This window comes from Haemaphysalis longicornis, unplaced genomic scaffold (genome assembly GCF_048455015.1).
Source record: "Haemaphysalis longicornis isolate Haplotype H1 unplaced genomic scaffold, Haemaphysalis longicornis Haplotype H1 scaffold_1, whole genome shotgun sequence".
Classification (NCBI taxonomy): Eukaryota; Metazoa; Arthropoda; class Arachnida; order Ixodida; family Ixodidae; genus Haemaphysalis; species Haemaphysalis longicornis.
Window position 1 is genome coordinate 104,408,245 of NW_027526203.1, and position 57,469 is coordinate 104,465,713.

Below are 57,469 nucleotides of genomic sequence, written 5' to 3' on the forward strand. Positions count from 1 at the left end.
ATCTTGTATCCCCCAGACGATTTGGGTTCGACGCTGTGGTCGAGACATTGCGGTGCCGAAGCCTCGGCTCTATTTACGACGGCTTCGAAGTCATAGAAGTACTTGTGAGTGGCATCAAGTAGGGCGACCGGAACGCTTCTTGGACGCTCGAGACAAATGGATGGGTATCAGGCATAAGCGGACATGTTACCCCTCTTAATACTGTGCAACGTGGCTTGGATCTCACCGACTCTTTTCTCACCGCTGTTGGTCTTTCCCCTGCTCCGGAAAAGTCCGAGCTTCTCCTTCTCAACCGTTCCTCTTACCAGCGTGCCCACAATTCCCTCATCTCTCTCCATATTTCTGGTTCTCCCATTCCTGTCGTCACCAAATGCAAGGTTCTTGGTTTTCCTTTGCATGCAGCCAAGAACATACAAGCCCTACACAGCGCCGTCGCGACCTGCCACTCGGTAACCCACCTTCTACGTCGTGTGGTCACTCGACGGGCGGGTCTTCACGAAGCTAATGCCTGCAGGGTTGCTCACGCCCTCGCGCTCAACAAGTTCTTATACTTTATCCCTTACATCTCCTTCACCAACACTCAACTCAATACCCTTGAGACCGCCTTGGTGGGACTCTACAAAGCAGCACTGAACCTCCCTATCACCACTTCTACAGATAAGCTTTTTGCCACGGGCCTCTTTCATTCCCTTCGCTCTCTCCTCAATCTCCATCGAGATTCCCAGATTTCTCGGCTCTCCCTTACCCGTCAAGGTCAATGGTTACTGGTTCAGGCGGGTATATCTCCGATTCCCGTCTCCCCCATTACCCCTCCCGACGCAATTTCGGCGCCTTCGTATTCTCCCTCTCCCGTCAAACATGTCCCCTGTCCTTCATGCAGGTCGTCGTCATGCGGCCGCGCAGCATCATTATCCTCTTTTCGCGACCCAGGGAATTGCTTACACAGATGCCTCCTTTGTGGCGCCTCGAGGCTCGTGCGGTTACATTCTGTACCACCCTCACCTTGCTGAAGCAGAAACCCACACTAGCGGCCCGTACCTTCACCCTCCGGAAGCAATGTCTCTTGAGGTTCTCGCCATTGCCCATGCCCTTCAGTCCTTTGCTTCTCTCCCCCCCGTCCCCGAATACACAGTCTTTTCTGACTCTCACGCCGCTATTATACAGATACAAAATCACTCACTACCTTCTATCCTTCAACAGGAGGTCGAACGAGCGGTCTCCGCTCTACAGCCATCCATCGTTTTCCTTCGTTGGGTCCCTGGACATTCCGGGATTGACGGCAATGAGTTGGCGCATCAACTCGCCCGCGAAACTCTTCACCGGGCACCGTTGATCCCCTGGCCCGGGCCCTCGGAGGACGGTGCGAGGCTCTCCCTTCGCCGTACCATCAAGGAGGTCTACCTTCAGCTCCGTCTTGACAAACGCCTCTACCCGCCTCCTCACCCGTCACTCACCGTAACGGAGGCTCGACTCCTCCGGCACATCCAAATGAATGCCCTGATCACTCCCTCCCGCCTTTTCCTCTATCGCTATAGGTCTGACCCCTCTTGTCCCAACTGCCCCACTGCCTACGCTGATTTACCTCATTGCCTTTTCTACTGCCCGGTGGCTCAGCTATCCGACTCCTATCCCTCCCCATCCCTTTCCATCACCACCTGGACCGACTGGCTTGGCTCTGAAGGAGAAGAAGAACAGCGCAGACTGGTCGCCCAGGCGGTGGACATGCTCGGCCTGTAACTTCGGCCGAATAAAGGTCTTTTTTCTCTCTCTCTCTCCCATGTATCGAAAATTTTCGTCAATCGATGGAACGCACTCGGTTGCACTGAGGAAACGAACTTGGCCCCGTGCTTGTAACGCAGGCAGACCCAAGTTGTGTGAGCAGATTCATCTCGATGTACGAGATCTGGCTTGTGAACCTACCTTGGCACTATGCTGTAGCGTTAAAGTTAGCGAGCCCATGCAGACGAAAGTTGCCAAGACTGAAACCTGCACTTCGACCTCGTCCAACTGCGAAGAAGGCCCAGGGAATAGGGTGATACAGCCATGACCTCAGCCTTAGATTTTTTTTTAACTCAAGCAGAATGTCTGTTTGTTTCTACGTTTCAAGCTTGCTTTGCTCTAACCGTTACGATTTGGATATCCCCGGGAAAAATGTGAACATTTTGTTCGCTTTAATTGTGCGCGACATCCCGTAGTTCACAAACTAATTAGACACGTTGTTCAGTACTGTTACGTAGAGGAGTGTATTAATGCGCCGAATTCAGTTCGATACAAAAAGAAGGGGAAAGTGGAATAGCGCCAACCAAAAACAAGCAGCAGTTTCAATAAAAAAGAAAAATCGTAATTTAGAGAAAAATTGCCATTAGGTTGCTACACTGAGTGTGCAATGCTGGCTCACTTGTAAAAAAAATAGTGCAGAAGATATCACTATAGAAAAAAAATCGCGCCAATCCACCCCGTGAATGTGGTTGGAAAGCAAAGCTGTAAACGGCACCCATAACGATTACTCATGCGACGTCACTTAAAATCACTCACATCGCTCTACAAATAGTAAAACCAGAGAGAAGTGAAATGCACTTAACCACACCATTTATTACTTCAAAGAGATATTCTTGGTAAGGTTACATCAATGCATGATGCATGAACGGCATTTGGTTGAGTTGTATTGGTGTAGAAAGAGTGGAAACTTTTTTTTTATAAAATAAAAGTAAGCGCCAACCCTGTGTTAGACGATCTGACTTCTCCGTCTCTGCGCCGCGGACGGAGGCGACGAGACTTGCGGCTGAGAAGGAGGAGGAAGAAATACTTCTGTTTAGATTTCTGAATGGCCCAGAGTGCAGCCTTGGGGACTGATTCCTTCTTCTGTGGGGCCCATTTGCAGTCCGCGCGGTCTGTGTTCTGTCCACCCGCTGAAGCTGGGCAGGTAGAGAGGGCCTGGACAGCAGCATCTCCCATTGCTCTTGTTGGGTAGTTGACGGAAAGAGAGGAGGGGTTCAGGGCTAAAGTCGCACACCCCGATTACGGGGCGGAGTATTCCTACTTCTGAGAAAAGTTTACATTCAGCGTCGTAGCGATTTGGATGCATTACGTGTAGACGCGTAGGCTGTAGGAAGGAGCCCGGATTGTATGAGCTGTAGGGTTTTCTCTGGAAAGGTCAGGGTAAGGCGAAGGTACGGTCTGTCTCAGAAGGCGATAATGCTGGATTATCTCCCTGGACGTGACAAGCGGGTGACTGTCCTCGTGCAGCTCCATAGCACGGGAGGTAAAAGCGCAGGCTTGTTGGGTGGGCGTATTTGTTGCCCTCCATTGAAGCGTGAGGCGGTCTCCAGATGAGCTGAATGGAACCGTTTGGGGAGTGGTTTTTTAGCACGCACAGTGCAGGTCAGGACACCCAACCCGACTGCTAATTCCAGTAGGCTTGCTGGGAATCGGTGACTACATTCCAAACCCCTGGTTGAGTGAGAGCCAAGGTGATGGCTGCCTCTTCTGCTGCCGTCATTTGTTGGGTCCTAAGCGAGGTAAACGCAAGGAGGTTGGTTCTGGAGGTATCCACGATGATGGCGTGTTGCTGCCCTCGATGTTAGGAGAAGTCTGTGTAGATAACTGCATGAGCCCCACCGAGGGTAGTGTTTAGCGCTTGAGACGGTGCTTTTCGTTGACGCTCGTCATGTGAGGGGTTCATATTTCTAAGCAAAGGGAGCATCTTTAGTTTTAGTCGCCAAGAGTCTGGCAGTACGTCAAGCAGAGTGACATTATGGGCTGCCCAGCCAATCTAGCGAAGCATGCAGTTCTGAGTCGGACCTTCTGGTTAGAAAGATAGCCTTCTATCAGCTCTTCCACCGTGTTGTGGAGCCCGTGCTAAGCAGCCTCAGTGTGGACGCACTCATGAGAAGACCAATGGCCTCCTCAACCACCTTTCTAATCATTATATAAAGCATCTCTATGTCTTCCTCGTCGAGAAGAAGATAGGGGTTTGTCGTAAGGAACTCTCGAGAGGACAAAAGCTTCAATTAACCGAAAGGTACGGGATTCTTTTAGGCCTCGCTTCTTGGTGACAACTCGCCTGATCATGTGTATGATTACATTAATGCTGTTTTTGAGGCGCTGCAAGGAGACGTCACTCTTGGTGTTGGCCTGGAAATGTAGGCCCAGGATCTTGATGCTGGGGTTTGGAGTGATGGCCTGGTCATGAAGGAGTATTTGAATGTATTCCTTGATTTAGCGTGAGGGCGGACGACAAGGAGCTGCGATTTTTTACGTGAACACTGGAGGCCACAGGCTTTAGCACATTGGCGTACTAAAAGTGAGATTCCTTGGATTGGTGTGAGCTTCCTTTAATTTTTGTAACTCTTAGCACATGAGCAAGGTGCACAGGGCCGCTAGACGGGCGTGAGTGGTCGTGTGACGCTTTCACGTGGCATTCAACGAGAAGGCAGGGGGTAAACCCGTAGATGTGCTTGGTGAGTACACCATTTGTCTTCCCGTGTTCGCGTGGGCTCGTAGCTGAATCGGTAAGACAACGGGCTCTCGCTTTGTTAGGCTGTTAGTTCCAGGTTCGATTCCCGGCGGTGCCAGTAAATTCTTTTATTTGTTCGCTGGAGTTTTCTGGTGACACCAACGGTCGCGAAAGAACCCTTGGGGGGTAGAGGTAGAAAGCTTTGCTTTAAAACCGTAAATGTTACAACGAGAAACACAAAAAATGACAGACGATCGCCTGAAGGCAATGCGACCTACAGGCAGCGATGATTACTCTTCAAGTACAATATTACATGCGGTATGTCATCAAGCTGTACCTTTCAAACGAAAAATTAGAAGGGCATGCAAGCGCATTTTATGATGTAGTGATTGTGAAAGCACGAGTGCCCAATTGAAGATGGAGACCGGTTATGATTATCATCGATCTCTTCGTTACTGCGGCTGGACACGTACCCGCGTTCACATGTACAGGGCCGTCCACTCTTGGTGCGAACACGGCGCAGCGCGGGGCGCGGCCACCCGCGGCTTGTGGGCTGGCGGCCGGGTGCTCCGCGAAGGGCGGCCACGCTGCGCCAGCGCACAAGCCGCGGCCGCGGGACTTGATGTCGTCTGCTAGCGCGGGAGTGTGCCGTGCCTGCTCTGCTGTGGAGCACACTCGGAATGCTTGTAGCGCCGCAACCGCGTGGCGAGAAAGCGCGCCTCCCTCGTTGCACGACTTCCTCCTTCCAGTTGCAGGGCCCCAGTTAAATGCACGTATCGTTGAAGGTCTCGGGGGAGGAAAGCCCCCCGTTCCCTTTACCCGGCCGTCCGTCGAAAGAAGAGGCGGTGCGCCTCGAAAAGAGGGAGAAAAACGCCCGTGTCCAAATAATTCCAGATTTTCAAGCCAACACCGAGAAACATGTGGACCCACAATTTCACATCCAATACGAGGGTGCAAAAATGGAATTGGCCTTCCGAGAAACCGCCTGAGAAGGCTTTGGGAGACGGTATTGATGAAACTAACTCAAGTGTAACTGTTGCCTTCCGACACTTGTGCTTAAACGAAAGGCTGAAACAAGAACAAAACTTACGCTGAAAGTGCGCCTGGTCGCGAAGTTATCGGCCCGAAACGTAAGGTATACTTAAGGCAGGAAAAAGCGACGCATAAAATTGAATTGATCTTCTTGTTGCGTAAAGAACGATTTTTTATTGTTACTGTTATATTGTTACTAATATTGTTACTGTGCATGCATGGATATAGAAAAAAATTCGTACAATCGCCCGGCTACTTCGGATAGAGAAGTTGCATTTCCAAGGTCTAGCGTTATTTTAAAGCCCGGGTAGGTTTTATATTAAGAGATAGAACGAGAGTAAATCATTGTTTATCAAGCAGAGGCTGGTGTTACGGACTTCGCCCCGTGGAAGGCATCCCTGGGATTTCTTTGCTTCGATTGGAATCTCCTTTCTTCCGTGTTGGGAACAAACTGAAGAAAAAATTACGCCCACCTCCCCTCGCGGGAACCCTGGTGTGATGCCACGCTGAGGGGGGTTCAAGCGCACGGAGAGCAACCGTCGACCGAAAGAAAGCCGGAGAGCGGCACACCGGTTATATGCGCAGCGCGCCCGAAGGAGAGGAGACCGCGGAGAGAGAGAGAGTACTGCACATGCGCAGCATCGCGCGCAGCGCCGCCCACCCGCGGAGTGAGAGCGCGCTGGGCCGCACCGTGGCCTCCGCGATTTGCTGCCGGCGGCGCGCCGTTGCTCCGGCCGTCCCATTCGGCGCGGAAGCAAGGGAAGCGGTGTAATTTTGCTAACTCCGACACACGCCGCGAGGCGGCGCCGTTAGCCTAAGGTTGAAGCGAGGCTCGTCTGGCCGACGCTGCCTGCGCTATGAGTTCTAAATCAGCCTTCGTTGTCACGTCTTCGGGATAGAAAACTTGAATATATGGTCTATGTATTTTGACTCGATCCTACAAGTACAAAGTTGTTTAACGTACGTTGTTTAAAGGGACACTGAAGTGATATGTAAACATTGCGGGATTACTTGCGCAAATTGTAGTCTGGAGTCCCCAGGCCATGTTTCGACCACCCTGGGCGCGTTTACGCGATTTTATTTAGTAGAAAAATTAATTCGAAAATGCTGTCCCCCTCTCTTTACGCTCGCCCATTTTCTGGGCGTTTTCGTGTGACGTCAGGAGGGGATAAGCTGGCAATTGGCTGCGCTACTGCACGGCTCCCCGGCCTTCAGACAGAGTCAGTCGGCCGCCGACGGGTCGTCGCAATTTGTTCGCTCAGTTGAAACGAAGCCAGGACACGTTTGTGAATGGTAGAATTTGCCTTTCTTTACTTGGTTAGTTTGTACACTGTATCTAGCTCCAAGTCAAGGTCGCTTCACACAAGCGCTGCACAAGCGCACATGCGACGCTTCGCTGACTGGTATGCCAGTAGGAAAATATAAGGCCTCTTGAAGGCGGGAGAAGAGTCAGCGAAGTCAATATAGGTACTAAGGAAATAAAATCAACTGATATTTTTACCGTACAGCGTAAAACTAGGGTGCGGGAAGCACTTTTTTGCGCTGGGCGAACAAGCACAGCGGTCAGCAGCACGACTACGCATCTGCGAACGCTTTTCCGTCTACGAAATGCAATTGCTAGACGTGAGCTGTTGTGGAAACTCGGGCGACGCTTACTGCACGAGCGCAATAGAATAAATAGTCACCTAAGCTGCTTGAAATGCCAAAACTAAAGAAAAGTGTAAACTGGTTGTACAATATATACCCTATATTACCAATGCCGCCGAGCCCGCTCCGTGGCCGAGCGGTCTGGGTTGCTAGGTATGCCGCCGCAAGTATTTTGCAAGTCAAAAGTTCGAATCCCCGCGGGTACGTGCTTTTTTTTTTTTGTAAGTTAACTTTTTCGTTTTCCGCCGATGTTTTCTATATTGAGTTCACCTTTTTTTGGGCCGCAACGTTCATGGCTCCACGCACTAGTTCACAAAACGCGCGCAGGCTGGCACTGGCGCGCTAGCGAGTTCTCGTTGGCGTGCTGTTGCCATAAGCACCGACTGCTTGCAGGCAGTGGGCACAGGCCAGAATGAACAGACCCTTGGCCTGGTGCGAACACGCTTTTTACGACACAGGCATGAGGGAGGCAAGCTCCAAATATGGGGGAAAAGCGCATGACATTTGGGCGTCTGCGGGTACGCGGAGGGCGTTCATGCACAGCGTAGGTTTCGGCTAGTGAATGCTACGATTCCAATCCGTCCTAGGAGGCTTATCTTTATGCATTTTTACAGCTGACAACATGGCAGAAGCGCAGTACGATGATTACTGAGTTATTGAGAATGCCCATCCAACAACGCCAACAGTTGTGTTTTACAGAACAGAAACCGAAACCGAAACTTGTTTGGTTGCTCATCTTGGGCATCGTCCAATCACGGTGCCCGCTCCTCCTAACGTCACAGCTTTAGTTGGTGCGGCCGCCGCAAACCGCGCATGGTAGTTTTTCTTCTTTTGCGCTTTGTAAAATAATTACCGATTTGTCAACCGAATAAACGATGAAAAGTGTGCTAATTTGAGCCAGTCTACGCAGTGCAAGCAAAAACGGGAGCTTGACAAATTCACTTCAGTGTCCCTTTAACACCCACGATTGCCTTTGCACGCAGCTTTGGTGGTCGTTTACTTGAAAGGCGAACGCCGAGAAGGGTTCTGTCATCTCGGCATCTCGGGCAGAGTGAATGCCAGCGTGCTGAATTCTTTTTTCGCTGTCACATGATTTTCGCGCGATACCGCTGCGCGAAAATATGCTTTTTTTGCCTTTTAAGTTGTTTCGAACGCTCTGGGTATCCGTTGTGTGTGTGTGTGTGTGTGTGTGTGTGTGTGTGTGTGTGTGTGTGTGTGTGTGTGTGTGTGTGTGTGTGTGCGCGCGCGTGCGCGCGTGCGTGCGTGCGTGCGTGCGTGCGTGCGTGCGTGCGTGCGTGCGTGCGTGCGTGCGTGCGTGCGCGCGCGCGCGCGCGAAAACAGCGTAATACCGATAAGCTCTCGTGTATTGTTTATAGGCAGGCGACTACGATAGTCAAATAATCTGTTAGGCTTCCACGGGTACGAATCAATCATATTTTTGCGTTTAATTTAATATGCTTAGGGGTTTCAAGTACCTACTGCAATCACGCGACCAAATTATTTGCAGTGAGTGAAAAAGTCATGATATTCCGCGATGCCTTTCATATCGCTATCGACTCTACATATGTATTTTTTCGAAAGACTGTTTCTGAATTTCTAGATTTGCTAATTTGTTGTCATGACATATTAAGAGGGCATTATTTTTTTCGGTGAGCAGTTCAGCTGATCACTAATATCTGTATGCACAACACCGGCTGTAAGTAAGTCGTTCTGGATATTAGTGAATAAACACATCAAGTGGAGAACTATACCAATCGTAACTCAGGTAAAGATTTTTAGTACATTACTTAGACCACGTCCATTTATGGTAGACTGGAAGTCTCTCTGTACGTTTGTATATGCAAGCATGCATGCCAATAAACGGCACCAGCACATTTACCCTGCCTATTGCGGAAGAAATACCGATAGCCATTTGGACAGTATACACTTCAGATGCTGAAGTATACGACGTCTCCGTTAATAGTATCGCGGTAAAAGTACGCCAAACGTTTCAAGTAGTGTTGCCATGTCATCTACTTTATCCGTCAAAGACCGCACATTTAAAGGAGAAAAAAGGAGACGACATAGGGGGGTATTTTCGTGTTTAGTAATGGTTGGATTTCGGTCGTTCGAGTTCCCATAATTTGGTTCTTGCTCGGAACGCACGGAATATGCGTTCCGTGCGTTCCAAACAACATGTACGACATTTTCAGAAATAAAACCGGAAAACGTGTTGTGTTTTGGAACCATGCGTGACTACAAAAAAGAATACTGCTGTGCAATGAATTCACTTATGCGTCACCCCGGGCGTAGTCTACGTGAAAAATTCAAAGCACCAGTAACTACCCTAATGGCACCAGTAACTACTTCTTTCACCTGCATTGGTGTGCGGTAACTTTTTTATTAAAAGTCACACACAGGCTGCGAAGGCCGAGTTTTCGTCCTCTGCACCCGCCCGCGCCAGGGAAAACGACCTTAGGCTACGCGCGCCGCGGTGCTGCGGAAAACGGCGAAACAGCCTCTTCGGAATTACACTCTCTCCGGGCGATTGGAACCATGGAGGAAGAAAAAAATCGCGCCAATCCACCCCGTGAATGTGGTTGGAAAGCAAAGCTGTAAACGGCACCCATAACGATTACTCATGCGACGTCACTTAAAATCACTCACATCGCTCTACAAATAGTAAAACCAGAGAGAAGTGAAATGCACTTAACCACACCATTTATTACTTCAAAGAGATATTCTTGGTAAGGTTACATCAATGCATGATGCATGAACGGCATTTGGTTGAGTTGTATTGGTGTAGAAAGAGTGGAAACTTTTTTTTTATAAAATAAAAGTAAGCGCCAACCCTGTGTTAGACGATCTGACTTCTCCGTCTCTGCGCCGCGGACGGAGGCGACGAGACTTGCGGCTGAGAAGGAGGAGGAAGAAATACTTCTGTTTAGATTTCTGAATGGCCCAGAGTGCAGCCTTGGGGACTGATTCCTTCTTCTGTGGGGCCCATTTGCAGTCCGCGCGGTCTGTGTTCTGTCCACCCGCTGAAGCTGGGCAGGTAGAGAGGGCCTGGACAGCAGCATCTCCCATTGCTCTTGTTGGGTAGTTGACGGAAAGAGAGGAGGGGTTCAGGGCTAAAGTCGCACACCCCGATTACGGGGCGGAGTATTCCTACTTCTGAGAAAAGTTTACATTCAGCGTCGTAGCGATTTGGATGCATTACGTGTAGACGCGTAGGCTGTAGGAAGGAGCCCGGATTGTATGAGCTGTAGGGTTTTCTCTGGAAAGGTCAGGGTAAGGCGAAGGTACGGTCTGTCTCAGAAGGCGATAATGCTGGATTATCTCCCTGGACGTGACAAGCGGGTGACTGTCCTCGTGCAGCTCCATAGCACGGGAGGTAAAAGCGCAGGCTTGTTGGGTGGGCGTATTTGTTGCCCTCCATTGAAGCGTGAGGCGGTCTCCAGATGAGCTGAATGGAACCGTTTGGGGAGTGGTTTTTTAGCACGCACAGTGCAGGTCAGGACACCCAACCCGACTGCTAATTCCAGTAGGCTTGCTGGGAATCGGTGACTACATTCCAAACCCCTGGTTGAGTGAGAGCCAAGGTGATGGCTGCCTCTTCTGCTGCCGTCATTTGTTGGGTCCTAAGCGAGGTAAACGCAAGGAGGTTGGTTCTGGAGGTATCCACGATGATGGCGTGTTGCTGCCCTCGATGTTAGGAGAAGTCTGTGTAGATAACTGCATGAGCCCCACCGAGGGTAGTGTTTAGCGCTTGAGACGGTGCTTTTCGTTGACGCTCGTCATGTGAGGGGTTCATATTTCTAAGCAAAGGGAGCATCTTTAGTTTTAGTCGCCAAGAGTCTGGCAGTACGTCAAGCAGAGTGACATTATGGGCTGCCCAGCCAATCTAGCGAAGCATGCAGTTCTGAGTCGGACCTTCTGGTTAGAAAGATAGCCTTCTATCAGCTCTTCCACCGTGTTGTGGAGCCCGTGCTAAGCAGCCTCAGTGTGGACGCACTCATGAGAAGACCAATGGCCTCCTCAACCACCTTTCTAATCATTATATAAAGCATCTCTATGTCTTCCTCGTCGAGAAGAAGATAGGGGTTTGTCGTAAGGAACTCTCGAGAGGACAAAAGCTTCAATTAACCGAAAGGTACGGGATTCTTTTAGGCCTCGCTTCTTGGTGACAACTCGCCTGATCATGTGTATGATTACATTAATGCTGTTTTTGAGGCGCTGCAAGGAGACGTCACTCTTGGTGTTGGCCTGGAAATGTAGGCCCAGGATCTTGATGCTGGGGTTTGGAGTGATGGCCTGGTCATGAAGGAGTATTTGAATGTATTCCTTGATTTAGCGTGAGGGCGGACGACAAGGAGCTGCGATTTTTTACGTGAACACTGGAGGCCACAGGCTTTAGCACATTGGCGTACTAAAAGTGAGATTCCTTGGATTGGTGTGAGCTTCCTTTAATTTTTGTAACTCTTAGCACATGAGCAAGGTGCACAGGGCCGCTAGACGGGCGTGAGTGGTCGTGTGACGCTTTCACGTGGCATTCAACGAGAAGGCAGGGGGTAAACCCGTAGATGTGCTTGGTGAGTACACCATTTGTCTTCCCGTGTTCGCGTGGGCTCGTAGCTGAATCGGTAAGACAACGGGCTCTCGCTTTGTTAGGCTGTTAGTTCCAGGTTCGATTCCCGGCGGTGCCAGTAAATTCTTTTATTTGTTCGCTGGAGTTTTCTGGTGACACCAACGGTCGCGAAAGAACCCTTGGGGGGTAGAGGTAGAAAGCTTTGCTTTAAAATGTTAGGAGGGAGCATGACGTCACGCGGCCCAGCTTCGGCAAGCCAACCTCCTCTGACGCCGCTTTCTCCTCTCCTCGGGCTCCTCCCGCGCAATGCATTATGGAAAATCCACCACGCTCAGGCCCGCGGTAGCATTTAGTGGCTCCGGCTGGCCGCCGGTGGAAATGGAGGCGAGCTGGGCGAGCGCCGTCGCCGAAGGCGCCGTACAAGATTGTTCGCCAGCGTTGCGCTCCAAGCTTCGTATCGTGGAAGTACTGCCGCTGTCGCTGTTCAAAGCAAGACGAGACTTCGATCGCATTCTTAAGAAGCACCCACACGAGCTGCAAGCCGAATTTCACTTCTGACGTTGGATCGCTCGAACGCGCCGCCGTAAGCATTCACAAGCATGGAGCGGCCTACAGCTGCGCGGTGTTTGCCAGGTGTGCTGTGACGTTTGCGTTTGGCATTCTGCTGAGTTATCGCGCGTAACGAGTGTCGTGTCGGCGGGGAGGTGGTGAGAGATTAGCTTTGGTTTCGCTCGCGCGCGCTTTTGCATACGTTCGCCTTTTCGATCGGTGCTCCGGCGTGGTGGTGCGTTTTTATCTACTTCAGTGCACTGGAAAACAAAGGGTTCAGAACCCTTATGTTGGGTGTGACCACCTCGCGTCGCAAGCAGTACGCCGGCTGTTTGTCCGCCGATGACCGCTCGATCGGTGCGATACGTATACTATATAAAAAAAAAAACGAATGCTAGATTACGTCTGGGAGAGAAGCTTGCTGAATTTTGGACTGACTGCGCCTCGGTAATAAATGGTTAAAGAAAGGGTTGAAATAGTTGATCTTTTCAACTTTGCCTGAGCGGCAAAGTTGAAAAGATCATCTCCACTTCTGCACGCGGCGGCGGCACACAACTCTCCGACTGCGGCGTGAACTTCGACGGGTCCGAAAGCTCGAGTAAACAAAGATGTTTTCTGCCTCTCCCGTCCGACCACTTTGCCCGCACGATCAGGCCGCTGCGCGTTTCGGGTTGCAGGCAGAGCTGCGCGCAACGACTCGTCGCCGAAACTGGAATACGCGGACGTCCCGGCAACCAAACGGATAGGCGCACGCACGCAGCCGCAGCGTCGGCGAAGGGCCACATGAGGCGCAAAGAACTACCGCTTGCCTGTCACGTGAATAGAACACCGCCCATCAGTCTTTCCTTTTTATTTTTTATGACTAGGCTTCACGATTGTCACGTGACGCTCCCTCCTAAACTTTTATTTCCTCCATGATTGGAACGGCCGGAGCAACGGCGCGCCGCCGCCGCCGGCAGCAAATCGCGGAGGCCACGGCCGCACACCCGCAGATGTTGAGAGAGAGTGTTCGCTCTCACCTGGGCACGCGCCGGCGCCAGTGCGACTGCCGCGGCTATGACGCAACACAATCCACTTTAATCCAATCCAAGCCAAGCCAATCGAATCCAATCCAATGCCCCTCGCGAGAGAGTGTTCGCTATCGGAGAGGAGAGGGGGTGAGCGGAGGAGAGTGCGGACGCCGACGACGACGACGGACGCACGCAGGAAGGACAGGGCCGCCGACAAGAGATGCTCTCAGCGTCGCATCTAAAACTTTATTACGGCAACTCGTGGCTGCTGCTGTCTCATCTTGCGCACATTTCTAAGCACGGCTATTTGTTAAAGAAAAGAAAGAAAGAAATGCTTAAATTAATGGCGTGCGTTGAAAGTTTTAAAGAGAAACAGAAAAGAGTGCAAGAAAGTACAAGAAAAAGCTTAATTCTCGTATTAATTCCTAACTAACCTCATCCATCCTGTCAAACCTCGCACAGTCTACAACATTACCTGAGTAGGTTGTGCTCATTTTGACAGCAATCGTTTTGCCACGCTAGAATTTTTCCCCCGTGTGCGAGGAAAAATGGTGCGCCAACCCCAGAACGCAGCCTAGACATTTTTGCACAGCACGGAATAAATTTTCTATGCAAAAGCCAGAAGATGCCCCCCACTCCACTGTCAATAAGTGTAACGCTGAAACTTAGTCCTTCTACCAATATGTTACCTGAGGTGTCCACCTCGAGCTAGCGCACCCGTTGTTTTAGTTATTTAGTACTAAGACCACCACTTCGACGATGTTTCCTTGTCCGCCTGGTCCTCTGTGCAGTGCGCTAACCAATAAGAAAGCACGCACGCGTGGTATTGTAGAAAATTAATAATTTTACGGGGGTATTCTACGGAAAAAAAGTACGCTTTATCGGTCACTTGACATCTTATTCCTGCTCCTGCTGTCCGAGAGTATTTATAGCACTAGTCGTTTCGCTTTAATGCCTGCCGCATTCGTTCCTATAATACCGGTGGGTTGCTTAAAAGTTAAGATCAGACAGTCAAAAGTAGATTTAAAATCAGACAGACAAACTCAGACAATCAGTCAGTCAATATCGGGGCCTCGCTACCGCGCGCAAGCTTCTTGATGAGTCACTGCAGTTGTCTGGCATTTTGGTTAATGGAACAGACCTTTTTTTTTTTTTTTTTTTTTTCACTGACAAGCCTCTTTTCGTTTGTGCGTTTTAAGCAGCATCGCCTGCTTGAAATGTACATCGTCTGTGACCTGGTCGGACCTTAGGCGGCGTCGTGCATGATTACCTAATTCTGGCTGGGGCATTGATTCGCGGTCCCTGCTGCAGGCTTCAGCTACCGAAATACACAGCTCGTGTGAATGAACTGTGAAATAAAATTTTGTTTTACTATTAGAAATCCTCCTAAAAAACGAAGAGCATCAATCGCAAAAAGGTAATTTTAAAAAATCAACCACCCCTTCCGAAAGAAAGTTGAGAGAAGCGCGAAAGCGAATATTTTTTGCGCACTAATCAAACGCATTTGCGAACAATGTAAATATATACCGATACGTTATATATGAGATTTATGCTATTGCACTCCTTCTTCGTGATCGGTATTGTCTTATCCAGAACGGTTCCTTTTTCGCGACTTCCAACTGATCGTTTTAATACAACCGAGGCCCGCTTTCACGCATGTGGAGTCGCCTTAGCGGGTAATGGTCGTGTAATTTGTTTCGGCATCTTTTGATAACGCAAGAGGGAGAGCCGTTTTCTGCAATCATACTTCCTTCGTAGGTGGCCATGCTTCCCTGCAGAACAGGCAATGAAGAACCGGCCAGCTTACAGAGCCCACACTTACACCGATACCTCAAAAGTCGGCTTCACCTCCAAACACAAATGCATTGCAGGGAAGACATTGTTAAGGGGCAATTTCAGCCGCCATATTGAAATGTAACAGCCCTTTGGCTTTTTTTTATGCGACTGAGCATACTTGCTACTTCATTGCCTGAATGAAACTTGGACGAAGTAGAGTTTGATTCCCGCGGGCAAGCACGTCCGCTTCCCACCCGTAGAAGGCCATGCATTGACAGCAGACGGGAATTCCCCAATATTTGCGACTTCACTGGGAAGTGTGTCATTTTGAAACGCAAATGAAGCTTCGCCTAATGGCAGAGCCGCCTTAGCGGCTAGTTGTCAGATAATTGATTCTGGGATAGTTTCAATGAAACAGGAGGTATAGCCAAGGGCGTCCGCAGAACTTTTTGCAAGGGGGCCGGGGCATCCATTAGCAGGGGGGGGGGGGGGGGGGGGGGGGGGGGGTACGGTTGGATAGCACCAAAAAGGCGCTATTTGTGGTTACAAAAAGTGCAAAGAGTGAATTAGAACCAGACCTGGAGGATACACATTGGCTTTTATTACCTAACAAATAAATAAAGTTAATAAAGAAAATGCGAAAAGTTACTGTCACTTTGTAACGAGTGGCCAGTCTCGCTGCATGAGGATTCCCGACTCACGCCAACTGATTACTAGCACACAGTACAATACATTCACATAGATAGAACTGCGCTCCGTCAATCTTCCTTGAATAGCAGCTGCAGTCGCCTCGGGTTTTTCTGGGCAAATTGCGAGATGCCATGTGTGATGAAGTCTGTTTAAATGGCTCACGCAATAAAGATACTACTCGCCTCCCTGGCTTTCCATGCAGTACAGGCGTACAAGCGTTTTGAAGGGCTGATTTATAGGTTTTGTTTCGGGGCTTGAGTGTTGCCGACATTTCGCAATTTCGAAGGAAAGGGTGTACAAAGTGATGGAACGGCACGGGAGGATGGTACACTCTCCCTACTAGGTGTAGCGGTGAAGATTTTTTGCAAGATATAGCTGCAACTTTTTCCGAAAACTGAAGTTCTTGGGGTAAGACTGCATAAATCTAGAGTTTATTAAAAAAAAAAAAAAAACGTCAAACCTTTCAGAATTGTTCGCTATCTTCAATAGCCAGCACAGGCAGTCTGTTTCACTGCCATCACATGACCGGCAATGTTAGTCAGTGTCTAAAGTGCAATGTTGACCGCAGTCCTGAAGGGCGTTTCATACGGATACTTAGGACCTGAGTGTGCTAATCATTTTGGATTGTTGCGCTAGTTGGTTCACGTACATCACTGAAAAACTTAGCGCTAAAGGATGGGACAGAGAGAACGTCGGTGTCGTTCTCTCCTCTCTTCCGTCCTTCAGGGCAAAGTTATTTTAATTATGAGCCAACCAAGCTGTGCACTTTTTTTGTACAGCATAAAAATGTCCAAACTTCCAAGGGGGGGCAGTTGACCCCCCTTCCGGACGCCCATGGGTATAGCCGTTCCCTCTAACCATTCCCCCTCCGTAGGCGGACGTGCTTCAGTACAACGCACAATGTGGAAAAGCCAGCTTACAATTACAGGCCAATTAAAGAATTGTCTTCACCTCTAAGCACAAATTTGTTGCTGAGAAGACAGGGGCAATATAAGCGGAGTATATCAAACCACGAAGGCCCTCGAGCGCTTCTATTATTTGTGTCATTGTTTCCTTACGCTGAAGTTGTGGCGCACAGTTTTACGATTCCAGGATTTGAGTGGGCCCCGCAAAATGGCGCTACGCTCGCGTGGTATTCTTGTCTACATGTCGATATGTAGTCGGAGACGGTCTGTTGGATCCTAGCCATAGACAGCTTCTCTGAAAAAATGAGTTTGATAGGCGGGGGGGGGGGGGGGGGGGGGGGAGCGCCTTGGCAGCAGTTTGCACAGGGCGCCGGATGAGGCAAGGCCGGCCCTGTGCACAGACACTCGTGTACTGCGTAATGCCAGTGCACATCAAATAAATCCAGGTGGCCGAAATTATACGCAGCCCTCCTCTACGGCGTCTCATTAAACCAAACCAAGCCATTCTTGAAATGTTTGCAACAAACAGGCATTTAACTGGGACCGCGGAACTGAAAAGGAAGCACTCAGTTGTCGTACGCAAGCCACATTACAAGCCACAGACATGGCCACGTTATGTTAATAATGCAAGCGATGTAGCCAGAGCTCCCTTATTTAACTCACAAAAAGCTATCGCAATTTCCCGATCTCCCCGATGAAAGACAAACAAGCCACAAATGGATGAGCGCTTGCGAACAGAAATACCTTACATGTTTTAGCCCAAGGCAACCGATTACCGCAAGAAATCGATTGTTTTCTGCTGAAAGTGATGACCCCAAACCACGAGAAGGACAAGAAACCTGGGGCGGTATTCTCGTAACTGTCCCTTTTGAAAACGTCCCTTTTGCGTCCCTTTCATCGTGACGTACTTCCGGTTAAGCAGCGGGCGTTGGCAGTAGGTTTGCCTCGCTTGCGTTACGTCACTTCCGGTTGTTTGCTTTTAGCCAATCAGGGATCGCCAAAAGGGACACTTTTGAAAGGGACGCAAAAGAGACAAAACTCGAGAATACCGCCCCTGGACGCTGCTGCCCGCTTTCCGATGCTTTATCGCGCTGCGTCGACGCCGATATCTGGCGAGCATAGACATCGGTGCTGCTCGCGCGTCAGCTCGCGTCGCCATGCATTTTTTGGCGACGCGCGCTGACAAACGCCGTAAGTACGCTGCACGTGGTTGGGCCTAGGCGTGCTTCACAGCAAAGAAAGCACGGCGCGCTCCCGCGCTAGCAGGCGAAATCCTCCTGGGGAGTGATGCTATGCATGCAATTGGGACTTTAAAGGCCCTTTGTGGTTAAGAACTCCACTGAAACCTGGACCCACAAGCATTTTTGCCTCGATCAAAAGAAAAAAAAAAAAAAACCTTTTAAAAGAAGCTGCAGCAGCAGTGAGAAATCTAATGACCCCATGCTCAGCAGCGCATTTCAGGACATTTCAGTTTTCAGCCTTTGTTCACGATCCCTACTCGGTCCTTGTGTCGGGACCATGTTTTCAGAGCTACGCACCAGGAAACGTCAGTGTCCATACCAGGGAGACAGCAGTGATCTTCGTCCTCCTCCCCTTGCACTTTGGAAGTTTACGTTTTAAGGACTCGTAACTGGTGCAAGGTTTATTAATTACCCAAGGGGACGTCCCCTTAGCAGCAAGCAGGTTCTGCCAGTGTGTTCGCAAGCAGCCCACAAGGGCAGCCACTTGCAATAATTTCTGAGCTTTGCCCCCTTTTGCCTTTGCCGCAGCCTGCCATGCACAAGGCATAGTACGGCCCAAACATGCCGGCATAGGCCTCCCTACCACCCAGTGACTGCGCAATGCCCAAAGCCACCCCTCTACCCGGAAGTACACCCAGCTTGGCTGCCCTTCCAAGATGCCACAGAGACCCGCTCTGGCTGCCAGCCCCACCCCCTGAAAATGCGCAGCCACAGGCTACGACACCAGGCAGGGCAGATGCTACTAATTAAACAATGCAACGACCGAGGCAGGAGGATTTTATTTGCTGAAAAAAAGAAAAGGCACCCTGCGTGAACTTTGTTCAAAGCACCAGGAGGTGTAGGGGAAAAGAAAAGAACAAGGTGACCTGCATAGGAAGCAGCTGGCAACCAGTGTCCTCTCTACACGCAGCGCTGGGAGGTGGAGAGAAAAAAAAAAGCGACTTCCACATGGAGCAGCTCACAACCACTGCCCACTTTGCACATACCACGAGAAGGTGGGGAGTAAAAAAAAAAAAAAAAGGCGGGACTAGAATGGTGATGGAAGAGTTGAAAAAACAATGTGCACTTCACTTCTTCTTGGCGGTCGTGCAAGGCGTCGTGCCGATGGCGTCAATGGTGCTGTATCCCACGCTCTGGTGCATGTAGCACAGTTGCTCCGCTCCGCGACGGAGCCGCGAACTGGGCAAACAAACATTTCACAAAGGGTTACGAGGAACTGGGGGAACAAGCACAAGTATGTGGCTACAGGTCAAGTGGGGAATGATTTAGTACACTCAAGTGGCGTTGCGCAAGCACCTTAAACCCCCAAAATTGAACGAACAACATGTAACACTAGATTCAGCTTCCCACTGAATAGTGCTGTCTGAAAACTTGTCACATCAAAGCAAAGAATACGGTGTTTGGTTATGTTTTCAATCAAACAGCACTACTTAAAGAGTACAACAGGTATCGATTATAAAATTAGAGCACGGCTCACAGGACGAAAGAACAACGGGACAGGTGTTCTTTCATGTATCGTCTCAGTCGCGCTCTATCAATATGCACCAACTTTCCCAACAGAACAGCTTGTTTTACTACAAGTATGCACACAGACGCTTCTTTCAAAGAGCTCGGATAGAGGAACTCTGCCAGCAGTGCAAAAAACAGACGAACACTGCACACTCTGCCGACCTCCGCCAATAATGACGACCGGGGAGCCAGAGGACGGGGCTTCCGGAGGGCATTCCCACAACACCCAGCCGTGGTGAGGAAGCAATCTGCTTCGTGGCCCCCATTTTTTTTGCGAAACGATGGACAGCACTGGTCCTGTAGGATTCCCTTTTCAATGTCTATGACGTAATGAAAACTGCAAACATGTCTTCTTGGCTCACACTGCTATTGCACCCTGAGGATTTTTCGAGTAGAAGGCACCACAAATGTCATAAATGGACTTTCATGAATGTATTGTACCCCAACCCAATGAGGGTATTGCTAGTTTGAGGGCATGCCTTCGAGGGTGTGCAAGTAAGGCCTTGCATTTCCCCACATGCCAGGTTTCACTTACAGAATCAAGAGGAGACAGTCGTGATAAAGATACACAGGCCACAAGGGCAGGTATGCCCTGCGGCCCGGACGCCCGTTTCCCGGGACTACGGCATCAACGCCGTCTGTGAATGTCCCCGCTTGCACAGAAGTCATACACTGCAGGTTCCATGAAGGGCCTGTCGTTCCCAATATGAGCATAAAAAAAGAGCTGAGAACAAATTTGGCTCAGGTTAGTGATAATAAACGTGCACGGTTCACAAAGAAGCCCTGCCATTGGCTTCTTGTCAAAAAATCTGAATTTCGTGACTGGGAGTGCGAAGGGTGACACATTTCACTCTTCTCTCTGCTACATTTAGGAGAAAAAAACAACCCCTGCGGGGGCCCCAGCTGAAAAAAACTACTGGAAGTTCAATTGGATCCGTAGAAAACTCCATTCAACCTATTGGAAGTGCAGTTGGCTCCAAGTGATTCAATTTTGTTTTCAACGGGTCTAATTGGACTTCCAATGGTTTTTTTTTCTCGGCTGGGCAGAAACCAAGCCATTCTTAAGATGTGCAACGAAATGTTCCCCAAAGTTCTGTTGCTCAGCACAGGCACAGATCACAGTGAGGTTGTCACACAACCAGCCCAGTAATGCTCCCGCATTTAATAACAAAAGAGAACATTATGGGTTAGAGAAAAAAAAAAAAAAAGCGCTTTCAGTACCATTTGACTAGAAAACTGGCCTATGGCAGTATGGTTGATACATTCTTGGATCATTTGACTTCTCGGTTACTATGCTATCAATTGTGAACACTAAAAAGTTCCCATAGTAAGTTTCTTACCGGATAGTACATTTTCCCAGATTGTACGTTTCTCCCTCACATTTTTTTAAAAACTTGTCAACGAGGTTCAACTATGTGCAGCATGGCTTTTTACACAGAGCACTGACCGTGGCAGCTTGAGTGTGACTACATCTTCCATAGCGTATGGGCTAGTTGGTGCTCCAAGCTATATTGCTAGTTGAACGACCACGTTTTCCGGATGCAAAAAGAGAAGCACCAGGGCGGAGTTTGCTCCCATGACAAGCAGACGAGAGGAACTCCACAAGCACCGTCCTCTTGCCCTCCATTCACACACAACAGTTGCACTGCAGGTAACCCTGTTGAAGCTATCGAAGGAAACTGGTGCATTTTTGCAGTGGTTGATTGTAACCGCTCAAAGTGCCGTACATAATCCACTGCCAACTGTAGCTCTAGCACACTGAAAACCTTTTAATTCAAACAAGGCATAAAGTTGTGTATCCACATTTTACTCTGAAAACGTTTTGGGGGCATTTCAAACAGTGCTAATCAATTTGAAGCTGAATCAAACATTGTGTTATTACGGTAGCTCCGATACTTAAAAGTTTAGAATATCCGCACGCGGACCCTTGATTGAGGTGCCTTGGCAGATGGTAGACAGCACATATTCTCCGAATATTACACACTAGCCAAACGCTCAATGGGCGGGCATACCGCATTCACTTGCTTTTCGCTGAAACGGGCAAGAATGAAACTGAACAAAATTTGGCCCGATAAAGATCAGTCTATCTTTAACAGTCCCGCAATGAATGCTTCTGAAATATGTAGAATGGTTTCATAACTGAAAAACAATCAGCTTGTGGCTGGACAATTCAATGCTTCCGATTTCCGTGTTCAGTTCATATTGGGTGAGAGGCCCCCTGCAAGAAATGCCATCGCAGTGCCATGCTAGGTGGGTCACAAGCAGTGGGCTCGTGTGTGCAGCATGAGCCCACCACTACCACAGAGCAAGAACTAACACACCCTTCAGCTTGATGAAACGTCAGTCTCCAGCAAGGCAACCATCACTGGCACACGGCAAGAAAGTAGCACTGCATAGCGATGAATCTATGCGCATGACAAAAACGCAACTGCAGGGCGTGAGCACCCAGTGTACGCTCTCAGACCAACAAGTTCTAAAGTGTTGCCAAGAGACTCTGCCGCATTCCCAGCTTACGCACCAGACTATAGGGGAACGAGTGTTTGTGTGCCCACAACTGCACTGAAGATGGCCCTGAATGCCACATTTAAGGGGGTCCCAATTTTTTTCTTATTTTTGGATCAGTCTGTTGAACGACACTGTCTAGGGTTGCTGATTTCAAATCTGTAATTAGTTTTTTCATAGCTGCAGCAGTTAAAAAAATATTGAGGTCTGAAATGAAATTAGCTTCACACTCGTTACGGGGCTGTATGAAAATTTATTCTTGCTAAACCAAGAAACTAAATGCATGACACTGTTGCTAAAGATCTACTGTAGAGGGTGATGCTATTTTTATTCATCTGGAAGCATTTGACAAGTAATAAAAAAATCATGCACTTACTATGAACATTCTTTTCTAATTATCAGCCAGTGCTCTACCTAATGTAATTTTCATGGCAGTGCAAGAGTAATAAAAATAGCATCACCCTCCAGATCATTTCAATACGAATAAAATGATACCACTTTTGTCATTTCCGCTCAAATACACTTTACGAAGTAACCGCTTATAGTGAAGGACCGGATGTAATGGGGGTTCTTGTGACCACCGGTTTGCCTCCCATAGAACTCAATGCATAAGCATACCGCTTACAGCATAGCCGCCCAATGCACAGTACCATTTTAGTGCAGTTTTTTGGCAGGTCCACTGATTGACCGATTGAACGATGAAGCTGGAGCGTCGTCTTATGGTTGCAAAGCAGAAAGAAAGACAGAAGCAGCCATCCCACGCAGCAGCGCTCCCTGCTCTTCCCTAACTTAGATGCAGAAAGGAAAAAAATCTGCACCCTTTAGTTCGCACCTTCCGTTTGTATTCGTGGGACAGCCACAACTTCTGGCACACCTCTGCAGATAGCGAGCCCCCGCACACGCGGTTCCCGTGAGGAAGTTGGCCCAGTAGCAGCCCCCCTTTCTCCTTCCCAGCGTCTCAGGACAGCCGGCCGAGCCACGAGCAGCACGCGTGGGAGGTTTTCGATACATCTGCTGAGATGGGGGCCTCGCCGCCTTTCGAGCGTGCGCTCTAGCCAATCGGCGGTCTGGAAGCGGCTTTCAGGAAAAAGGCAAGAGCTGTAGCTTTCTTGAGGTGGTGCCATCTTGAGGGGCCGAAAAATGAGTGCAAAGAAATCAGCTTCAAAACAAGGCCAAGATGACAGAGATCGGCTGGCTGCTTCGCCGTTGGCGCGCACGGAAAGTTTGACCAAATATTCCGCGTTGCGGAGCGTTTCACGACCCCCATGGAGTTTTGAAATGCGCTTTTATCATACCTGACCGATCGAATTCAGCGTCCAAATTTCGATGACAGGCACTTACGGGTGCAAACATTGGAAAAATGCGTTTTTCTCAAAAATGACTTTTTGGCCATTTCTGACTATTCTAAGGCCCGCGTCGCTTCTTAATGCTAGAAAAACTACAATTCGTGGAAAAAAAAGGGGGGGGGGGGGGGGGGAACCACGTACTCGTTAGCTGGGTCAGAGAAATACAGCGCCACTTCCAGAGCAGTAGTGTCTGTGCCCCTGATTTCCTTGCGCCCCTGAAGAAAAAGAAGAAAGACAAGAGTGGAGTCAAGCTCAGCACCCAGAGAAGTCAGGCACCAGGTTGCAGCAACGAAACCGAGGTCTGCCGCCCCCTCTAGTACTCTACCGGCAGTCCCCGAACACACACACCAGCTCATGCAGTGGCACGCTGTAAGTGAACTTCCCCGACTCACGTGTCGCGCAATTCAGAGAGAAAAGTGTGCAAGGAGGTTGATTGCTCACCTTAGCAGAGATTAGCACATTCCAACTCAAAAGAATGGGTCTAAAGTTATGCACACCCTTTCTTCACCTGTTAAGCCAGTACCGAGCTTGAAGAAAAAATTACAAGTTCCATGCCCACCTCTGCAGATTTCATGGAATGCACCCCTATTCAGTTCTGTCATTGCAAGGTGGGGACTGCCACATTTAACTACCGTAAGTCCCATTTTTTGTTTACGGTTTCCATTTTGTGTGCAGCAAAACTTGGGACCCCATTTTATGCAAAATCGCGCAAGTTTAAGCTAACTTTACACATAAATTTCCCCGAAGATTCGCGGTTTCCCACAAAATGCATCTCAGAAGCCGAAATGGAAGCGGATAAACGGAAAATCTAATGTACCCGATAGATGCCCGCACACCTCGTATGAGCACATATCGCAGGAAATTTAGGTCTACTCAGCACGCTTGCTTTGGGGGAAAACCAGAATGCTCAGCTGTTAAACACAAGAAAAACTCGCAAAGTGCTGGATTTTTATGAGTACATGTGGAGAAGGGGGGGAAAGACACTTTCAACTGCATACAATCCTGCCAAGTACGGCACAATGACTGCAAAGAATGCTAGCACCAGAGTTGCCAGCATTCGTTCGTACCAGTATCAATTAAGAGACTGAGAAAGCTTGTTCACTAGGGTTGCAGTGAAGACTCATTGCTCACTTCGTCCCTGCTCCAGCTGGTGTTTGCCTTGCTCGTCAGTCTTCCTGTGCGCGTGCTCGAATAAACGTACCTCGACAGAGCACAGTTAAACATCCTGCTCGTGCATCCATGGCTTTCCTGCCCGCCACATGTGGGTGTCCCAGAGTAAGGCTGGCTGTGCAGCCAGCAAAATAGGCCCACTGTTCCCCTTTTCTCCTGAACACCCCCTAGTAGCACAAATTGTTGCCGCAACGTTTCTGCCGTGTTGCCAATGTTGTGTAACGTTAGGCAACGTTACACAACGTGGTGACAATGTTGCCAAATGTGGGCCAACGTTGGACACATTCAGCAACATTGACGCAACGTTTACAAACAACGTATAGGCAATGTTGCCTCTATGCACGTTTTTTCACGTTGCAGCAATGTTGCCAAATGTGGGCCAACGTTGGACACATTCAGAAACATTGACACAACGTTTACAAACAACGTATAGGCAACGTTGCCAGTATGCACGTTTTTTCACGTTGCAGCAATGTTGCCAAATGTGGGCCAACGTTGGACACATTCAACAACATTCACGCAACGTTTACAAACAACGGATGGGCAACGTTGCCCATATGCCCATTTTTGCACGTCGCAGCGATGTTGGCAAATGCGGGCCAACGTTGGACGCATTCAACAACATTCATGCAATGTTTACAAACAACGGATGGGCAGTGTTGCCCGTATGCATGTTTTTTCACGTTGCAGCAATGTTGACAAATGTGGGCCAACATTGGACACATTCAACAACATTCACGCAAAGTTTACAAACAACGCATAGGCAACGTTTCCCACAGGCACGCTTTCTTGCATTGCAGCAATGTTTCCAAATGTTGGCCAACATCGGATACATTCATGCAACGTTTCAACGTTGCCCTTTACACGCTTTTTTCGTGTTGCAGCAATGTTGCCAAATGTTGGCAAATGTCATATTTATTATGTTAAACGATTGTATGGGGAGTTACATAAGCTGCCTAAAAATTCAAATGATCCCGTACAGCAGACTTGAATGTTTGCGATGTAACATCGGGATACGTTAATTTCGGGAGTGTGGTTAAATGTGATGCACAGTTTCTACAATGCCCACGAAAAATCCAGAAACAACATTGCCTGTGTGCATGTTTATCTAGGTTTCCGCAATATTGAGGAATGTTGAATGTATACCAGCTTTCCATTTATTTATTATGTGAACACCACACTAACCCATGTTTTGGAGGGATTACGTCGCCTATAAAATTTCAAATGGTTATGCACAACGGACGCCTTAGCCGCAGTTCACTAGCTGTACCATCGCCTCCTGTACTTTACTGTACTTTAGCTGCATAGAATACGGCATTTACACACACACGCAAGCATGACGCACGTACATAAATGAAATCCCCATCGTCAGCCTGTCCACTACAGGACGAGGGCCTCTCCCAGTACGGGAAGTTTTCGCCGAATGCTACACCAAACGGGCCAATCTTGTTCTCGTGAATGGATGCCGTTTTCTTAGGCATCGCCTATCTGGTGTAGCCTCTCTGATATCCACTGATGATATACCACAGGACCAGGTAGCCCCCCAGACCGGAAAATATAACAGAACAAAGGGCGGCACCTGTACTGGATTTGAAGTTATTCAGAGGCAGACAGCAGGGCACCCTACATCGATGTGTGATCATTTAGAGACACACCTTTCGAAAAACTGCAGAAATGCATGTGGAGGAGTGTCACGCTGAGCGTGTAGATCCCCCATGAAATCTAAAAGGAACCGTGAGCGTTTGAACGTTTCTAAAAACGAAAGAAACGCGTGGTGCCGGTTCGATGGATGGCGCAACCAAACTCGGCGACAGATCTGTTTATTTTAGTCCCTCATTTGTTGGATTATCACACAATATTTCTACATGTAGAGTGGATACAGCCTCACAAACGCGCATCGCGCGTTTCATTAAAGCCAGGTGCTGCGCAGTTCTAAGACGGTCATTTTTTTTTTTTTTCAAAATTGCCGCCAGCTGTCTCATAAATGAAATTCGTTTTTATTTCATTTTTTTAGTAAGCGGGTAAATCTCATCGCCGTTCTTGGTGTTAATCAAAATATACCACAAATATGGGACCTTCGATTGAAGATTGACCGCGAACAAAAGATTGTTTTGTTCAGGAAAAACTTGCAAAAACGCTCATTTATTGCTCTATCATTAGGGCCCCTCACTTTTTGCGGTGAAACATTTCAAATTCTGCGATTCTAGATAAGGGAATCTGCAAAATTCCGCGACAACATTGAAACGGCATAAGGTACATGTAACAGTTCATTTATTAGACACTTCAGACTCCCAACATGCTAGATTTCATTTACAACTGAAGGAAGCTGTTGTGGCTGAGCATCTGGTGACACTTTGTGCTTTCTTCACCAAGAGAATGGTGCTTGTGAGGCACGATGTCACCATAGCGACTGAATGACCGACAGGTATTTAAGGGCAGTGGAAGAAAGTGTTGGAGTCGGGTGTTCCATCCCAGCCCAGAAAGCCAGGACATCAAAATCTTCACCTGGCTTTTCTTGTTTAGAAAGAAATTGTGCCACTAGTCTTGGGCAGACTTGAGGTCTTGGGCAGACTTCAGGACACTTGCCATTCAGCAGCTAGGGCTATAAATCCAGGAACAACCCCAAACTCTGATATCTTCTCTGAGAGACACCCAACTTGCTGGGGATCCAAGCACCTCACACTCTTGAAGAACTTCCAAGTGTCAGAGTTCTCCAAGTATACTAGCGCCTTGCTAGCCGCTTTACTCATTGCATCCTTCATTTGTTTGCAATCTGACCGGCCTTGTCGTGTGCAATGTTCTCTTTCTGTGGCTATGGCTACGCCCCTTGATTCGGGTGGAGGCTGCACCACCTGGCCACCTTTATTATTTGGTAAGGTAGGAATACGCAGATGCAAATTTAAAATTTCAACAGTAAAAACATTGCAGACAATTAATAGAAACTATTTTGCTATTGCTAATAGAAAATACCACTTTTCCGCCACATTTCACCGAATATATCGTTTTGGGAACGTAGCAAAACACTTTTAACAGTTTTTCTGGAATTCCGCGAAAACACTTCAATTCCGCGATTTTTCGCGGAATTGCGGAATTGCAGAAAGCTAGGGGCTCTATCTATCATTCTGTATAATTAAAATACACAAACAGGCTTCGTTTACATTGGAGAACAGAATTTTAACAGGTCAGGCAGGCAGATTCTGATCATAGCCAATACTCTTTCTAGCCTCACTAAGTTATTGGTGTCGTGCATGAGCTCGCGTCATCCACAATGATCGTGTTGGCGGCGGCATTCCTTTGTGTCGGGCGCATGGGCCCGCGGCGATTTCGTCCACGTGGAAGAAATCGAACCTCTGTTGTTCATGCGGGCGTAATTATTATAATCATAATCACGTCCTACAAATATAAATGTCCGTATTCTACCTGTTTCCTCCTAGTTTTACGAAATAGCAAGCTCAGTTTAAGCCAATCTTTGCAGCACGTTATTTGTTTTCACCAATAAACAATAATGAGAAGTTTGCATTCCCCCTCGTCTCCTACTTGTCGCTTACCCCTACTTCTTTTATATGTCCCATTTGCACTTCAGCCTTCGTAATATCGCTCAAAAACAGTCACTTTCAAAGGCAATCATGAATTCTGTACTCGTCGTGCTGTAGTCGCACTTTTCTTATAGAGTTGCTAAACAAGTGTGTTCTTTTTTTACGGTGAGGTGCCCACAATAATTTGAAGGTGTGACTCAACAACGAGGCACCTTATTTCTATACCCGGTTTTTTTTTGTCATTAACTTTTTCTAAAGGTATATACGCGTACGACGTATACGCGCAAAAATTTCTTGGCGGCGTGCATCTGGCACATGAATTTCTTGAGGACAGATTGGACTTACAATAACTGTAAGTGGTCGCTTTTGTTAGCTATGGACGCGTTTCCGTGAAGTCCAGTCCTCGTGAAATTAATGAACGTGCGCGATGAAGCGTCGCTATGCCACACCTAGATGAAAGCCAATCAAGTTATATAGGTGCGACAGTCACGCTCTGCAAAATCACTACCTCCAGTGTAAATCAACTTATATCCGTGTAAATGTCACCCAAATAATAGAATTTCACTGATGTACGACACCAAATTTGCCATTCTGCGAATGCGCTCTTGGAACATCCGTGCGGTGAACCAGTCAGGGCTCAACGGTTCGCACCAGCCGCAGGCCGTGTCGCTCATGCAATTGGTATACCGATTGTCTCATCTTAGTGCGATTTAGTCTCTTTAGGAACCCACCACGGTGGCTGTTGTGCTGCTGAGCCCAAGAATAGAGCCCAATGACGCGGGTTTGATTCCAGGCCGCGGCAGCCGCTTTTTTTGCGGGTGTGGAGGCGAGAAGCGAAAATGCCTGTGTTCGAGCGTCGGCGCGTGAAACCTCATAACCAGCCAAATCAGATATTTTAGGGCAATTTTAACACATCATTAAACTTCAAGAGGAAAACACAGCTGCTGCGCATCGATAAAGCCGCGCGCAGCTTTCACCCTCGACTGTGCGCGCTGTCACGCATGGCCAGCTATCGGGCTGTTTTCGTGAGTCTTTTACAAATGCCAGTCGGGTGCGTTTTTGCCCACGTGCATGCCGCATATATCCAGGGAACTGACCGAATACAGCGCCTGCTAATTAACCCAACGCGCGCATGAAACGGATGGCGCAGCATTCCGACATCAGTGCATACGAATGAGAACTTGGGTTTCATTGCCGTGTGTTATTTCGCACTCATTATTTGCTGAATAAATAAATAAACTGGAATTAAAACAAGAAAATAACTTTTTATGCCGTCACCAAATAGTATCGAGATCTGCTCCGACTTAGCCTCCTCTACGTTCCTATAGCCGCTCACTTCATCATGTACATCCCAAATTTAATGCGGCCTCTTTACCACGCATGTTCTTTTGGGGAACGTGTACCATACGGAAAGACAAACTGACCAGGTATACTCCGTGTTTTTCATTCGACGTGTTGGCCGTATCTTTAAGAAGCTTGCAGGGACACTGAAGTGAATTTGTCAAGCTCCCGTTTTTGCTTGGACTGCGTAGACTGGCTCAAATTAGCACACTTTTCATAGTTTATCCGGTTGACAAATCGGTAATTATTTTACAAAGCGCGAAAGAAGAAAAACTACCATGCGCGGTTTGCGGCGGCCGCACCAACTAAAGCTGTGACAATAGGAGGAGCGGGCACCGTGATTGGACGATGCCCAAGGTGAGCAACCAAAGAAGTTTTGGTTTCGGTTTCGGTTCTGTTAAACACAACTGGTGGCGTTGTTGGATGGGCATTCTCAATAACTCAGTAATCATCGTACCGCGCTTCTGCCATGTTGTCAGCTGTGAAAATGCATAAAGATAAGCCTCCCAGGACGGCTTGGAATTGTAGCATTCACTAGCCGAGACCTACGCAGTGCATGGACGCCCTCCGCGTACCCGCAGACGCCCAAATGTCATGCGCTTTCCCCCATATTTGGAGCTTGCCTCACTCATGCCTGTACCGTAAAAAGCGTGTTCGCACCAGGCCAAGGGTCTGTTCATTCTGGCCTGTGCCCACTGCCCGCAAGCAGTCGGTGCTTACGCCAACAGCACGCCAACGAGAACTCGCTAGCGCGCCAGTGCCAGCCTGCGCGCGTTCTGTGAACTAGTTCGTGGAGCCATGAACGTTGCTGCCCAAAAAAAAAGGTGAACTCAATGTAGAAAACATCGGCAGAAAACGAAAAAGTTAACTTACAAAAAAAAAAAAAAGCACGTACCCGCGGGGACTCGAACTCGTGACTTGCAAAACACTTGCGACATACACCTAGCGCCCCAGACCACAAGGCCACGAGACCGGCTCGGCCGACCTTGGTAATATAAGGTATATATTGTACAACACGTTTACACTTTTATTTAGTTTTGGCATTTCAAGCAGCTTAGGTGACTATTTGTTGTATTGCGCTCGTGCAGTAAGCGTACCCCGAGTTTCCACAATAGCTCACGTCTAGCAATTGCATTTCGTAGACGGAAAAGCGTTCGCAGATGCGTAGTCGTGCTGCTGACCGCTGTACTTGTTCGCCCAGCGCAAAAAAGTGCTTCCCGCACCCTAGTTTTACGCTGTACGGTAAAAATATCAGTTGATTTTATTTCCTTAGTACCTATATGGACTTCGCTGACTCTTCTCCCGCCTTCCTACTATATTTTCCTACTGGCGTACCAGTCAGCGAAGCGTCGCATGTGCGCTTGTGCAGCGCTTGTGTGAAGCGACCTTGACTTGGAGCTAGATACAGTGTACAAACTAACCAAGTAAAGAAAGGCACATTCTTCCATTCACAAACGTGTCCTGGCTTCGTTTCAACTGAGCGAACGAATTGCGACGACCCGTCGGCGGCCGGCGGACGAAACGCTGGGCCGACTGACTCTGTCTGAAGGCCGGGGAGCCGTGCAGTAGCGCAGCCAATTGCGAGCTCGGCACCTCCTGACGTCACACGAAAACGCCACAGAAAATGGGCGAGCGTAAAGAGAGGAGGACAGCATTTTCGAATTAATTTTTCTACTAAATAAAATCGTGTAAACGCGCCCAGAGTGGTCGAAACATGGCCTGGGGACTCCGGGCTACAATTTGCGCTAGTAATCCCGCAATGTTTACATATCACTTCAGTGTCCCTTTAATACAGCTTTTTTTCATACCTGCCTGAAAACAGCACCCACAAATGGCTTCCCAACTTTCCTTTCCTATTGTTGAAACACTGCACGCCTTTCTTAGGTAGTAGATTACGGCTGTATTATAAAAACGTAATCGTAAATCGACAAGGGAAACTTCCAGTTCCATTTTGCTAAGTTTTCACAAGCATCTCGCACTGTTAACTTTCTGCCTTAAAGGAGTAATGACACCAAATTTTTACTTCATGTTTTTATTGAAATGGCGACCCTCGGAAGCCTATTTTGGGCCCCTTTAAATCATGCGTGGCCGGGTTGTTTTTATGTTCCGCCTGTATATCCTGAGACAAAAATAATCTAGATAGAAGGCTCAAACATTTCCTTGTTGCTGGGTCCTCATAATTGCTCGAAAAAATTAATTTACTGGAGAAATTTTACATGAAAGCTTCTGTGCATCTGTGACGTGGGAGTGCGAGCCATACATTTCGCCAGCTAATTACAATTATTATGTGTTTTCCCTTCATGTTGCCGCAGTAATTACAGTTGATTCATGAAATGGATTCAAACCCAAAGTTCATGTTCTTTAAATTGCCCCCCTTCATGTGAAATTTAGTCATTTTTTTTAGCCCCTCTGATGAGCGAACGTTCCAACTAGTCCACACCTTGCACCCTTGTTTGAAATAAACAACATGAAGTGGGATGTTTTATATTTCAACTTCCCCATAGACATTTCACCTACCTCGAGCGCCAAATTCAGAGCACCATCATATTGTAACATATATGAAACAATAAAACAAAACAAAACCTAACCCTGGTGTGATACCCATTTTCCAGCCGATACTGCCTGTACGAAAGCTCATTGTCCTATTTCAAGGATCTTTTGTCATTATACAAACGGACCTTCCAAGTAACCTGAAAACTAACTTCCCCATTTTCGCTTTTGTTCCCTTTTATTAGCATTGCACATATATCTTCAGATTTTTCCTGGTGTAATTTTTATTCGTAAGAGGCTCCAATGCATCGAACACTTGTCGCGTTCTGCTTGGCGCGAAACGAAATACAGAGCGCCAGGCGTTCTCAGAAAAATGCGGGGTGCTGGGAGGCACGCCGTCTCGCGCGTTCCTTTCTTCCTACATGCCTTATTTTTTGTTTTCATCGTCGCCCCGTCCCTTCTAGAGTGTGTCGCAAAGGAAGTTTTAACAGGGGAGCGCGAAATTGGGGATGGCCGAAAAAAAAAAAAAAAAAAACGAAAAGAAAAGGCTTTTGTCCTTGGCCAACGTCCTACCCTCCTCTCACACGCGCACACGTGTGCGCCGCTCCCAGAGCGGTCCCCTCCTGCTTCTCTGCGCTTGGCAGCCGTGGCTGCCGTGCGTTGGGTTGGGGAGAGTGAACAAAAAGCGCACGCTTTTGCAGAAACGAGCAGCCACCTTGACAATCAAGCGGAATGGAGAAGGGGCCAATACAAAATTTTGTTGTGTGGCCGCATGTTACGGCGAATATTTGTGGGCTGGAAAGTTCATAGCAACCGACCAGTGAAGGTAAGCGCTCGTTTTTCTGAGCTCGCCTCGTTCTTTCGAACGCAGTTTACTTCGTAAAAGAGCGGGAACAAGACTGCCCTCCCGTTTCTAGCTTCTAAGCATATCCTTCTTGCTTTTGTGAATACGTACGGTTGTAAAAGGTGGAACATGTATTCAGCACTTAAATTTTATGGAAAGAATATAATGCGAAATGAGGTGGGCGCTTAGAAGTAGATTTTTTGTTATGATGCTGAAATTGAGTGTAGGTTCTGCAAGAACCTTGATACGTACGATTGGCTTTTAATTTACTTCTCGCCACAGCTGCTCACGCGCGCGAGAAATAAAACTAATAAGTTTAACTTCGTTGTCATGTTTAATTTCACGTGAGTTTCAGCGGCATGCTGTTCCAGAACACTATTTAGCGTTGCAGTTAGGCCATGTTATCAGCTGCTTATGCTAACCATCTTACGATGTAAAACACCGCCTTACGTCTTTGTAGTATTCACAAACTTTCCATGTGAAAAGCTGGTGTTCGTCGGATGCTTATAATTATAAAGAAAATGGCGTACGCAAAAAAATAAAACAGCTCAATGCCAGTTTTAAGCACATTTTTCAAGAGCAAACGGTAAATTTAAATTAGAGTATTTGTGTAATGTTTCCATTCTTGACAATTGCCTGTTTTCTCATTTTTGTTCGTTGTGTTTTTATGTTTATGGGCACTGAGGCAATTATCGTCTTCTTTCGATTAATATTGCCGACGTGCCACGTCGTCATCAGTTGGTCGGCTTCTCTTGTTAATTGAAAATTCTCTGGTACGCTGTCTGAAGGCTTTTTGCTTAATTACTCAATGGCCTGTAAAGAAAGCTGTGAGGTATTTTATTTTATATAATTAAGTACCTTTGTCCTTTTTGTTTTCCAGGAATGCTTGAGAAACCCACTCATGCGATGTGTGTGTCATAAATTTAGTCGACACAGGCATTAGAAAAAGTTAAACAAGCAAGACAAAGTGTAAAGTGGAGAGGCCTGTTTTGCTGTATTTCTTCCTAAAGGTAAGATTTTTCCCATTAGCTAAAATTCGCTTCACTTCAGTTTCCTGCACTACTTCTATATACTCTGTTTTGTTTTCAGAAATGTCTTCAGATTTACCAGCATCACAAAACTGACACACGAATAAGCTCATCTGGAAGAAAACGTCATCCAAAGTGAGCTTTTGAGCACGCCATGTGTTACAGCAATGCCCTTTTGTTTGTTTTCCAGGAATGGCTGTAAACTCTCATCTGAACTGCCAGTACAAGAAAATCAATGCGGCCATATTGTATACCAGAAGTCCTGGTGTTCTGAGAGGTGAGATATTGTCTAATGCTGTAACAACTTTGTAACCCCTCCTAAACTACAGCTTTCGTTCATTTCGCAGAAGCGCTGCAGTAACAACCCTATGTTACTGGGTTCATGGCCGTAAAGTATGTCATCAAATTGACTTGTCAAGACAGAAGAACAAGCAAGCCCAGGAGGAGGAAAATGAAGGCATCGTCTGAAACAGCGTACTTGCGAAATTCAAGGCTTTAACAGTATACGTATTCGGCTCGATTGTTAATAGTAAAATAAAAAGCACATGTCCTTGCATCTTAAACTGTGTCAGTGTTGTTATTTATGCTAGCTGCCTGCATGTTCCTTGCTTTAAAATTCCGCCATTTCTTAGTTCGTAATTTTGCCGGATTACCTTATGTGTTGATCAGTGTAGACATAAAATGTATGAATATACAGGTCTAAAATGCCGGTTTATACCTTTCAGGAGTTTATGCAGACGAGGTTTGAACTGCTCGCTTATCATGCTGTCAACAATCGTCTCTCTAGGAAAAAGTTAACTTATATTATTTTCATCTAGTTATTGTTGCATGTATATCTGTAACTGTAAGTTACCTGTACATTGCTGTAATATTATTGCTTCGTAACAGAAACATTGCTTGAACGTCATATCAACAGTGCACGGATGTGGCCCGGTGAAAAAACGTATCTATGAAGTCACGGTAACGTTGTAGAAAGCATCGCTTGGACATTAAAGCGGCGTTTTCTAAATGTTACCCGCACGTTGGGAAAATGTAGTTGGAAAGTTACCGCAAAATTGTAGCAATGTTATTGCAACTTCATAAAAACATTGCTTGAACGTTGAAGCAACGTTCCTTGTATGCTAACTGCATGTTAAAAGATCTAAAGTTGCTGCAAGATTGTAGCGATGTTATCGCAACGTATGAATGGTACAGGGATATGCTTAAATGTGGTATGCACGTTGCAAAAATGTAGGTGAAAAGTTGCTGCAACGTCATCAAAAAACGTCTCATAAACGTTGTTCAAATGTGTACCGCAAGTGGCTGGAAGGTTGCTCCAATAGTGGAGCAACGTTGGCGAACGTCAGAAACAACGTTATCCAAACATTAGAACAACACCCTTCAAACGTTGCCCCCATGTTGGAGCAATGCTAATATCATCTTGAGGCAATGTTTCTGAGTAATATTGCACTAACGTTAAAAAAAGCGGACATTAGCCACGTTTTGGCAACGTTAAGGGGAAACGTTGCAAAAATGTTTGGGCAACATTCTGTGCTACCAGGGCCACCTGAGCCTCCGCTTCCGGGTTAAAAGGTCACAAGCAAGCACTGCAAGCGGAAACCTCCTCCTGCGCCCTGCCCGCTAGCAAGTCTGTGAATTTGGCAAACAGTTCTTCCAAACACTGTGCACACTGCACGCTCAGCGTTTTCAACATGCAGCAACGAAAGGCAAACCCCTACCGGGTTGGCAACTGCTGCCCAGCCTATGTTCCCACATACCTACAAAGCTAGAACAACACAAACAAAAGCACGGAGACCTGCCTCGTAATTCAGAATTTCCACAAGACGCAGGATCGAGCTCAAGCAGAAGTCCGTGTTTGAAATCATGGTCTTGCGCTTCTGATACGGTGCCTTCAGCAGGCTGAAAGTAAAAGCACAAGGGGGAATGAAGACAGACCACTCGGGGTGAACATTGCCCTTAAAGAATTCAAAAGATTGCATAGTTGGAACAACCTTCACTCAAATAAGTGAGGAAAACAGAGAATAGGCGTGCGACTCACCAGCTATTTCCCCACACTGAACTTACCACATATTACGGACAGCTCGTTGCGATTAGCTGAGGCCAACAAAATCCAACACAAGCTTAACAGGCGTGCAGAACGGCCTATTTGAACTTGAATTTAGTGCATATTCTTTTTATAGCAGTAACAATGGTGGGGTAAACAATGGAAGTTAAGAACAAACACGTAAACATAGATGCAGCTAGTGCGGCACTTGGCCGGCTGACACTGCCTAACACAGCCGTCGGGCTTGCCAGACACAAGACTCACCAGCTGGCAATAGGTGGCGCGGCCACTTACATGGTCCTGTTTGAGTCATACCTGATGTTAGAAACAATTACTATTAATCATAGCAAAAATATAGCAGATATACAAGTCCGCTCCACAGCAGAGTGCAAACAGCGGTCCTCAAGCGCTAGCGCTGTGCTATCTAGGCAGGTAACCAAGGTAATGAAACCAAGGCCTGTCCAGCAGCAGCCCTTACCTGTAAGGGACCTGCCCTGAATATGTGACTGATAACTGAAACTTTTCAAATCATAGCGCCTTTCATCCCCCCGCCCCCACTTATTTTTATTTTATTTATTTATCACGATACCCACAGCACCAGTGCTGTGGGGGGAGAGAAAAAAAACTGAATACAGGTTTGTACAGAACAAAATCGAACAGTAACAATCAAAGTAACACATACTGTTAACAACGGCAAACGCAGACAGCATACAATATTGAAATGTATCGCCTAATCTGCAGGCATGCGGCGTAAGTTTCACTCGACATAAAGGACACCTCGCGCTGAGTGAAAGACACCTCGTACAGTCCGATATGGACCTCGGAAGGACATTTTAAACAGCTTTGTTCTGCGTGAAATTTCTACTGGACGAGATGTAATCTGGATTTTGTAAGTAATGGTCGCAGTTTATTCCAGTTTTTGAGTGAAATATACTGTGGAGCATTTTTCTGCAGTTATGCAAAGATTGCCATCCCAGAGAATTTTTTGCCCGGGACACACTGAAACTCCTAGTACAGTCATTGCAAACAAAACGAACAGACAAATTTTGAATCCTTTCTATCCACCCTATATCTCTAACCTTCCAAGGGTCCCAGACTGCGCACACGTATTCGAATATAGGGCAGATGCAAGTCTTGTATAACAGTGCCTTTGTGTCTAACGGAAAATGTTTAGTATGGCATCGCAAAAAACCTAACCTACATAGTGCTTTGGAGCAGACATGACTAATTTGACGACTCCACAAAGGGTTAGAAGTAAAAAAACACAGAGACAAATATGCTCCTTTACAAAGGTAATATCTTTTCCATTCAGAGCATTCAAACAGTTTTGTTCGAAACATTGCTCATACCTCATTCCGAAAACTTATTTAGGTCATGTTGCAAGAATTCAGTCATCCTGATTTTTAACAACCCTGTACAGAACACAATCATCAGCGAAGAGTCGCATGGATGAAGAAATGCCGATAGTCAAATCATTCATATAAATACAAAAAAAAAGGGCCCAGAACAGAGTCCTGAGGTAACATTTGCCATCCAGGACAACCCTTTTCTTTCTGTTTGACAGGTACTCCTGAATCCTATGAATAACAGTGCTATGAATATCGTACCAGGAAAGCTTTTCAGTCAACAAAGAATGAGGAACAACATCAAAGGCTTTTTTTTTTAATCAAGAAACCCACAATCAAAGGAAAAACCTTTGTCCAACACGCAAGCAAAATCATGCACTAATTCAGTAAGCTGAGTGACACACGAGAACCCGCGGCGAAAGCCGTGCTGCATTAGAGTCAACAAAGAAAAAGCATTCAAATTATTGATGATAGCAGAGAAAAGAACATGCTCAAGAATTTTGCAAACTACGCCTGTTAGCGACACCGGCCGATAATTCGGTGGAAACGATAGAGGGCCATTCTTGTGAATAGGCGCTACATTTGCATCTTCCAATCGTGTGGTAGTGCTCCTTCTTGCAGTGACCTCGTAAAAATAATGCGCAGATATTTAGATACTGATGGGGCGCACATGGAAAGCAAAGCAGTTGGAAGGTGATCAGGACCTGGGGCACCATTCACGTTTAAGCCCTCGAGCAGAAGTTGAATGCCCCACTGGGGCAGTATTCGCATGCTTGTCCATTTTGTTGTGATCTACTTTCAGTTGTAGGCAGACTTTGGCTCGACTTTTGCGCAACTGTTCTCGTAAACACACTTTAAATGACTAAACCTTTTTCAAACTCTCTTTTATGTGTTTATTGTTCCGCCAGAAAACCAACAACAAGGCGATGAAAAATCACCTGCTTCAAACCGTCCGCTCCAAGAAACTGAATAAACTGATAAATAGTAGAACTTATCAGCTGAAATGTCGTATGATGGTGGTCACCACATAGAACAACAAGGCCAAAGAAACAGCCACCCCTTTCCCTGCCTCCTTTTAGCACTACCTTCTCAACTCTGCACCGAAAATGTTCGAGAATTAGTTATTGCGCTACTAATACCCTAACTGAAGCGTCCAAACTTACCTGCACACAAATGTACTCAAACTGCACATTTTTTCATATTCCCATTTTCGCTGTAATACATCTTGGCACAGCGATTTCTTTATTTTTTTTTTGTTCTCGGCGTGTTTTCTGAGCTCTTGTTGTCTAATTACGCCGGATAATCGCCATGCATGGCAAGCAATGTCACAAGACCCTCTAATTAACGCAAACACCTGATTTTCTGCCCGAAATAATTTCTTGATGCCAAAAGTGTGTATGAACTATGGAAAACAGACCGCAAAATTTGCTGGTGTGTCGACAAGGAACAATATACTGGAAAAAATTAAGTCAAGTTACATATTACATTCTTGTTGTCAATTTTTAAATTATATCTGCTTAGAGAACTACATGTCTAGTAAACTATTTAATCGTGTTTAATTGCTAGTCGAGATTATTTGTGGGTCAAATCTCAATGACGCGCCATTAGATGGTTCCTGCTCGATGTCTTGTTTTTGCTTGTCTTATGTTTCAGGATGTCCTAAAACCTGCTCAACTGATTACTGCATTTTTTTATTAAAACTACGTTATGTAATAACAGGGTGTCTAGCAAATTGCCTAATTCAATTTCCCTGACTTTTCCATGTTTTCCATGACCATTTTAAACGAAATTCCCTGACCTATAGGCGCCATTGTGTGGAAATGGTCCGTGAAGCATATAAAATATATATACATACATATATACAAAACACATTCTATCATAAGGAAAAACACTTTTGTTGCAAGTGCCCTAATTCTCAAAATGCACTTTAACTTCAGTCTGAGGTTTGCTTGCCTTCTGTTACGGCTTCAGAGAGTTTATTCTTGCGAGATAGAAGCTTCAAGATGCGCTTCAGCGAGCACCTTTTGCTTTTTTTTTATTGTCCTGGCTCGACATGCAACATGAACCGCATGGTGCGTTTTTGCAAGCGATTCGGACGCGGCAGCTTCTGCCTCGCTCAGAACATGACGCGCGTCGCGCGAGGCAGTGGGAGATCGAGCCTGCCGACTTGCGCCAATGGAGAGCCGCACGCTTCATGGCTTCATGACGGCAGTTTCGAAGCTCTCGACACAGCCGGATGGCCCCGCCACAGATGTTTAGGCTCACCACCCCGGCAGGTATTGCATGGGCGCTTTCACTAGCGGCGCGGATGATGTTTCATAGTACCGTTTTCGCCCACATTATAAGCTCCTTTACCTCACAAGCAACTTCGTGCGTGCCTTGTGTGGCATTTTAGAGAGCGCTTAGAAGCGGTCGCTCGAGCTTCCGCCACCACTTCGCGGTCGAAGCCGCCGCCATGTTTCCGCTGCCGGAAGCACCGCGCGCAGCGTGCAGGTGGTTCCGCGGCAGCGTCAGAGCGTGTGTGACGTGCGCGGCGCATTTTCACGAGCAAAAAACGCCCCACGTGGTTCACGCTAAACCATGTCATGTTCCTTTTTGATTAGGTAATCCTGGCTCCTGATGTCATAAGAAAGCAATTCTTTCAAGATTAGCTCCCAAAATTTGATTTTTAAAATTCGCTGGAAAAAAAGCGCGTTGTGCGTGCGATTTGGGCACCACCTACATCGCCCCTCTGCGCAAGTGCAACCAGGAACCTAAGCCAGCTGCGAGCTGCGTGAACCGCACGGCGAGTCTCTGCACGCGATTCGTGCGCGGTATTTTCACGGCCGCGTCGACGATTTCGTGCCTGCGGTGACTCCTTTCCTGCACAAGCATGTGCGTTTGTGCCTCGAGTAGCATTTTAAAGAGCGGTTAGAAGCGGTCGTTGGAGCTACCGCACTACTCCGCGTCCGGTGCAGCCGCCATATTGCCGGCGCCTGCCGCTCGGCACGCACCGTGCGCGTGGTTTTCGCGGCGGCGTCAGCGCGCCTCAGGCGGGCGCGGCGTGTTTTCGCTTGCAGAAAAACCAGAAAACGTTTCATGCGGTTCACGCTTTCGTCGCGCGCGTACGTGTTGCGTTCGGAAACTTCTTGGGGGCCCGCAACACTGGTTTCCCCTATTCTGAAACTGTGGGCAGGCCCCGAAATGATTTTCCCTGACTGGTACTACTTGATTGAAAAGTTCCCTGACGATTTCCTGACTTTTCCCGGTGGCGCAAAATCCCCTGACTTTTCCGTTTTCCCGGTTTTCCCGGTCGCTAGACACCCTGAATAAGGTCCCCCCCCCCCCCCGCCCACAGTTCTCAACTCCAGGATTTCTTTTGTTTCTGTAGCCGCTTACGTTACCCAAAAAAAGTGAACTAAACTTGAACTTGGAGAAAAAAAAAAAAAAAGAGAGAGAGAGAGATGGGCGTTTGGTGCAGCATTCTTTCACACAAGTGATCGAGCTCATTACACATGACATTTGGTGCGAACAGACAGTGCTTCCTGCAAATAGCCCATAAAGAACATGAGGCCACGAATTGTGGAAGCTAAGTTTGCTGTGAGCTCACAAAGTATGCATGTCAACATAGCGGTTGCATCCTCCCTGTTCAGACGTTTGCTAACATTTTTGCCTTCCGAAGGATTAGAGAATTTTAAGCATGAACAAAAAAAATGAATGTTAACTTTTCACTATTAGACACATGTACGTAGCTGTTTTATTTATTATTCGCTCTAAATCGTTTTAAAGCTTTGACCTCGTTCGCACCAATCACCGTAGTAGCAGCCCGCAATCGTCACTGCATTATTGCAAAGTAACTGGCAGATTTGAGACAAACAGATGTTCTTTGGTAACACCTTTTGTTTCACATGCATATAATTTTTTCTTTCCATAGTTACATGAACGAAGGTAAAACAAGTGATTCGCAGAGCATGCAACACAAATACACAACAAACAAAAATACTTTGGCCTTTCTCCTTGAGCATCTTTGTTCCTACTTTGTGTGCAGGATGCCACACAACAGTACACGTGGGCATCCTGGACGCCCAACACTCCCTGCAGTTAGCTGCTCTGCTTTGTGGCTCAACCCTTCGACGTGGCGGCCACGTCAGGCCTATTTCCCTGCCGGCCACTGACAAGGTTGAGCGGGAGGACAGGAGCTTACTGTTCAAACTGTTCAAGGACGTAGGTGACGCATCGGAGCGCCTCCAGCTGCACTGAAGTCTCGTACCGGAAGCCCTTGCGGCCCTGGAAGGGGAAGCAGTACTCCACTCCCCTCTTCACCGCTAGAAAACCACTGCACGGAACCATCACAAGGCGGCATTGCTACACTTGCATGCTTCAAAAAGTTGGCATCTTTTGGAAAGGAAAGTAGCCTCATAACCTGAAGCCTGGGTGTTCATCCCCAGGGGCTTTCTCCCCTGGTACACTGCTCATTAGAAGGACGATGGAGGGAAAGGAAAGGCCACATCCTCCACCATCTTTCGAGCCGTACCTTCCTATTCTTAGCTGCTGGATTCTTAGCTACACATCAAACATCCATCTGCTCTTAAAGGAGGCATGAGGACAAAATGCAAGTTTGTTTTATTCAAAAGATTTCGTGTTTTACAGTGCCCACAGCGCTTGTCCAGATACAAACGATGCTTTATTCACTGAGAAATCAATCAAGTTAATTTAAAATTTTGATTATCCCGCTAAATCGTGTGTTTTCGTGGTCTGCAATGACATCACAGGAATCGACCGCTCTGCAGCCTGGGGTGCCTTTATTCACGCGTCCGCCGTACAGGGTGGAGACACATACGCTGGCGCCGCTATTTTGGGTCACTCGCTCGCCGCGAAGCAAGTAAAAACCGCGCTAAAATTATCGCTGCAACGCGGTTTACAGGCGGAGTTTGAATCATCTTATCTGTTTCGCGTTGCTGAGTCTCGTGGGAAACTAAAAGAACAATGCATTGAGCACGTTGACCCAATTGCGGCGGCACGGGACCATTCAAAGGGTGTCTCCACCCTGTACGGCGGCGCTGGTATGTAGGGACCCTACGGCAGTGTCGCGCGTTTCTTTACGTTACTGACCCCAGATTGCGCCCCCATACCGTGGCAAGCCATATTTAAACCAGGCTTGTTTTTGTTATGAGAGAAAATAATCGTCTCGTAAAACATACTGCTCGCTCGACAAATATGGTCACGCAAAGACACATTAATTGCTTGCGTCAATCGGTCAGTGTTGTCTGAGACAACCCCAAAGCCCCGCAGTGCTGGGCAGCTAAACCGAGCACAGTGCGTGCAGTGCCAACAGCAGTACGCATCAGTACTTTTATGTTTACTGTGCTTTCGTAACTTCCACTGCTTGTCCCACCATTCTTATTGCTTTCAAAAGAATGTGCCCTAAATTTAAGCACAAATAGCTCGTTCTGCAAGCTTATCAGCTCAGCCTAATTGCGTTCGATTTTGCCGGCCTCCGCCAACTGCAGAGCAGGCTGGTATGACATCATAGGTTCTGTTGCGGGAAATGAGCGATTGGGTCGCATGGCCACTCCCTTTTTTTCCTAATTATGTAGCTTATTTGAGCGAACTCTCCATTAAAACTGGTGTCAGCATGACTCTAACGAGGCCGTCTTTTGAATGAACCAAACTTGTGTTTTGTCTTCATGGCTCCTTTAATCGAGGATGAGAATCTCATTCACTTCATTCAGGGCTTCCTACAAGAAACAGTGCCGATGCAAAATGTTCAAATCGTTGCCTTGTCCAAGGCTAATTTTTTGGTTAACGGCATGTAGAATTGTTTGGTTCAACCCTGCTAACACCTTCAGTTTTCTGCCTCACGGGGTACGTACTAATACTTTCCCCCTAAAAATTAAAAAGAAATCCTGATGTGCACAAAATGCACAGTGAATGGGGTGCTTCTGGTCAACGTGCAAAGGCTACAGTGCTGTTGCATGCAATATCCAAGCAAGGCCTTGAGACTGCTCGAGTAACTGACAACGTTACGTTACAGGGTATCTGAGGGGTCAGGAAAAAGGAAGAAAACTGGGGGACTTTTTCTCGTTCCATCCCATGCACTTTGTTTTGTGCACGCGGCAAACCAAAAAAAAGCAACAGTGCAAAATGTTTAAGTTTTACATAAACACCTCCGACTGCATAACAAGAAGTGGCGAGTACAGGGACTGCCACCATGAAACACAAAAGGGAAGACAAAAAAATAATAAACAGGGCCCTTTGCATTTGGTCACACACGAAGTCTCAAACCTGCCAAAGTTGCCGTACTCAGGTGCAAATGAGAAAGAGGCAAGCCCTGGGAGAGCAGGTTAAGACAGTTATTATGGGCCTGGAATTATGTCCCATGTCAAGTGGCAGAGCTATCTGAGCAGCCTGGGCGTTCCACCAAACGTGGCCCTCACCCCAACTCACCAATAGTCATTAACCACATGCCACACGTCGTCACAGAGCTCAATGAACTTTTCCTGGCCGGCAATCCGAAGGATTCCCGATGATGGCCCCGGGGGCGCGGCCCCTGCAGCGCGCCCAAGGCTTGTGGTGCGACAGGGCACCGCACCTCCTTCCGCCATTGGTCAGAGTTGTCAGGGCTGCAAAATGCCACAAGGACGGCCTTTCAGGGGGGGGAGCCCACAGTGTAGCAGACGCCCTCCAGTTTCTGTCCCCAGCAAAGTACCGTCCCCCTTTCAAGCTGGTTCACAAGATACCCCACCCCATGTAATGACATCAATGTCAGGACTACCTCATTCTTGCTCCACACAGCCGGCACACGTGAAAAATCCAACCCACTACAAACAGCAACTTGGTTTTGCCCTTCCTTCAACAGGCCACTTAGATCAGCAGGAGTTCAACAGCCTTCCCCTGCTTAGCAGAGAGCAGACATGCTGGACACCATGACCTGCCAAGGCGGAACAGCAGACACTCGGGCCATGAAGAAACACGTGCTCCACATGCTACCAGTGCACAATCTACAAGTTCTGTGCATTCAGAGACCTCTCCACGAAGCCCCATGCATTCTTTCCCCCACAGTTGGTTTGCTTGGAGAGCAGCAGGAAGCAACCCTAAATATCTGGGCTGCATTCTCTGTATAAGGCCGCTTGATTTTGTGTTTCAGGCCTTTCATGACCCAGCCAATTTAGTACTTAAGCATTTTTGGAACAGAAAAAAATACAGTTTCAGAGCAGCAAAATTAAAATTTTTGGCCGCCTTTGGTGCTGTACAAGAGTACAATTCTGGTAAGTCAGCGCATAGTCACTCAATTACCATCCTGCCAACCAACAGCAAAGATCTCCATACCTTGGGTTCGACTTCAGTAGCACATGTCCTTTCCGTCTAAATATTTGGCGCTTTACCTAGGGTTGGGTGGCTAATACCTGTGCTACACGGTCGTTTCGAAGGCCTTTGGAAGGCCGTTGAACCTATTGTCTATCGAGTGCCCCATTGTAAATACAGGGAGCAGTTGTGGTGGAGAGTCCAATTGTCAACTGAAACTTGCCGTGTAGCACAGGCTTTACATCTGTATTCAGACTGAAGCGTTCCGACAAAGTGCTTTAGACTACATAAACCCCCCTGGGCCTACCGCTTTCACCCTGTGGTCTTTTGGATGCACCCTATGGAACACAGAACGATCCCCACACAATGCTCTAACGGTCGCCCCTCTTCATCAAATGAAACTAAGAGGAGTGAGGCATGGTCGGTGGGGCCTTCTGCGAGGCTCTGGGGCTAAGGCACTGCGCCGCCCAAGAACGCGGGTTCGATCTTGGCCGCGGCAGCCGCTGCAGCAAGCTCAAGTGTTGCTTCGGCGTGGAAAACCCCCCAGGAGAGGTGTTGGGTGAGTAGTGCGCGATAAGGCTGCCACTAGAGCTACTAAATAAGCTATCTGGTGGCTCTAGCTGCCACCAGTTCCTTTGCACTGACGGCATACAGTGACTACAGGCCTAGCTAAACCGAGGGCGCAAACAGTGAAATATATGAGGGCGGAGGAGGGAATTAAGGACGTAAAGTTGGGCTAGTTGGCAAGACGGTATTGGGTACATTTTACTAGCGCAAAAGACCAACCGCAAGAGTAAGAAAAACACAGGACAAACGCTACACATCAACTGAATTTATTACTATTACAAAAGAGAGAGAGAGAGAGAGAGAGAGAAAAGGGACGCTTATTCATGAACACGTGCTCCAGGAACCTCACTTCTTTAGTGGACAATGCCACATATGGGGTGCTGATACACGCGTCACCTTTTTGATCACAGATTTCACGTTCGCGTTGGGTGAGGCCACGGAGCAAGAACAATATAGGAGGGGACACTAGGCTTCTTAACGCGGACAGATAATGTCACAAGCGCTCGTCATACGTTAAGCTAGCGGCATCTGACGCGGGCGAAGAAACTGCGGGGTTGCCGCTTTCGGCATTGCACTGCACAGCCACGGAAAGAAGAGCGGCTGCTATCGTTTCGTCCATCCGGTGCCGCTACCCTCTCCATCGTCACAGGGACGAAGCTTTGCAGTCCGCTTGGGTTTTCGTTGTGACATTATCGGGTCACTCGCCCGCGCTTAGCGGGATAGGGCGTTTCGCCTCCTATATATTCTTGCTCCGTGGGTGAGGCGCAGGCGAGGCACAGTCGAGAGATCACTTGCAACGTGGCAGCGCGCGTTATCATTTACGTGGCCTGCCTCCGCTGCGGCCCGCTTAAATCAGCGCGCGCTTATCTCGAAAGCGTACGAACGCAACCTCGCCAGTCGAGATTAAAATGGCTTATTCGCGTGGCGGCACGGTCTGTCATGACGGTAAACATTCTTGGTTGTTTTATCTCGCTGCAAGTGCTTGTTATTGCGCCTGCGCTGCGTCACTCGAATCTTACGGTCTTTGCTGGGTTATTCCAGCTTAGGCCTAACATGACTGATCACGTTGCGATAAAAAAAGAAAGGCCCACCTATCTAGGCCACGGCCTATGTCGATAACGCAACCGCGAGATTACGGCACAGACAAGTCATCTATCGGATGGTTTTAGATTGCTATTCCACAGGAGGGAACGAAGGAAACAAGCGACTTACGAGCGCGGCTGGTGCCCAGCGGAATGAACGGAACCACAGAACACGCCACGCACATGCGCAATGGACGATGGGCCCGCGAGCGGGTCGTGCACGAGGCACAGTGCTGCCAACCAATCGGCCAAACAAGCGTGTACAGAACATTTTAGAAGTTCCTTCAGAACCTTTCGGGGACATCGGCACATGCACCCTCGCGCAGGTGGAGGAATTTGTTCGCCGCAGCTAGGAGCAGGCCTACCACAAACGCCGAACTTCGGTCGCCGCTGCGTAAGCGGCTGATCTAGAGAGGGTGTGCGCTTCGTGGGGCCGAACTTACCAAACTTACCCAACAAGCTTTTTGATGACGAACAGCTGTTTTATGTAGCACACTGCCGGTACTCCGCACTACTTAGTTCTTAGTGCTTGCGTATGCTCATGTTGCTAGCATCCCTTCGCAGCTTTAGCTGACCGTGTTCGACGGTCCGCTCCGGTATCGGCGGCACACTCAGCGCAAGCGGAGCCAATGCCGTTCGCGGCCGAGCGCGCCACGCATGCGCAATGACGCTCCCGCTCGCTATCGGAGCGGAGCGGACCGTGAAAAACGGCCAGCTAAAACTCGCTATTTTGTACCGGAAAGCTTTACCAATGCCTGTGTTTTCGTCGACGCATTTTAGGGGCGAAGCCCCTTAGGGGCTGGGGCTGTTGGCATCTCATGTCGTCGTCGTAACCGTCGTCTCATATAGTGACGGCACTAAAACACCGGGGAAGTCATTTACGCCTCGCGTTAAAACATAACGCGTGCTGAAAAAAATTACTGGTGGCTTTGCTCGGCTATGCCAGGATATACGTAGCGTGAGCTAAGGTTCAGCTGGTTATTCTTAGGTTTCCTGGTTGCCTAGGATTAGCTGGTTATCATGGTTACTGCTGCTACAACAATTTCCAATCCAGTCGCGGCGGCTCCGGCGCGCCAGCTGTGCGCCGTGAGACGGCACTGCTCCTCGCTCATGCGCAGCACGGCTCACCAGGAGCCACGCGAAACTGCTCAACCTCGGCCAGTGTAGCTTACGCTACAAAAAACACCGGTACACTAAGCCTCGCGCTGGAGCGCTTCGTAACGCGTACTAAAAAAAAAAAAAACCGGAACACTCGTTTACGCCTCGCGCACGTGCTTCAAAAACAGACTTTTACACCTGTATACCTGTACCCCTCAACGGTTTCATCTCCGCTGGCAAAAACGCCAAGGCGCCAAGAATACACTTATACACTGCATGCCTCCCTCTCCCCCAGGTTTCCCATTAATGGAGTTGCCGTTTTTTTTTTTCTTCTTTTCTGTCCTTTCGCCCCGTTGAGCGCAGAGAGGCACTGCGTTCGGTGGGACGAATTCAGTTGCGAGTCAGCACTGTGTCTCTTTGTACTCTCTTCCAAGTATCCAGGAATTTTTGCGATTTCTTTTTCATATCACGATGTATTACCAACTCGCCAAAACCTCTATTTTTAAAAAGCGCATGGTTTCTAGTTCTGGATCCACAGACAGCCCTCGCAATAAAAAAAATTACACCATCTTTCCGTGGGGAACCCTGATGAGGATGCGAAGCATCGTGGCGGTTCCGTGTGGTTCCATTGTGTTGCCGTTATGTTGAGTGATCTGGTTTTTACTAGCGCCAGAGGGAATTCCGCGTTCGGGTCCACACCGGTGGCAAAGGCACGCAAGTGCTGTTGTGTTACGGTGAGTAGGCGGTGGTTCTCGAGGCGCCGAAACTCGTCCATCATGTCCTTGTCGATGTTGTCTCTGTGGTAGAATCGGTAGTCTCCGTCAGCTTTGGTGAGGTAAAGGTTGTTGACATTGGTGCACCGGCTGAGAGCAATGTACACGCCCTCCTCTTCGCAGCTTTGTCTTCTCGTTCTTCTTCTTCTTCGGCGGTTCCCCTACGGGAAGATGACGACGGTGGTTGAACGCGAACCTATCTCGTGATGGATTCTTTGGTTGGCCAATCCCTAGGGGCATCCTGCCACAATCAGCATCAGAGGCGCTGCGGACGGGGCTGGTTGAGCTGCAAGGCGCGCGGCGCTTCCCGCCACAGCTTTCCCACGGGAAATTCAGCATCCCCTCTAAAGTTTTCAGTTCGTTGTTTCCGTTGACGTTCAGCTTCGCGTGCCTTCGTTGTATCAGTAGCTTCTTGACGTAGTTTGAATGAGTCAAGGACATAAGGCGCGTTCGTAGCACTTGCTCCTGTCCCGGATTTGTAGCGTAGTGGGAAGAGCACCGCGTACCTCCCGTTGCGGCCAGACAGTCGTGGAATCGAAACCGGGCGCCGCTAACTATTTCTTTTTTTTTATTGTGTAGTAACACGGAGCTGTGGTTGTAAGGAGGAGAGTTGCGCATGCGCAGTTAGCGTGTGGACGGCACCGCCATCAACGACGGAGGACCAGGCGAGCCTAAGAAATGCTCCGCATTTAAAAAATTATGCACAGTATATAGAGGGACCTGAAGTCAAGCGCGTCGAGCATCAACCCTGATGTTACCATTCGCTCATAACCACGTCGGAATTGAACCTTTCCACCGAGAAGCTGGAGTTGCCCTCGCGCGGCGTTGCCAGCGCATTCAATTCGCGTCTTTCTAGTGACAGACCTCGCTGCATCGGAGGAGGAGGAGGAGGCGAATAGCGCTGTGGCCGCAGATGCGGGAACGGCTAGGTCGCGTCGTAGCCGTTGGTTGCGTTTGGTCGGTCGAAAAGGGGTTATGCGTTCGTTGAACTACGCTGGCTAGAATAGTTGTGATCATCTTGTCCGCAGGCTTTCACATCTACCTAAGTGCGTCCTCAGTTGCGACGCCACGCGCGCAGAAACACCGCCGCTTTTTGAAGGCCACACTACTGGGAGCGCACGCGCGAGAGAGAAATTGTCCATTAAACTGAAAATATTTACAAGGTGAAGTTTTGCTCTCGACAGAGGGCACATGTCTCACCGGGGGAGAAAAGAGCATTGAAGAAAAAAAAAAGCAGTGAAAGGGCAATGGAAAATTAAATATAACAGGCTATTAAAAGGCTATGTATTCACACGCAGGTTATAGGCTCCGGACAGCGCCCAGAGGGCGACACGGAGCCCGCGACACCCAGCGCCCCCTTCGGCAGTATGCGCAACACTGGGTCGGTCCCCGCAAGCCGGCACGCTGCTGGCTCGGGGGCGCTCTTCTTTTTGCAGCGCGGACTAAGCATATTAGTCGCCCCCTATGGGCTTAAAACGAAATAAAAGATTGTAAAGTAATCCTGCCACATAGTGCATGTGAATGGAGAAGGATTTATTCGGTTGAACTCGCGTATGAGAAGGCATATAAAGGCCACATAGGCGTGATTCTCAGAAGAGAAACGCTTGTACAGCCTGCCTGCGGGGCAAACCTTTCTCAAGATCAGCGTGTTTCGCTTCAAAAGAAAACGTAATTTATATTGTTGACTCCACAAAAGAGGAGGCTTTGTCTGCAAATATATCAGACGTTGCGCGATGTTTCCGCGCGGGGTATTCCATCCATGTGAGTGCACTTGCATGCAACTGCAGAACTACTAACTGTACCACACGGGAGTTACATATAGGTCTTTGATCCGAATGTGATGCTCCATACATGTACCAGTATGAAATTTACGTTTGTAGGGGCCAGCGAAAGTGCGGACGTATATAAGTGCCCGCTTCGCCGAGAAACATTTGGGCTTCCAGTTGCAGCCCAGTACGTTAGTTGCATATAAGTAAACACGCCCCAAAAAAGAAACTCATCACGAGAAGGCTATCACAAGAAATTCCTTTGGGCAGGGATGAGATGGGGAGGGGTAAGCAGAACATCTAATAGGCGTATCGGAATAAATTACGGAATATTCATATTCGGGTATTTTTTTTTCTCTCCGCGCCAACGGGTTCGGCAGGAGACCTCCGTTAGGAAGGAATAGTAGCGCTTTTATTACCGTCAACACTTTTGCAACAAAAGTCACGGGAGAAAGAATTTAGTTCCCTGAGTACACCCCTCACTGGTCCGGAGTGACCGCAATCACAACGGATGGGATAAATAAAGTTTGTCCTCCTCCTGCTCCTCCCCGAACGCGAAGTTTTTTTTCCTGTGTACATATTGTTCCAACTTTGATTGCGGCACGTCTTAGCTCTATTTTTCTTTGCTTTTCAGTGGCTTAGACAACAATTTCATTGTTTCTTTTGCAAGAAGAGGCGGTGATTTTATGCTATCCAAATGCTCGCGAAACATTTGGGAACATTAACGCCTATAAGTGCCCGCGCCCAATATGTGGTTATATGTATTTAATTCGGCGGTATAAGCACGTGGAATATTAGGTGAAGCAGAGTAGAACCCCTGGGTGATCCAGCTACAATGCTATAACTGTGCTTGGGGGCCCTCTTTGTTACCAAATTCAGAGCGCAATTGACCGCCTATAACCAGCCTACTAACAAGCGGATCGTACACCACGGCAGCATGTAATCCGCTCGCTTAATGTGGGTCTTTCAAGATTCAGTAACCATGCTCGGTATCTGCGAAAAAAGAACAAAGAAGAAGAATCCGCTGGAGAATGCAAAGCCTTGAACACATGCTTCCCAGTTGTGCTACCATACGGCTCGGCAGCGAGGCGACAGCATTTTATCAGTGCCCCGTTTTATTTGGAGGCTTCCCCCGACTGTATAACACTTTGCATGACTTTGTTGCACTATGTAGTACATATACGCGCAAATAACTTTATAACAAACGTTTTTTGCTAAGTTGCGTTCACTGGCGCTGAAGGCGGTCGGCGCGGCGGGACCGACCCAGAGTTGCGCGTGTTTGTCGCGGCTAGCGCTGCGCTCGCGCGGAAAACTTCGCTGTCCGGGACTATTTATATACACACGCACACAAAAAGGTTAACAGGGGATGGGGTCTGGCGATCGACAGTTCATGGGCAGGTGTTGAGGCCCGTCGAGGTACGAGGAGCAACCTGAAGGCCTCTCGTTCCAGCATGAAGGGTCCTCGAGGACGCAGGATGTCCTCTGCAGTACTTGAGGGTAGCCCCAGCCGCCGGTACCCAGACACCAGTTTGTTCGCAGGGCACGTGACCCAATGTCTCGGGGTCGGGGCACTGGGCACAGGTGAGGGTGGCCTTGCGACCCTGCTTGTGGAGGCGTGCTGCAGTGCTGTAGCAGCCTGTGCGGAGCCGGAAAAGGAGGGACCGCTCTGTTTGGGATATCCCACTGGTGGCGGTGCAAACCGGTCCTCGCCCCCTCCAACGGGGAAGCAGGGAAGAACGGGTGTGCGCGCTCGCCGCTCTCCGCGCCGGCCAAGCTCCCCGAGGAGAGCCCTGACCTCGCAGCTCACGTGACCCGGGCGCTGATTGGTTCGCTGAGTTTGGCGCAAGGCGCCCTGCCGCAAGAATGGGCCCAAGACCTATCCTTGCGCGGCAGAGGAATCTTGCTGTGAAAGGGCGTTTGGCGGCGAGCGTTTTTTAGCGCGCGGCGCCGCAAGTAAGGACGTACCACTTTGCGGCGAGCGTTCGCGCGGCGCTGCGCGCGCAAAAAGTTAAACGCGCTCCGCAAAACGCCCTTTCGCGGCAAGATTCCTCTGCCGCGCAAGGATAGGTCTTGGACCCATTCTTGCGGCAGGGCGCTTTGCGCCAAACTCAACGAACCAATCAGCGCCCGCGTCACTTCAGCAGCGAAGTCAGTGCTCTCCTCGGGGGAGAGTTACCAGCGCGCACACCCGTTCTTAGTGTGGCTATGGTCCCTAGAATATGAGCTAGTCTGCCGTCCGCGCGCCTTCTCTATGGGGAGGCGTGTCCGCGCCGCTGATGCACGCACAGCGCTGCGCAGAGGGCGCTGCCAGCAATCGGAGCGCCCGAGCGGCGGGAGCGAGAGCGGCCGCCGGCCGGCCTGTGCTGCGCGCTACTGCCGCTGATAGCGGGCGCGCATGGGGGTTTTACGGCCAGTTAGAGCGGTTAAATCCAGCGGCTCGGGGTACATCAGTTCACAATTGAAGCTGCGATAGAGCTAGTATAGGTCCTTTTAATTACGGCGGCCCGAATTTTTCGCGAATCGGGCTACAAAGCCTAGGCTATTTGCGGACGCTTACCTTCGCGAGTGAGACCGAAGGATGAAACCGCAGCAACGAGAGTAGCCGTTTCGCTACCACCGCTGGTACCATTAGAGAGTTTTAGCAGTACGTTCGTTACGTTCGTTACGTTCGTTCCGTTGCTACCGGGTTTACCGGGACCCGACTGCGCATGCGCGCGTACGTACCGGGTTGTTTCCGTAGAGTGAGACGGAAAACGTGTTTTAGCACTCCGTAGCGTCGTACCGTTCGTTCCGTGTGACGGCTGATTAGCCGAGTAGTTGCAAAAATCCGCACGCTAAAAATACGTAAATAAACAACGCAGTTTCCCCTAAAGCATTGCAAATCTAAAATAAATCGCGCTCGGCCGGACGCATTGTGAGGCAGGGGCTGCGGTGGCGGCGACGGCACCAGAGCGAGCGCAGGTGACGACATGGTCGCGCGCCGTTCACGTGGAGGAATGGCCTTGGCCTTGCCCGATTGAAGCGCTAGACACATGTACAATTGGTACACGCGATTCGTATGCGACTGATCGTTACGACTGTCACCACGACTAGTCGTACGCGTGAATTTGAGACACATGGCCCGATGCGGGTGTGCGATGCCTCGTCGGCGCCGCTCCGCCCACTGTTTTTGCACCATGGTCAACTACGACGATCGCTGAGCTGAATTTGTAGATTCCGCGGGTTTGTACGCAAGAAATGGATAAAGCAGGCAATCGTGAAGCGTTTTCTGCATCGGAAACAGTCCGCGCACACGCCGGTCGCACCTGCCAGCTCGGCACACTCAGCGGCTCGAACCGGCGCAGACCACGTTAGCAACCGCTTGTCGCTGTTCTTCCAAATCAATCTGATCACTAAAACGAAGTTCCACCTGCGAGAAAGTAGGTGTTAGTGTGGTGAAAAATTGTGCTAGGGATTGTTCTCGGGGCTTATTTTAATAGCGGCGATCAGATATATCTGCCGCGATGCAAGCATATGCTGACCGGCCATGGATGCCGCGGCGCGCGGTGCGGCGAGTGGCCGAGAGATGGCGATACCTGCCTCGGAAGCATCGAAACAGGCTACGCAGATGTCTCGGTCACCGGTCGCTCACGGCAGTTGTAGCTCAAATAAAGTTTCACGTGCGAGAAAGGGGATGATAGTGAGGTGAAACGTTGTGTTACGGAGTGTCATTCGCAGTTGCACAGATAGCGGCGATCAAATATTCGCCAGGACGCTAAGCCTAAAGTTTCTAACACCCGAGCAAGCCGGTTGCGGGCTCCGGATACGGTAACACGGAAGCAGAGCGCCGGGAGAGACGCCGGCCGCGTACGGAACAAATGGCGCATGCGCAGTCGGGTCCCGGTAAACCCGGTAGCAACGTAACGAACGTAACGAACGGAGCATACGTACTGCTAAAACTCTCTATTATTTCGCGCATTGTTGAGACAGTGAGATTCGTTCCAGGAGAGCCCGGCGGCGCCACACGCAGTGTTTGTGCAAATTGTGAAAACTACGTGGTTATCCCCGAACGTCATGTATTGAAGGTGGTCTGCATGTACCCGTCCTGGCTTACTCGATAAAAAAAAGGTGTAGTGAAATGCTTTACCAAAAAACCCGTTCCTAAATACTTCTGACCGAGCCCTCCTACTTCCCCTAGGGAGGGGGGATGTTAAAGCAAGGCATATGGTCATTGAAATAAATAAGCCTTAAGAGCTGATCTTTTTAACTTCAAACAGCCGCAAGTAAAATGATTGGCCATAACACAGATGTTCTCCCTTGTTGCTTTCCCTGCGTGCGTCTCGCGATTCACTCCGAGTATGCGGGCGATCAAAAAAAGAAAAAAAGAAAGCCCTGTGTAATGAAGAATACAAGCGCAGTTACTGTCTGGCAGCCTGATTCGAGTGAAAAAGTTTCCCGCACTCTTCAAGTTAGCGAATATTCCAAATCGTGGAATTCACAAAAATTACAGGCGCGCAAAATAGAAGCTAGTACCACAGTTTCTGTCTCTTGATTGAAAGTGCCAAAAACATCATATGCGGGCGTACATTCCTATTACTTTTATTCGGCATTTACATTTAACAGATATTCCCAACTGAGGAGGCAGCGTTCGACGTGCGATGGGGCCTAATTATTGAACGATGCGAATTGGTCAGATTCCGTTCAAGCTTCAAAGCGTATAGAGTAATCCCTCATTATAACGAAGTCATTAGGATGGCGGAAAATTTTGTTATAAGCGGTATTTCGATATAAGCAACCGCTCAAGAAGAGCTTAAGCAATTGAGCTTTAATTGCACCACAACTGCAAGGAACCAAAACACAATGTATTCAGAGAAGAACAACTTTATTTTGGTGCAAAAAGGGAAGTGAGTTTTGGCTGTTTCAAGTTTTTGTCGGGCCGAGCAACCCCATCTCCGATTTGACCAGCAATGCATGAGGCCGTGGTCGTCGCCCATAAAAGTGGCAGTGGCTGTGACCAATTTATAGGGAGGCGTGCGGGCGCCACGGAATGATACGCGAATTTCGCGCTGGAAACCGTCGAAAATGCCGTGGCTAGAGTCTAGGGTTGTGCTTGTTGCGCTCAAAAAACGATTACCCGCTCACTCTGGGTACACAGCGCAATCATGAAAACTGATGGTTTTCGCACTAGGGGCTTAGCGTGATCACTGGGCAAATTTTCCTCGAGGTGTGCAGCCGTGAAGTTTGCAAAACAAGGGCTTTTCGGCGTTCCCTCGTCAACGGCACAGCTAATTATACTGTTCGAGTGTCGGTGTTCGCACACCGTCGCGCCCACGCCATTGACCAATGTCTAGGAACAAAATTTAAGCACCGTACCACGCAGTTGGACCGTTTGTCTAAAGTCGGTTGACGCTAATCGAGCATGAACTGACTCCAGAAAATCGCCCGGGGAAAGACCAGCTGGCGTTGACCGGCCATGTTTACCGCCTGACTTGCCGATGGGTCGCCGCCAATGGGTGACGCCTCCGCTCGACACTTCGCTCTAAGCGGGTCAGGCTCTTCGAGCGCTTCGAGTAATGTGGCCTAAAAAGCATGCGTTTGGGTTGGGACCAGAAGAAATTTCGAATAAAGCGATATTTCGAATAAAGAAATCTCGTTATAATGAGGGAATACTGTATTTGACTCCCAAGCAAAGAGGAGTGAGGATGGTTCCAAAGCGCATCAAAAAAAAAATTACGAGGCGCCTACACACAACACAAATATTTTCACGCGTTATATATCCACGAGGTTGCGGGTTCGATTCCGGGCCGTGGCGGCCGCTTTTCTGATGGAGGCGACAAGCAAAAACACCCGTGTGTACGTGATTTCGGCGCACATTAAAGATCTCCATGTGGTAAAAATTAATCCGAAGCCCTCCACTACGGCGCGCCTCATCGCCTGCGTTGCGTCGGCGCGTTAAACCCTACGTCAATCAATTATATATCCCAGGCAGTGTACGGCGGGGGTATACACAAAAACGCTTCTTTGTTAGGTAACTTAGACGAAATACCACGTGATGTGCCCCAGCTAGCAAAAGGTTCCGTGCTGACAGTGTTTCCAAAGCCCCCCAGAATGTGTAGAAACCTTTTCCCTGGAAGAGGATATCGAGTATAGAGCGCAGTGACACGATTCCATGGTTTGGCGGCTCGATCGTTCTTAATTCGCAAAAAAACGTACTGGCATCAATTCATATGCTTCGGTAACAAACTCTTCGTATTCGTAGGAACCAATTTATTTGGCTAATCTGTTTTGTAGAGGACGAAAATGCGCCCTTAAAACCGGCTGAAAGCGCCCATACCTACGAATGCAGCACAGCGAAGCCACAGGCGAAGCGCCATCCGCTGCACTGCTCCCCAGGCCGACACTGGCCGACCGCGCTCCGATTGCGTGCAGCGCCGCCGCTGCATGCATCACGGAGGAGGCCCCTTCGCGGCCGGCGGACGGCAGACTAGCACATATTTCTAGGGACCATGGTGTGGCCTTCAAAAAGCGGCGGCGTTTCGGCGTGCGCGGCGCCGCAAGTGAGGACGTACCTTTAGCGTCAGAACGCGTTAAAGCCGACGAAAACCGGCTTCGCGAACTGGTGGTGCTGGTGGGTTATTTCGAAAGGAGGGAAGAGAAAAGAACTGGGGATATTTTTGAACTCAACGGGAGTTCACCCTCGTACAACCCAGTCCAGGGAAAGGGAGTGCGGGTTTCAAAGGATAGAGGGAAGAGGAGAGAGGGAGGAGAGTGGGGGACAGTCTATGTCGCGCTCGTCAGTCCATGGCTCGACTTGCTCGCAAACGCTGCACTAGTCCTGTCACGACAAGGAAGTTGAGTAAGTGCCGGAAGACCTCCCGTCGGATGGCGTCCAGTCCCGTGGGGAACAGGAAGTCCTCCAGCTTGTGGCTTGGCGCACCGAGTCACTGGAATGCGGCCCGGAATTCATCCCTCGCGGTGTCATGCTGGCGGCCAGAGCTCGGGCGTCTGTAGCGCGAGCTGCCTTGTGGCAGCTCACACGTGAACTGTTTTCTTGGTACTTTTTTGCGAGCGCCGTGCGCAAGCCTGGACGACACTAGGTGCTGCTCGTGAGGAGTGTGCTCACGTGCATGGTAAACGGCGGGAGTAACTACGACCCGGGGTTTTCTGATGACGCCGCACATATTAGGGCCTGCAACAACAGCTCCACGGGTAAAAAAACAAACGAAGAAAACAGCTGCTAAAACGCGATTGGTCTCGGCGCTCGTGCCGTGGATGATGACGATCGATAGTGGTATCCCCTTAGTAGTGGTGTGATGATGCATCATCTTACCGAAAAAAAAAATGAAAATAAAATAATATGCTTATGTTTAACAGTCTTCGTTTAATACCAGCCCTGCTCTTAGGGCAGGCACAAAAAATTATTAGGTAAAAAATATTTCCTGTTGGTAGCTGTCCTAGGCAATATTCCCCTCTCTGCTTTTCGTCCACCAGCATTCTAACCTTTTCCTCACCTCGACAGCCTTGTAATTAACTGCCTCTGTGCTACCCTTAAATCCTAGGGCTTCTGGAAGCTGAATATTTCCCTCTAGATTTGGATGGATACCCTCACATTCCAATACTATGTGGCGCATAGTTTCTGTTTCTTGTCCGCAGACCACGCATACACGACCATCGGAGGAAATTATTTCGGTCGTGTCTTTTTCAAGAAATATTTCACACTGCTTTTCATTTGCAGTAAGCAACCCGTTGTGGCGAGTGCGTATGTTTACGTTGTTATTTTAAGCTTGTATTTGTGCTGCTGCTTTACATTTTCTGTTACACAGGATGTAACCCACTCCCCCCTGTAATGCCCTTTGGGCCCTGAGGGTAACCAAATAAATAAATGAATAAA

General features: G+C 48.5%; 1 protein-coding gene and 1 long non-coding RNA gene across 4 annotated transcripts; one reads left to right on the plus strand and one right to left on the minus strand.

The window, feature by feature from the left end:
- Positions 1–18,879: 18,879 nt before the first annotated feature.
- Positions 18,880–46,559, minus strand: LOC144178529 (uncharacterized). Of its 3 annotated transcripts, none has more exons than XM_077706468.1 (6): positions 46,415–46,559; positions 43,456–43,631; positions 41,213–41,344; positions 35,439–35,538; positions 23,372–23,445; positions 18,880–19,052 (listed from the first exon to the last, which is right to left on the minus strand). In XM_077706468.1, the coding sequence occupies exons 2-6, from the start codon at positions 43,611–43,613 to the stop codon at positions 18,941–18,943; spliced, it is 576 nt and encodes a 191-aa protein (XP_077562594.1). In that variant the 5' UTR covers positions 43,614–43,631; positions 46,415–46,559; the 3' UTR covers positions 18,880–18,940. The 3 variants fall into 3 exon arrangements, with proteins under 3 accessions (XP_077562594.1, XP_077562603.1, XP_077562586.1); XM_077706477.1 differs by having other exon boundaries at positions 46,406–46,559; XM_077706460.1 differs by lacking the exon at positions 46,415–46,559 and adding an exon at positions 46,093–46,284.
- On the plus strand, positions 32,346–34,229 carry LOC144165184 (uncharacterized). Its single transcript, XR_013321402.1, has 4 exons — positions 32,346–32,593; positions 33,492–33,621; positions 33,701–33,916; positions 33,987–34,229. It is a non-coding gene; the product is annotated as an uncharacterized LOC144165184 (long non-coding RNA).
- Positions 46,560–57,469: the final 10,910 nt, after the last annotated feature.

Coding starts and splice junctions, on each gene's coding strand:
- LOC144178529 (XM_077706468.1), bottom strand. CDS start 43,613: ATGGCGGAAGGAGGTGCGGTGCCCTGTCGCACCACAAGCCTTGGGCGC. Junction 35,539..41,212: donor GTCCTTGAACAGTTTGAACA/GTAAGCTCCTGT, acceptor TTTTACTTTCAG/CCTGCTGAAGGCACCGTATC. Junction 19,053..23,371: donor TTCTCTGACCCAGCTAACGA/GTACGTGGTTCC, acceptor TTGTTTGCCCAG/TTCGCGGCTCCGTCGCGGAG.